Source organism: Bufo gargarizans, chromosome 8, assembly GCF_014858855.1.
Source record: "Bufo gargarizans isolate SCDJY-AF-19 chromosome 8, ASM1485885v1, whole genome shotgun sequence".
NCBI classification, from domain to species: Eukaryota; Metazoa; Chordata; class Amphibia; order Anura; family Bufonidae; genus Bufo; species Bufo gargarizans.
Window position 1 is genome coordinate 178,770,109 of NC_058087.1, and position 72,089 is coordinate 178,842,197.

The window sequence follows — 72,089 nt, forward strand, 5'->3', positions numbered from 1 at the left end:
CATTTTGCCTTGGGTCCGCACAGGTTATTGGTTTGGTATATGGTTCCTGGGCATTTACCCAGACCTCACAAGTGTCCCTCTTTGCTCCTTAAAGGGGTTATTCCATCATAATGATCACTGTTAAATCTGTTAATAATTTGAGAGTGATCATTTTTGTAAATATATTTGATTAACCCATTCCCACCGTTTACGAGAAAATTCATCCCCACTTACCTCATTGTTGTCATTCGGTCTCCCCTGGTTACGGCCACCGCTCTTCTCCGGAATACTGGTGGCCGCGTTTGCGCAGAAGACTCTTTTTTTCCCGGCCGGGCCGCTCGCTGTCCTGAACGTGCATGCCGCCGCGCATGCAAGATTGTGACTTCTTCCTGGCCAGAATAGTACAGAGCCGCGTACGTGCACGCTGACTCTGTATATACTGGCCAGGAATAAGTCACCATGGCGCATGCGCGGCGGTGTGCGCGTTCAGTCCAGCGCGCGGCGCGGCCCGGGGGAGACTTCAATCAAGATGAAGCCTGCCCCCAGCCAGAATCCAGGAAGTGAACGGCGCGCAGGCAAGTATGAGCATGCAAAGTGGGATAACCCGTTTAAATGTCCAAACAGGGACCAGCTGAGGACATCCCTGTTTGGAGCTAGTTTTGATCTGAGGCATAGATTTGCATTATTACAGCTACAATATTGATCCAGAAAATGCTTGTCTGGTTCCTCTCTGTATATTAGAGCCCGCCTTGCATATTATTTCATTATTAGATGCAATTTGGATTTTATACATTTCTATATTCAGATAATGTTTGCGCTATTGTGTAAAAGAAAACCATTGAAGCATAAAGATATGGAGGGGAAAAAATAAATCTTTCACACTGTGAACCAAAATTGTCCTTCTTTGACCATCCAAAATGTTCTCCCATATGACTCCCATTGGGTGGGGTCCTGACTACTCATAGCTTTAGACAGGGTCCTTGTTGCTCAGCCTTGCGTCCAGCACTACAGGTGCCCATGCTTTGCAGGGCGTGCTCCTGGGACCACTCTCTTTATCTGTCCATTTCCTCACGTGGAGCCCCCGATACACACAAAACCCCACCACACTGTTCCAGACTCCACTGCACAATTCTGAACTCAAGCAAGCCCGTAACTGCCAACTTTCAAAATGGCCGCCGTGAGGTTTGCGCCAAGGACCACGTGACGCGCCGTTTCCCCGCCCCATTAGGCTCTGACGTAGGAACGTCGCCCTCGCTACTCTGCCTGGAAACCCCGTGAGGTGTGAGGGACACGGTCATTTCGCCATTAGCTGTCGTGAGGAGGAGGAAGAGGAGAAGAAGAACGAGAAGGCGGCGACGACGAGGAGGCGTTTACCGGTGACCGCAGGACTCGGGATTGGGATCGCCGTTCGCTTCGTTTATCTCCTGCCTTTGAAGGCGGCTGTGGAGACCGAGCTGCCCGCAGCGGGACTGGTGGAGCCGCAGTAGGCCGCAACCCCCCCTTCTATTGTGTTCGAGGCCCAAGAGGGATTCACTTGTTCGCCCCCGGAAGGGACTTGTACGGACTTGTGAGGACTGAGGCTCCGTTACGGACTCTGACGGGAATCCTTACGAACTGCTCTGCCCGGGGGGTCACACAGGACTGGACTGGCCGCTCGGGCCCCCCTCTTCCTCTCTCCCCCCCTTTGTTGGGGTTGCTCCTCTCTTCCTAGGGGACTGTGTGGAGGACTGTAACCGAGTGAGGGGGCCTCGGGCCGGGTGCTGGGATGTGAGCGCCCCCCATGGCTCCTGGTGCAGTGTCCCCGGCCTCCCCCATGTGCTGAGGCCTCTGTGTGTGTGCTGTGTGTGTGCCGCCTGTGTGTGTTCTCTGCATTGCATAACCCTATATATGATAATAACATGTCGTGTGTGCACTATAAGTTCTCCTCCAAACTCAACTATGACACCGTGACCTTTGATGGGCTGCACATCTCCCTGGCCGACCTCAAGAAGCAGATCATGGGCCGGGAGAGGCTGAAGGCGGCCGACTGCGACCTGCAGATCACCAACGCACAGACCCAGGAAGGTAATGCCATATCCGTCGTACAGTGTGAATCGGGCTATGTTCGCATTTACGCTGGCTTTTTCGGTTCAGTTACGAAAAAGAAATATATATATGTTGCTGGATCGGTCACGGGATACCCGGTGGGCCTCATTCCCTATAATGGGGTCCGGTGGCAAATCCAAGCGGTGCTGTTTTGTCTGAATCGGCGATGCAGATGTAAACGTAGACTTATGGTTCTTTTGTGTTATCACAGTAACTTTTCCGCCATAACCTGACTGCTGGGATCCCACTGATGCCATGAATCATGCGGCCTGGGCTCCGGTACCACCCAACCCCCGAATGATGTGGCTCCATTCAGTGGGGTTGGGGGTGGTGCGGGTGATGTGACCCGTAGTTTTAGGCGTCAGTGGTGTCCCAGCAATCTGATGTTGATGGCAAAAAATTCATCATTTGAAAATGTTTGGTCAGATTGTAATTATTTGTTTGTTTATTTTTTGACAATCATTTTCTCTAGGGGTGTCCCTGCTCTCTTGGGTCCTATAGAGGGCAGTCCCCACACTTGGTACTCCCCTTTTATAAGCAGGCCCTATAGACAAACTTTATTTTTATTTTTTTCTCTTAAGCCATTCACATGCTTTTATTTTAATAGTTTGGAACTTTTGGGATGGCGCAGTGAGCATGATCTTTATTTTGTTATTTTTAATATGGGAAAATTAGGGCATTTGAATTTTTATATTTGTAATATTTTTAAAACTTTTTTTCCCCTTCTCCCTTGGGGGACTTGGAACATGTGAACATGATCCGATAGCCTCTCTCATAGGCTGTGATGAATTACCATTTTAGTCTAAGGCCTCTTTCACACGAACGTATTGGTTCCGTTCCGTGCATTGGGGACCACAATTTGAATGGGTCCATGATCTGTCCTTTCCGCAAAAAGATAGATCAAGTTCTATTATTTTTTTGCGGAACGGAAGCATGTATTGGAACCCCACAGAAGCACTCCGTAGTGGTTCCGCACTGCATTTCCAGATTGCGGAATGCACACGGCCAGTGCCCCGTGTATTGTGGAACCACTGTATGTGGCCCGCACTACGGCCATGTGAAAGAGGCCTAAGGGAGATTCACTGTCATGCTTTGGAGCTCTGCCACAGACAGGGCTACATAGGAACATACCTGTGGTAGGCTTGGGATCCTTCAGAGACCCTTGAGACTGCCATGGCAACAAAACGGCTCCTCCATCTTGGTGCAAGGGAGCCGTGTGGGTACCAGGGGTCTAGAACTCCTGGAAAAAAATACTTTTCAGATGCCATGGTTGCAATTGACCATGGCGTCTGAGTGGTTAAAAGTCCATGATAAGTGCTATTGCCGATTGTGGACTTTGCCTCCCAGTGTCTGATGTGTAAAACAGAAACCCCTCGTGTATGGCGCCCACTCAGCTCCTGAGCCGGTAACATGTTTAAGGGGTTAAAATCTTCACCACATGTGTGGATTCTGTCCTGGAGACTTTCTAGTCCATGCGGTGAGATTTTTGTGTCCCGCTAGTTTGCAGCTACCATATCCCTACTAATGTTTTGCACACAATGCACACCAGGTCCACATTCTTTGGCGATCACTTCTGATTGCCGTGGTTTTCTGATCTTGTGAGGAGACACAATCCATTTAAATGCCTAATTAAAGGGGCTTGTCTAAAGAGGAACTGTAATAAAATATTAAAAGTAGCAGTGCTTACCTGTTTATTTACCACGCCGTTCCAGCGCCATCACTCCAACACCCGGGCCCCCGCTGATCAGCTGTTTGAGAAGGCAGCGGTGCTCCAGCAGCACGGCCTTCTCAATGTTTACCGCAGGCCCAGTGACGCCATGACTAGTATCAGTGGCCTGGGCGGGGCTAAGCTCCTTTTAAATGAATCGAGCTTAGCCCAGCCAAGACCAGTTGATACTAGTCGTGACGTCACTGGCCCTGCGGTAAACAGTGAGAAGGCCGCGGTGCTCCTGGAGCTGATCGGCAGGGGTCCTGGGTGTCGGACCCCCGCCGATCAGATGCTGATGATTTATCCAGAGGATAGATCATCAGTTAAAACAAACTGTAGAACCCCTTTAAGGGGTCTATCCTGCAGACAACCCCCTTAAAGGGGTTCTGCACTTTGTTTAAACTGATGATCTATCCTCTGATCGCCGGGGTCCCGACACCCAGGACCCCCGCCGATCAGCTGTTTGAGAAGGCATGGGTGCTCCAGCAGCGCCGCGGCCTTCTCACTGTTTTCACTTTAATGGCGCTTAGCCCCGCCCAGGCCAGTTGATACAACTCACTCGGCCAGCGGTAAACGGTGAGCAGCGCCGCTGCCTTCTCAAACAGCTGATCGGCAGGGGTCCCGGGTGTCGGACCCCTGCCGATCAGAAGCGGATGAGATAATCAGTTTAAACAAAGTGCAGAACCCCTTTAAGCATTGGTCACATCAGTGGGGGCAAAAGAGATGTAGAGGGAAAAGAAAGCTGAACGTCTAATGCCACCTGATGTACGGCCTAGTTCACACTTAGTGATTTGATCTGTGAATGTGAGCTGAAACAAGCTGTCTGATCTGTGTAGCTCCACTCCTGGTTTTGGCTCACAATCAGTGAAGTGTGCACTAGGCCTCAGTGGAATCGGCATACGGTGCCACACAGTAACTCCTCATTTACAGGGAGTCAGGTTGCCGGACACCTCTTACCTCAAGTGCCTTCACACACACCATTTTGTTGCAGTTTTTAAAGCTACTGAGTAGCGGGTTGTTGTTGTGAAACCATCCAAATTCTCTCAGATTATCGTATCCACTTTATCAAAACTTTACTATACGTTTTGATGATTTTGTCCTTGACTTCTATGATTGTGACGTTATAAAGGTTTATCTGGGAATTGTCATATTGCAGGAGATAATTCAGCGTTGTATTGTGCCTCCAGTTGTCCATGAGGGCCACCAGTTCTGAGTGGCACAGGAGCCGGACAGGTTGGATTTCTTTTGTCTGATGCCACCTGGACATAAGTGGCTGTACAGCATTATTGGAATAACTTGTGCATTACATGAGGTCCTTATGGGACAGTCACTAAGCAGCTGCTTGTGTCATGGCGCTGTAGAAGCTTGTGCAACGGTTTGGATCTTTATCGATCTTTGGTGCAATTTATTATTTTTTTCTAATGTCCCTTTTTTTTTTTTTTTTTTTTTTTTTTTTTTTTGGGGTGACCCGGTATGCGGAACCACTTTTAATGTGGCTGAAATGAAAATGCAGAAATGACTCCATGTGCATTCAATGTCTGCATGTCCGGTCCGCAAAAAAAAAAAGTCCTGTTGTCTGCATTACGGACAAGGATAGGACTGTTCTATTATTAGGGGACATCCATTCTGCAAAATGCACACTGACATCATCCGTGTTTTGGGAATTTGTGGACCGCAAAACACCCAATGGTCGTGTGCATGAGCTCTTAGACTACTGAGTGTATGGGCCACGGACTGCAGTTTACACGTGGTCTCTGTGCGTGGCACAAGGGTACACACTTGAGTTATTGATTAGTTAAAGCTGTGCCCCCTTTCTCGTCTCTAAGTTCTTTAGGATGCCTTCACACGCTGCAGATTTTCTTGGAGAAATTTCCGTGACTGAAAAATCAGTTCCATTAAAGGCCTGGTTCACATCAGTTTCATTTCCGTTCTTCTGATCCGTCAGAACAGAAAAAAACTGCATCCTGTAAAAAAAATAAAAAATCGCATCCTGTGCATCTGTTTTGCACATTTGGCATCTATTTGAGCAATTTGTCTGAGATTTGTTTATTTTTTTTCGACGGGGAAAATAAGTACATGCATGATGGATCAGAAGAATGGAACATGAAACGGTGATGTGAGCCCGGCCTAATTTGGATGGGGCAGCAAGCACTTGGATTTCTGCAAGGCCCATTCAGGTGAATGGAACCAAGTTTTCCTTGCAGCTTTTGTGGCCGAAATTTCCGCAAAGTGTGAATGCTTCCTTAGGCTGGGGCTACACGGCAATCTTGGGGGTGAACAAGGATTACAGTGTAGCATTGTTGCCATGGATACGAGTTTGGTCGCAGTGCGACTCACAAGTTTGAAGCGACCCCAGAGTCTTAAAAAAATCCAGCAGCTTTTGCGATTCTGGGTTTGCAGTTGCTTCCAACTTGTAAGTTGCGCTGAGACCCCACTAATTTCTATGGCGGCACTGCAATCCTTGTCAGCCCAAGATTGCCGTGCAGCCCGTCTTGTCTGAATTGTAGACCCCCTCGCCCATTAAAACAAAAGGCATTTATTACCTATCCATAGCATAAATGTATGATGGCTGGAGCCCTGCGTACAATCGAATGGTCCCAGTTCCACTTCACCCTGAAGAACTTCATGGAGCAGTGGTAATGTCACTGCATTCAAAGTCTATGGGCCTGCAGACCACAGAGTCCTATAGACTGTATGTGTCTGTGGAGTCGGAAGGAATAGCTCTGGGCTGACAAGTGTCTTGAGGTATTTGAGGATCGGACGTGGACTGCAGCCGCCTGTGACGTGCTGTGGCTCGTCTAGCTGAGTGATGTCATCAGTCTGATGATTCAGTGTGATTAGTTCATGTGTTTGACTGCAGGTTTACACCATTCGTGTGTTTTGTAATTGTGGACACTGAGTAATCCAGGATTTGGATGCTTTGACCGCAGAGCAGCCATCCTTGTTGTTGAGTCTCTGAAATGCATTAGATTCTTTCTCACGCGGCAGATAATGTTGCAGAAATTAGGGGTGCACCGAAATGAAAATTCTGGTCCGAAACCGAAAATTCTGGTCCGAAAATTCAGGATGCCCTTGACCGAAAACCGAAACTGCCTTTTTGCCGAAATACTTTTAAAATACTTTTTTTTTTAATGATATTTATAACAGTGCCATCCACAGACCCCCACCCACCCCATAACAGTGCCATCCACAGACCCCCACCCACCCCATAACAGTGCCATCCTCAGACCCCCACCCACCCCATAACAGTGCCATCCTCAGACCCCCCCCCCCCCCCCCCCATTGCCGCTCCAGTACAGACTAGTTATAAAATGTGTACAATTAATAAGGATTCTATTCATGAGGCCCCCTCTGCAGTAGAACATTCAATATAGCCACACACAGGGCTGTTATCTTAATGCTGGCCGGCCGGGCCACGACTGACGTCACATGCCTGCGCCGCCTCCTTCATTCAGAAAGTAGGCCGGGCACATGACGTCAGTCGTGACGCTGCCGCTCGTCTGCCCGGCCGGCCAGCATTAAGATAACAGCCCTGTGAGTAGGATGTGGCTATATTGAATGTTCTACTGCAGAGGGGGCCTCATGAATAGAATCCTTATTAATTGTACACATTTTATAACTACTGGAGCTGGGGGCCGGAGCACAGTGAACGCACCGGCCCCCAGCTCCTCCTCCCAGTCCCTCCCCGCTATTTTCTGCCGATATGTACCAATATCGGCCGAAATGGATTAGGCCCATTTTCGGCCAATATTTTCGGCCGCCGGAATTTCGGTGCACCCCTAGCAGAAATGTCTGCACCTGAAAACCTGTTCCATACATCTGAATTGGGTTGTTTTGGCAGCAAGCACATGTTCGTCCTATTATAATGAATGGAATGGATTATATGTTGCAGACATTTCTTTTGTATGCGGGTGTACTATTAAAAGGGTATTCCCATCTAGCGATATGCCCCCAAAAGTCTGGGTGTGGGTCCCGCACCTATACTTAGAATGGAGCCTGCAAAGTGTGACTGCTCATACGCGGCACCACTCCATTCATTTCTATGGGACTTCTGAGCACTATTTCCGTGAGCTTCCATAGAAGTGAATGGAACGGTGGCGGCGCTTGTGTGGTGCGCTTCCCATTTACTCATGGGACTTCAGAAAATGGCCGCGCAAGGCACTCTATTTTCGTCAGTACAATAGAAATGAATGGGGGCGGCAATGCATGCGCAGTGTGCCCTCTGGCACTTTGCAGGCTCCCACCTCTGGGACCCGCACCTATCAGACACGGGGGCTTGTATCCTAGAGATATATCCCAATGCTCAAGATGAGAATAACGCTTTAAAGAGTTGACCGTACGTTTTATAAGCTGTCAGGCAAAGGCTTGTTTGTCCCAACTGCGCGCTCTCCCGACTACCCCGCCTGGTGTGCATCATGTATTCTGAATGCGGAGAAAGGAGTATAGGTGCCCATTTATGTTTGGTTTCTGCCAGCCAAATGTTATCCCTCCCAACATTGTTGGCAGAACATCTGTTGTTTTTAATGGAGGGAGAGAGAAGGCAGATTTCAGACTTCTCTGGCAACTTATCTCTCAGAAAAACAAAAGGATTGGGTGTTGAAATCAAACATGCCCCATTCTCCTTCCCTTCAACATGGGGAGTCGGGAGTGCCCTATACATAGCCCCCCCAGCTGTCTGACAAGCAAACACTTAGCCCGTTTCCTCGTATAAGTGATTGGTGGGGGCCCCATGTTCCCAATTTGAATGGCGTCTCATTTGTCGCTACGGCTCCATTGACCTCTGAGACTTGCATAGATCTGTGTGCTGTACTCCTCAAACAGATCTAACGTGTAGATCAGATTTGCTGTGAAACAGGCGGCTATCTGCAGCCCCCACCCCTCGTATAAAAGTGCGTGCACGTTGGGTGATATTGTCACATACCATGTAGGATTGTGGATATGGCTTTGGTTCACAGCACAGGTGGTGTTGTCCTAAATTTAATTTTTTTATTCCTTGCTTTGGGGGACGGCCACCGGTTATGAAACAATCCTTCTGTTGTTGGGAGATCTATGCTCTTAGGGCGTGTTCACACCTGCCATTGGTTTCGGAGTGATCCGTACAGTAGATTTGAAATCGCCCACTCCAGAATTTCTCCACTGCGGATTTGAAATCTGCAATGTGTAAAAAGTGTCATTTTATGCTTTTGCCCAGTCAAATGGGACTAAATGATGTCAGATTTTTGGTCGTGGGCTTGCTATTTCTAAGATAGCTGTTCATCCATATGGATTATAACTTGAAATATTTTGGTGGAAATACTAGACCTGCTGGTTTTTCTTTGGCTTGTCCCAGACCAGAGAGATCTGTATTTTGGTGTGTCGCTCCCTTGGGTTTGCTGTCATTGACTATTGTATTGACCTGTCAGTGGTGAGCCCAAACCGTCCAAGGCTGCAACACCTAATAAGAAATCCAATTATCAATAACAGGTCATTGATGATAGGATTTCTGATTAGATGTTGCAGCCCTGGCCAGTTTGGGCTCGCCATTGACCATTGAGATGCTAAGCCCCTGCGGTGCACACTTCTGGAGCTTTTCTGTCTAATAAAATGTCTCTAGCATTCTGTATAGTGCCCTGTGGACGAATGGAAAAAGGTGTGCACGTACCTCTCACGTGTTCTATAACACGCTGCAATTACATTTATCTCAGGGGAGTAACCGATACCGCCCAGATGAGCTCAGCCTTATGTGTACATATGTTATGTTTTCTCACTGGGTAACCTGGTAGTGTGTTTTCATTTTTATTTTTTTCTCTTCTATTAAAGGGAACCTGTCACCGGGATTTTGTGCATAGAGCTGAGGACATGGGTTACTAGATGGCCGCTAGCACATCCACAATACCCAGTCCCCATAGCTCTGTGTGCTTTTATTGTGTAAAAGAACTGATTTGATACATATGCAAATTAACCTGAGACGAGTCACGTACAGGACTCGTCTCAGGTGAATTTGCATATATATCAAATCGTTTTTACACAATAAAAGCACACAGAGCTATGCGGACTGGGTATTAAGGATGTGCTAGCAGCCATCTAGCAACCTATGTCCTCAGCTCTATACACAAAATCCTGGTGACAGGTTCCCTTTAAGGCCTCCTGCACACAACCGTATCAAAAAAAAAAAAAAGTCTATTGTCCACAAAATGGACAAGAATAGGACAGGTTCTATAATTTGCAGCCTGGCGACATGGATACCGACAGCACATGAGTGGTCTTCTTTGTTTTGTTTTTTGTGGACCCATAGCAATGAATGGGTTACTGTGCGATCTGCAAAAAAATGCAGTTTGGACAAGGACCAAAAAAGCAGACCCATAGAAATGAGTGGGTATGTGTGCACGAGGCCTTAGATTTGAGTCTAAATTACTACAGGAGTTATCTGATGGGCAGGTCTCGAGTGTCTTCATTTTGGGGACACTGCATTAACTCTCCTGAACACAGGATAGCGATGGCATCAATTGTCATGACAGAGCTGTTTTCACATGTAACTGGGGCTCCCATGGATGGCTGGTTCACAGTGGAAAACTGCAGCTCGGATCACATTAACCTGAATAGACGAGCTGCTGCACCCGGGAGCAGGCACTGCACAGCGTACAGGGCAGTGGTGTTCCAGCTCCTTACACTTTACCTGTATACAGTGGCTGCCACTGACTGATGGGGGTGTCAGACCATCACCTATCAGATATTGATGACCTATTATATAGGTAGGTCCTGAAAAAAACCTTTAGGGCCCATTCACACATCTGTTGTTTCTTTCCTGATCTGTTCCGTTTTTTGCGGAACAGATCTGGACCCATTCATTTTCAATGGGTCCTGAAAAAAAATCGGACAGCACAATGTCTGACTTTTTTTTTCAGGACCCATTGAAAATGAATGGGTCCAGATCTGTTCTGCTAAAAACGGAACAGATCAGGAAAGAAACAACGGACGTGTGAATGGACCCTTAATCTGAGCACTGTTTGCTCCCACAGTAGGAAAACGGCAGGTCCAGTTTCTTATCCCTCTTTTAAAGTGCATTTACACTGCACCGACAAGCAGACAATTATCGGGATGGAAGCGGTCCTGCTCGTCAGCGGAGGGGAAGAGTTGCATTTACAAACATCCATCACTTCCACTGTAGGTTGTCCTCATACAACTACATTATTTCTGGGCAGCAGAGTGCTATCCTGAAACAATGAGGTGCCCGCGCGAAAGATCGTTTCATCGAGGCGCCTTTACACGGGCAGATTGGGAAGGAGACGATAATCTGCCCGACAGTTGGGTAGTGTAAATGAGCCATTAAGCGGTGGTCAGATCTGCGTTGTGTGAAGAAGCCTCCTATGTTCTGGTAAACCAAAAAGCTGCACGCTGTGCTATTTTGTCTGACTTTGTGTGTACTGTTGTGGTGAGGCTTCTGCAGAACAGTGTATATTTGTGTCCCTCCATGTCTGACGTCTCTTATCCACCCACTGTAGAGTACACGGACGAGACGGCGCTTATTCCTAAGAATTCATCTGTCATAGTTCGGAGAATCCCTATTGGAGGAGTGAAAACTACAACAAAGACATATGTCATGTAAGTTCTCCTGTAATATGCTATCACATTATGGTACCTAACTACTTTATTTTTATTTTTTTTGTATTGCCTTATTTATGTAGCTTTATATTGTGATGAAGATTGATAAGGTTTCCTTCAAGAATGGTGCAGCGTTTAGTGCTATTCTTGCTGTCAGAAAACTGACTGGCCCCCATTATAAGGCTACTTTCACACCAGCGTTTTTCCTTTCCGCTATTGAGATCCGTCATAGGGTCTCAATACCGGAGGAGAAAACTTCAGTTTTGTCCCCATTCATTGTCAAGCGTTGTTGTGCGCGTCATAGGATGCGGAGCATGATGGATCCGGCATGACACACAATGGTAAGTCAATGGTGACTGATCTGTTTTCTCTAGACGCAAAAGAAAACAGATCACTCCCCCATTGACTTAAAATGGTTTTAGTGATGGATCCAACATGGCCATTTTAGAGAGAATACAACCCGATCCGTTGATAACGGATGTAGACAGTTGTATTATCATGACGGAAATGTTTTTGCTGATCCATGACGGATCCAGCAAAAACGCTAGTGTGAAAGTAGCCTTAGGCTACTTTCACACTAGCGTTCGGGGCTCCGCTTGTGAGTTCCGTTTGAAGGCTCTCACAAGCGGCCCCGAACTGATCCGTACAGCCCCAATGCATTCTGAGTGGATGCGGATCCGCTCAGAATGCATCAGTTTGGCACCGTTTGGCCTCCGCTCCGCTCAGCAGGCGGACACCTGAACGCTGCTTGCAGCGTTTTCGTGTCCGCCTGGCCGTGCGGAGCCAAACGGATCCGTCCAGACTTACAATGCAAGTCAATGGGGACGGATCCGTTTGACGTTGACACAATATGGTGCAATTTCAAACGGATCCGTCCCCCATTGACTTTCAATGCAAAGTCAGGAGTCCCCATCAGATCGGAGTTTTCTCCGATCCGATGGTATATTTTAACTTGAAGCGTCCCCATCACCATGGGAACGCCTCTATGTTAGAATATACCATCGGATTTGAGTTACATCGTAAACCTCAGATCCGACAGTATATTCTAACACAGAGGCGTTCCCATGGTGATGGGGACGCTTCATGTTAGAATATACTGAGAACTGTGTACATTGCTGCCAGGCAGCAGGGGGCAGACCCCCCCCCCCCCCTCCTGTAATTAACTTATTGGTGGCCAGTGCGGGCCCCCCTCACTCCCCAGTATTAAATATTACCAGTGCGGCGGCCTCCCCCTCCCTCCCTCCCCAGTATTAAATATGACCAGTGCGGCCTCCCCCTCCCTCCCCAGTATTAAATATTACCAGTGCGGCGGCCTCCCCCTCCCTCCCCAGTATTAAATATTACCAGTGCGGCCCCCTCCCTCTATTTATTGGTGGCCGGGCCAGTGCGGATTCCAAGTATTGTGAGCAGTGCGGCCTCCCCTCTCCCCCCCCTAATTAAAATCACCCCCCCCCCCATCATTGGTGGCAGCGGAGAGTACCGATCGGAGTCCCAGTTTAAATCGCTGGGGCTCCGATCGGTTACCATGGCAACCAAGACGCTATTGCAGTCTTGGCTGCCATGGTTACTTGGCAATAAATACAAGCATTATACTTACCTGAAGAGCTGCGATGTCTGACCGGCCGGGAGCTCCTCCTACTGGTAAGTGACAGCAATGCGCCGCACAGACCTTTCACTTACCAGTAGGAGGAGCTCCCGGCCGGTCAGACATCGCAGCTCTTCAGGTAAGTATAATGCTTGTATTTATTGCCAAGTAACCATGGCAGCCAAGACTGCAATAGCGTCTTGGTTGCCATGGTAACCGATCGGAGCCCCAGCGATTTAAACTGGGACTCCGATCGGTACTCTCCGCTGCCACCAATGATGGGGGGGGGGGGGGGGTGATTTTAATTAGGGGGGGGAGAGGGGAGGCCGCACTGCTCACAATACTTGGAATCCGCACTGGCCCGGCCACCAATAAATATAGAGGGAGGGGGCCGCACTGGTCATATTTAATACTGGGGAGGGAGGGAGGGGGAGGCCGCCGCACTGGTCATATTTAATACTGGGGAGGGAGGGGGGGCCGCACTGGCCACCAATAAGTTAAATACAGGAGGGGGGGGGGGGGGTCTGCCCCCTGCTGCCTGGCAGCATCTGCCAGGCAGCAGGGGGCAGTCGTGTACACAGTTCTCAGTATATTCTAACATGAAGCGTCCCCATCACCATGGGAACGCTTCTGTGTTTAGAATATACTGTCGGATCTGAGTTTTCCGAAGTGAAAAATCAGATCTGAAATAAACAGTTATGCAAACGGATCCGTTCTGAACAGATGCAAGCGTTTGCATTATAGGAGCGGATCCGTCTGTGCAGACACCAGACGGATCCGCTCCTAACGCAAGTGTGAAAGTAGCCTTAGTCAGCGGGGTCGGTCTTGACTAAACTGGTACACATTCTGTTTAGAAATGAATGCGATCTGACTCTTCAAGCTATAGGAAAAAAAACATACTGCAAAAAAAATTACAGTGCGATGTGTGTGCACCGGGGTATCGTGCAAAGACCCCCGTTGTACTGACAGGTGTTCTGCCTGGGGGCCCCATTTCTTCAATGCATGGAATAGACTGCCCTTCATTACAGAGGAGTCCAGTAATAAGAGGAGTATGTCGCGCAGAGCGCTCCTACCGAAATGCTGATTTGTTTTCTTTCTTTCTTTGCTTTTCAGAAGTCGCGCTGAGCCAGTGAGTGGACCGTCGAAATCAGTATGTAACCCCACAATCACCCCTTTTCCTTATACCTCTTTTTCTCCAGCCGTTTTAAGCTGCAAGCACTGACCTGCCCTTTTTTTAACCCATTGTGGTTCTGTTCCATTTGCCCTATGTGAATACTGTGTATTTTCCACACTGCCAATGACGAGCACTTTGTGTGAAAGTGGGTGCTCCCTCTGCCACTGTATTTCATATTGAATGCTGAGCTCTCTCCTGTCACACAGGACCTCGTACCGCCTGTATGACTGGTCACTTCTGTGAACATGATGTCATGTTCTGTTGTGTTCTTACTGCCATATTTGTACTGTTTACTGCAATAAAGTATTCCATGTGATTTGTAGTTTTTTGCAGAGTATAAAATGACATTTTTGCCAAGGAATGTTTGTTCTTCTGCCTGACATTGTGTTTTCACATTTGTATTTATTTTTAATTTTTATTTTTTTTAATGGTTCATGCTCTTGCATTGCCCTTTTCTAAATGAAATGTTCTTATTGCAGTGTCTTGTGTAACTATAAGCTATATTGAGTTTTCAGATGACCTGTTCTCATTACACCCTTTCCACGCTGGACTGCAGCATTGCTTTAGTGTCACATGATGGGTCAAACACCATTATACTTTTTACATGTACATATAAATCTATAGGGACCAGCCCAATAATTTTTGCTATGAACTTGTCAGAAACAAGGCCTCCTTTGTGTAGCCTAAACCTTTCTGCCAAGGACAAACCAGCCTTCCACCCACAGCCCGTGTACAGTAGCGGAGGAAGAGATGCTTGTGTTAATTGCATTTAGCATTTATAACACAGCAGCCTGTTGTACCTAAGGATTCCAGATAAACCAGGCCACGGTTGCGGGTCAGCATTTGACCCGATGTACTTCGGCCATGTCTCATCCTAATATCTTCCAGATCTAGTTGGCTTTATTCTAGCTCTGCCTATCTGATCAGTATTCTGAACATGCACGGGGGCTGTGGAGGAGAGCAATCTGTCATTTATTGCTTCCTCCCTCTTGGTAGATCTGCAGATATGGCAATTAGTCAATGATTTAGTATGAATTTCTCCCTGGATAAAAGTGAAGCTTCACAGTAAATGCTCTGTTTATGGACAGTTATTTTTGTAGGTTTGTGGTGGCCTCCTTTGGTGGTCCATTCACTGACTACATGTATCTTCAAAAGGGATGTCCACACACCGTTTTTAGAACAAGCTATGCTACTTCTGTAACTAGAGTTGCTAAAAACGGCCTAGCTTTCTATACTATGCCATTTATGTAGCTCCTATTCACTGCAATGGGAACTACAGAAACAGCGGAGTGCCGGCTGTCTCTGCAGTTTCCAGAATCCCAGCCACCTGAGGTTGGCTCTTGGTCCCATCTTGCCCTGGAAATGGCGGGATGGGACAACCTGTTTAAAGGTGGTCTTTGGTTTAAGAGAACATTCACACTGAACATGGGATCTGAGAGACAGACAGCACTGTATAGAGAAGCCGCTGAGCGGACTGCTGTACATCTGACTGCTCTCTTTCTGTGCACATATAGGAACAGGGTTTAAAGGAATGAAATATAGGTTATGCTGAATATTTCCCCATAAAAGCTAGCGGGGTCATTTATTAAAGGGGTTATGCAGTTTTTTTAAACTGATGAGCTATGCTCTGGATAGATCATCAGCATATGATCGATCGGCAGGTGTCTGACACCCAGGACCCCCGCCGATCAGCTGTTTGAGAAGACAGCGGCGCTGGCAGTAGCGCCACAGCCTTTTCGCTGTTTACTACAGGCCCAGTGACGTCGCGCCTAGTATCACTGGCCTGGGTGTGGCTAAGCTCCATTCAAGTGAACAGAGCTTAGCCGTACCCAGGCCATTGATACTGGTCGTGACGTCACTGGGCCTGTGGTAAACAGCGAGAAGGCTGTGGCGCTACTGCCAGCGTCGCTGCCCTCTCAAACAGCTGTTCTGCAGGGGTCCTGGGTGTTGGACCCCCGCCGATCAGATGCTGATGATCTTTAAAAAAAACTACAGAACCCTTTTAAGGCCTTAATAAAGCCCTACGCTGGCGGTGGTTCTGACAAAGTTATGTAGAGGTGCTAGCCTCTACATAACTTTGGCGTATCTACCGCCGCTTCTAAATCGATGCCAGCTCCCTTGCTAGCATTGATTTTTAGACAATTTTCTATGCTTAAAACAAGTGTAGACTTGGCATGAGCAGGGATTGCAGTGCAAAGATCCTTTGTGCTTCAATCTGTGCCAGAAATATGCCTAATATACACATTTCTGGATAGTAAATGACCCCCCCTATATTTCTATCTGTTCAGCTCTTCCTAACATGATCAGACTGCATGTAGAACATGCCAGGTTTCCTTTAAGACAACTTCTTCTTTTCCATGTCTTGGTATAATATACAGAGTTAACACATCCTCTTGCTGTGGAAGACATGAGGGCTACATTCATGATTTGGGGAAACTGGCTGCAGCGGTCCCTCTTCTGGGAATACCAAAACAAAGTTTCTAAAGCTCTGTACACATTGGAGATTGTCAGTGGGGAGGGCAGTGTAGAAACCCTCACTTGCAACAAAGCTGTCACAATGGTGTTCAGAAACACATAGTTTGCAACTCTTTATGCCAGAAAAGTGGCATATGGGGAGGGGCGGGGGGGGGGGGATTATAAATCCCCCCCCCCCTATTGTGTTGGGGACATGTTTGGCATATGCACTGGAGCATACACCACCAGTTGGTATAGGCACCCATTCACCTGATGGGCTGGTATATGACCACACTGTTTTTACATGGAAGCTTTAGGGTTGCCTATACAGTAGCATATGTCAGAGGCTCCCAATGTATACCTCAGACAGGCAGCTTGAACACAATGTTCTGAACAGAACATTTAGAGATTTATTTTTTTCTGCCACTCCCAAGCCTGGCTGAGCCACTGTACACATGGCTGGGACCCTCAGATGACAGGACATGCCCTGTCTGGATCATGTTTGGAATATTGGTAGGACGGGGCACACAGCTGGGCACCTACTGGCCTGGTATTTGAAGCGAAGGGGCTCTTTGAGCACCAAATTCCATTTTAATTACTCCAGTTATACATAAAAGTAACATTACAAATTTACTTTAAAGAATTATAGTGTTACTAAAATTAAAAATATCCAATTATGTAAGAATGTAGTCAGACTATGTCTAATGGGCCCTTTACATGGGCAGACAAGTGACACTATCATTGCTAACCAGTGTCGCTAGTGACTCCGGTTAGTGATGATCTTGCGGTGTAAATGCATCACCGATTTCCAGATAAACGAGCAAAACGCTTGTTTGAGTAATTGTATCATTTGTGCAGTGTAAAACATCACTTTCCAGTGGCAGATCCTGCTGCCGGGAAACAACGAGATGGCATGGGTGATCGCTCCTCCCCATACTCTGGAGGAGATCGCTGCATTTAATGCACCGGTGTCCTCCACTAGCGATCAGAAGATTGTCAATCTGCTAGATCGTTGTCCCGTGTAAAGGCACTTAAAGGGTGTGCTCACATAATCCAACACATCATGAACCTATGCGGTCATTCAGTGGGGTTAGTCCTTGTCGTTTTTTGTGTGCAGCATCTGTGGAAATAAGTAGCATGCTACTCATTTTTGCAGTGGCTTTAATTTTTTTCTGTGGCACAGCCAGAAATCCACGCTGACGTTTTTCCATAGCATGTGAACAGTTTTTCAGAAACCCCATGGGATACAGATCTTCCTTGATTTGACACAATCCACATGTGAATGCAGCCTGTAATACACTGAACCCTGCTGTTCTCATGGGTCTTTGTTCCTAGAACTGACCTTTTTTTGTCCACCCCTTTATCTGTCTTTCTCTGCGCTGCACTTTTATCAATTTATTTTCTGTTTGGCACCTGATAAACAGGTGTATAAAGCCATGGACTGATATACCGTATAAACCAGATTGAGATGTAAAGTTCTTGCTGCCTTATGGAACAAATGGATAATTTCTCTGTTAAATCCTCTTGGTTTTGAGCGCATCATTCTGTACACAAACCTGCCATTCTAGTTTGAGTCCTTTATCTAAGGGCTCTTTCACACGAGCAGATGCCGTGTGGGTAATCCGCTGCGTGAAAGAGAGCCAAGCCCCGTTCCGGACAGCAGAGAAATGGAGCAGTAACATGATTGATAATGCTTCGTGCCTCTGTGACCTTTTTGCTACAAAATCACGGTGACAACTTTATCTCACTGATTTTGTAGTAAAAAGGTCACAAAGTTGTCACCGTGATTTTGTAGCAAAAAGGTCAGAGCATTATCAGTCATGTTACTGCTACGTGTCTCTGCTGTCCGGAACGGGGCTTGGCTCTCTTTTACGCAGCAGATTACCCGCACCGCATCCGCTCGTGTGAAAGAGCCCTAAAGGTTTAAAAAGGTTCCTGGACAATCCCAAGCCTGACACTGAAGCGAAGATGTATCCAAAAACTCTAGATCTTCTCCTTGTAGGTCTGTATTGCTTTCTAGCTCTGAAGAGGGTTGGTCACACTTTTATTGGGCTAGAGGGGACAGTGGTGCCCGAGGGCCCCATAAGGCTTATGTCTGGTCATCTGTAGTAGTTTTCCTCGGGCGTATTACAGAAATGCTGGAGGGAAACTGATGCCGGTACTGATACTTTTTTATGGGATCATTCCTGGCATCCAGTGCATGCAAAATATTTCTGCCAGTCATTGACCAGCACATACATCAGTTGTGTCCATTACTGATATGTGAGCCCAGCCTTAAAGGGGCTGTTACAGAGCAGGCCATTAGGAGACGATACCTACACTAGACTTTGTGAACGTTCAAATTCATCTGGCAGAACCAAGCGCTGCCACACTGTGTCTGGGGCCCAACAGAGGAAATTATCCTTGAGGCCCAGCACATATATCATCAATAAAGTAACAGGTTTTGAATCGGACATATAGACCTTAGTGGCAGGTGATTGTCTCCAAAGACAGCCAAATGTTTTTTTTTTGTTTTTGTTTTTTTTCTCCTGGATCTTTGGGGTCCTTTATGGTGTCAGAGCCTAGGCCCACCGAAGGATCCTCTGGTGGGCCAGTCTGACCCTGGTGCCATGTGCTACTATATTACAATTCTCTAGAATTGGGGTACGTGCACATTGCCATATGTATTTTGTCATCCGCAAAATACGGATACCGGCCACGCATTCTGCATTTTTCGCTGGTCCCATTGTCAAAATGCGTATTTGTCTGCAAAACAGCCAATAGGAAATGTTCTATAATTTGCAGGACGGGGACATGGATCTATGCATGTGCTGTCCATTTTGGGGGGTCATACAAATGAATGGGTCCACATCTGGACCAAAAAAATGGATGTGGACCAAAAATACAGTTGTGTGCATGAGGCCTTAGGAATAGTACCATGTCAGGCAGAAGAGCTTCTTATTGTCCCATAATGACTTGTGACGGTGGCCTGGATGCCCCAATCTAAAGGTAACCCATGCCTGGTGGTCAGTCCACGCATTAGTGCAGTAGTATTGGGCTCTGTGGCTCACATCAGATATAATACACCCATCACCCAGTACACAACATCAATGCCCCAGGTTATCTGAACCAGCGTCTACACGTCTGTGGATGGTTTTCAATGCTTACTACTGAGCCGTTGTCACCCGTCATTCTCTGGTTTCTGCACATTTATGACTGATGCCTCTTGTGTATGTTTAATTCTATTTCTAGATGATTTACCTCACTGCCTGGTGTCCACACAATACAAGTCTTTTTTTTGTATTGCTTTTATGATATAGTATTAAGAAAAGTTATCTGTATCTTTTTGTCCCAAATTTTAACGCCGATTTTACCTGTTGACCTCAGTGGCTATTGTATTTGCATTCACTGTGCAAGTATTTGACGGTTCCTATGCAGTCCTGTTCCCTACTTTTAATTTGAGTTTTATTTTTGTTAGCATGTGTATAAATGAGTCACATGTTTTATAAAATAAAATTACAATTTTTTTAGCCATTTGTGTTCCTTGGAATGTCTTGCATTTGAAAGTACAGTAATTGCAGTTTTTCTGTATTTGTTAAATAATTTCTGCTGTTGAATAACAATAATTTTGAGCTGTAAAAACCAAATCGGGTACATCGCCAATCGGCAAAGGGACTATCATACATGTCAGTCATACGTTCTGCTAAATAGTACCTTCTGTAGCTAAACATTGTATTGTACGTCTTTTTTAAATGGGGTTTTCCAAGGTTTTCTCGTTGACCTATCTTCAGGATAGGTCATCAGTATCTGATCGGTGGGGGTCTAACACCTGGGAACTCCGCTGATCAGCTGTTTGAGAAGGCAGTGGTATCACAGCGCCATTGCAAAGCACGGCCGCTATACAATGGACGGCGCTGTGCTTGGTAAGCTGCGAGAAGGCAGCGGCGCTCTCAGCTCAAAACAGCTGATTAGCGGGGGGCGCGGAGGTTGGACAAGCCCTAGAGGACAGGTTATCTGGAAAAAAAAAAAATCTTGGAAAACCTTTTTAACCATGTTTAAGTGCATAATGTTGCTGTCTGGCCTCGTGTGTTCGGCAGAACCTTGTGCACAGAGACATATGCCGCCATATAGTGTTTCTGTACAGTACCATATTATGGGGATATTTTTCCTGAAAAGCAAGGTTTATATCTCCGTAATATGGCATCTCTTGCCACTTTTTTTTTTCCCCCTTTAAATTTTCTGTTCCCACAAGTATCAACCAGAAGAAAAATCTCATTATGAAATCTGATGCAGAAATGTTGTGCGGGCTCAGACTTCTATGGGTACCATACAGCATAATACATCCATTAGTGCATCAGACATACCAAACCTGTAAGGATAGGTTCACATTTGTGGCCAGATTCCAGCATATGCAGGACACTGCCAGTGCACAATGGGTCCCATTCACTATAATAGGGTCCGTGGGGGTCTCCAGCATGAATACTGGCGTTTTGCTGGACAAAATTCCACTGCATGTTTTTTTTTTTTTTTTTTTTTTTTTTTTTTTTCTCCTCTCTCCACAACAGATGTGAACCTAGCCTAAGAGTCTGCCTGGTTTAATTTCTCTAAAATATTGTGTTAGAAAATCACTTTAAAATCCTATCTGTCACGGAAGTGTCCGGAGTCATCTTTAACTGGAACTTGTCACATTGAACGAGGCGTGTGATCAGCAGGTTACAGAACAGGAGGAGCAGAGCAGATTAATAGCCAACATCATTTATTGGTCTGAACCTGTTCTCTACGGTCCTATAAGTGACTGACCTCTGTTTCTGTAAGTACAGTCAGACATGGAAGGCCATTTTGCATCAATAAATGATATACTGAACCTTGTCCGCAAAACTCAATACCTTGTAATTTGACGTCAAACAGCCTTCCATGTATGACTGTGTACAGAAATGGAGGTCAGTCACTATAGGACCGTCCACTGGACTCCTGAAGAGAGCAGGGCTTTACACCAATAAATGATATAACCTTTTATTAATCTTTTCCCACAAAACACTACATCAATCTGCTCAGCTCCTCCTGCTGTATCACCAACCGATCAGACATGTTTAATGTAACAAGTTCCCTTTAAGATATATTTAAAAGGGGCAATTAAACTTGGACTGCTGTCTTGGGGTAGCCCGGGACACCACCTGCACTTCCTACGCATGATTATTGTTCAGCTGGAAATGCGCTAAAATCACTTTTACAACAACTTTTGTTTGTTGTTGTAAGGTGAAGGTGATCTTGGGCTCTGTTCACATCTGCATTGCAGAATGTCATTGCATGCAACACTCGTTTTTTTCCTTCTTTCAAAAGATAGGCTCCTTGTTGCAACCTGACTGACCTCACTAAGGGCTCATGCACACGAACGTATTTTTATTCCGTTTCCTTACGGGTCCGTATGAAGAACCATTCGTTTCAGTGGGGCTTGAAAAAAGCAAATGACTCCGTGTCCGCATGTCCGTTCCACAAAAAAAAATAAAAAAATAGAACATGTCCTATTCTTTTCCATTTTGCGCACAAGGACAGGCATTGTTACAATGGATCTGCAAAAAAAACGGATGCAACACGGACCTCAAAGGGATGCACGGACCGCAAAATACGTATGGTCGTGTGCATAAGCTAATAGTCCATGGAGTCTGACTGATGCAGCTGGTGTCTGTCATATGACAAATGTGAACAGATCCTTACCTGGTTAATCCTGGCTCTCAGCTTGGGTATGAAGTGCAGGCTGCAGCCTCCACCAGCATTAGTGACTTCACAACGCACAAATCTATGTGACTTGTCTGATTTAGTACGGATTTTCATGTATGTGTGTTAATAAATGGGAGCATCATGCAGTATAGATGGTTTCAGATCCTCGGGGCTCTTGCATATGAGCACATTACACTTCATTGCATGCCGTAGATTTTGAAAGACTGTTCCAAAAAGTTTTCCCTTCTCTCAGATCTGCTTATGCCTGGAGCCGCACTTTTGCCATCTGCTTTAGCCCTGACATATAATGAAGCAATTACATAATAAACGCTCATTAGCAGAACTGACCCTACTGAGGACCCATAGTTTGGGTTAGCTTGGCCTTATGCACTAGTTTTTGCAGCAGGAGGACTTGTGATGGCAGATGGTTCAGTTCTCCCCTAGCGATGGGGTTAAGCACAGAATTGGGCAACTTGAGTTTGGTGTAAAGGTGGTCACATAGCCTAGACGTATTTGGTCAAAATATAAATGTAATAAAAAAGAAAAACTCCTATATAGACCCTAAATCCAGGGCATACTTTGCTTCTGTTACTGTCATTTCCATTGAACTCTAACTCTGTGGTTCCACTGAATGAAGTGTTGGGCACAAGTCAATAGTATTTTGTCTTACCCTAAAAATGTGCCAGTGAATCTGCCTCCTTACTAGCCACTGCATAGGATCCCCAAAAAGTCCATATGATAGTAAATCACTTGGATACATTTATTTCATGCACAGATGTCTTAGCATTTTTCCCCCTCAAATCCAATAATTCTGAAAAAGGGCATTGCTTTAAAAAAGTCTGCCCCCCCCCATAAAAAAATAAAATAAAAAATGTATACAGTATCTCGAAGAAAAGGCCAAATTGGTAGTTTAAGTTCTTAATCACTAATGTGTGGCCATTTTTAGGGAAAATCCACTTTTAAGAGGACCACTGCTACAAATATCTCCACTCAGCTGACTATATTGGGGCAGGTGCATAAATGTAATTTCCTGAATGACCTAACCCAATTAACCGAATTCGCCAAAAATCTATTTTAAAATGTATTTATAAGGCAAATGGTCCCAATGGTCAGAAAAAAACTTGGTTGTATATAATGTGTGTGTATTTAATATACAGAGAGAGAGAGATATCTCATATTATTTAAAAAAAAATAAAAAATTTTTACATCCTGCTAGATCTTTTCTGACAATTTAGGAAACATTTGCGTAATTACATTTTTAAAAGGGGATTTTTGGTGAATTCCATTGGCTCATAATGATACAGGTCAAATATACATCGCCTGGAGTTCAATGGTAAAACCGTTCCCAAAGTAATAGCAGAGTCTTGGGAACCAATGGGATCTTCTCTATGGGTCACAATGGTGAATGGCTGTTTCATCACTACCCTAATATAGTCTGCAAACTTGCCTTCCTTTAATATACAGTGAACCTTGCCAGGTGAACCTTTTTTTGTGGGTTTTATTCTTTCTATTTTTTTTACCTTCCCTTCCCCTAAATACATGTGAATTATTCCCAACATACAAAGTACACAGCAACAGAAAATAAAGGAGCCAAATGTAAACCTCCGTATGCCCATAATACATACACATGCAGTGATTTCTTCACAATGTACAATGGATAGAAATATCTGTCAGTGAAAGATGAATTGCCAATGCAAACTGTTCCAAAATGTTTTGTCTGATGAACTGGTTATGATTCTGATGTATGGAAATAACTGTCATTGCATTTGTGTCATTACTGTAGAACTTTTGTTTTATTGCACTTTTTTTTGGTTTTTAATACTTGAACGTATTTATTTAATTTTCCATGAACAGATTGATGACGCTTCTGCATCTATATCTCTGGCCCAGCTTTCTAAGGTATATGTATACATATTACTGTTCCATTCTTTTTCAGCTTTCTGCCATTCTAGTATTTTTTTTTTTTTTTTTGTGTCTATGATATTTCCTTAGTGCAGGGATTTTTACTTAAAAACAAAACAAAAAAAAACACCAACGTTTTGAAATGGGATATTTGCCGAGCACAGTATGCCTCCACACACACCAACCAGTTCTCAAGGAGAAGAAACTGAGGTGTTGAAGACATTTGATTTTCAAAGTTTTTGAAATTTTTGATACCCTTTTTTTTTTAAATTATATTTAGAAGACTTAAACCTATGGAAGAAAATACGGTTAAGTGTTTGCGTTGGACTTTAACCTTTCTTGTTATGCGTTTTAATGGCACTTGCCAACCTGGCGCCTCACGTGTTACTTTGGAGCATTATCCTTGTCAATCCTCAATGCTGAAATACTCTGGCATCAATCTCCATCTTATTTTTGTACTTATTGATGTGATACTTGTATTATGCCTACGGTTTTACAAATGGTGGTAATTTGTACGATGATGAAGATGCATAAGAAATGGCCTGATGTTGAAAGTTGATATCAATTAATGTAAAATGAATATTCATTGTAATAAAAACAATTGAACAGTTTGCCTGGTCTGTGAGTGAGTGCAGAGCCCATCCACTGTGCGCTGGTTAATGTTGGAGACTGCCAATTAAACAAGCCGTACTCACCCATCTGTAGTCACGGGCCATGACTGGCGAGATAGTCACCTCATGTCGCTGTGATCTAGTCCATGTTTATACCTGCTTTGAAAAAAAAATAGAAAATGTAAGACCAAGGAAAATTGGTACAACCATTATGATATGGAGAGGGCGCTGCTAATGAGGCTACTTTCACACCTGCGCTTTCCTTTCCAGTATTCAGACCCGGCAGAGGATCTCAAAAGCGGGGGGAAAAGGCTTCAGTTTTGTCCCCATTCATGGTCAACGGGGACAGAACTAAACTGAACGGAGTGCACCAGAATGCATTCCGTTCCAATCACGTAACTGGAAACTAATCAAGACGGATCTGTCATAAAACACAATGTAAGTAAACGGTGATAGATCCGTTTTTTCGGACACTGGAAATAAAAATGGATCTGGCTCCCACTGACTTACAATGGATTTAGTGACAGATCCATCTTGTTCGTCTGGGATATAATACAACCGGATCCGTTCTGTACGAATGCAGACGGTTGTATTATATACCGGATGCGGTTTTGCTGAATCCATGCAGGTTCCAGCAAAAAAAAAAACCTCAGATGTGAAAGAAGCCTTATAAGCATGCATGTCTGCGCTGTCCACAGAAGTAATTGCTCTATTAGTTCTGTCTTTAGAGCCAGAATGTATTATTGGGTAAGTTTACATGCCGTGGATGTACGCTGCTGAGAAATGTACCAAACCCGTGTGGCCAAAGCCTTAAAGTGTATGTCCACCTCTGAGCACAGTTTTGTGCTAATGTGTTTCTTAAAGGGGTTGTGTCATGTTTAAAGTGATCCCCAATCCACAGGATAGGTGATAACCGTCTGATCGGTAGGGTCTGACTACGGAGATCCTCAATGACCATGAGAATGGGGGTCTTATATAGAGCAGCAGGTTGCGCATGGCTGCTGTCACACCATTCACTTCTATGGGATTGTCCAAGATGGCAGACTACAGCAATCGCCTGTCTCTGCCAATCCCATTGAGAATGAAAGGAGCGGCAGCGGGGGAACAGGACCCTCGTGATCAGTGAGGTCCTGACCTCAGTGTATAGGGGATAACTTTAGAACTTGGCACAACCTGGTCAGTTATATCTCTGTAGGGATATGAGCTTAGATTTTTTTTATTTATTTTTTTCATACGCTCTGTGTAGCTGTAGAAGTGACATGATAAAATTCTTGCTCCCTAGACGGAGCTTTTCAATGTAAACCACATGCATTAAACTCACCTTAGGGCTGTTTCACATGAGCGGATGCCGTGCGTGACATCCGCTGCGTGAATGACAGCCAAGACCTGATGCAGACTGCAGAGGCACGGAGCGTTAACATGATTGATAATGCTCCGTGCCTCTCTGTGATCTCTTTACTACAAAATCACGGTGACAACTTTATCTCACTGTGATTTTGTAGTAAAGAGATCACATAGAGGCACGGAGCATTATCAGTCATGTTAATGCTCCGTGCTTCTTCTGTCCATCGGGTCTTGGCTGTCATTCATGGAGCGGATGTCACGCACGGCATCCGCTCGTGTGAAACAGCCCTTAGTGTTGTACCAAGCATACATGTGTATGGCCGGATTGGGAGAGGCCGCCATGTGCTGATGGGTATCTCATGTATAGCTAGCCCAACTCACTAATGTCTTCTTGAAAGTGGCTCTAGGTTTTCAGTTCACACATGACTATCTTTAAGGGTTTTTTGTGGTCTCTGCAGCAGCACAGGACTTGTATCATTTTGCTGAGATACCTTTGAACATCATTTTTCATAGTTTACTTTTGTTCTGATTGATATAAAAAGTTAAGCAGAATTGCATATACTTAGGATGCAAAAAAAAAGTTTCTCGATGTATTCAGAATTCTTCAGGTTGGTCAGTATTGTGCTGTTACCTATTATCACTATCCTTTGTTGCAGTGCATTCTGGCAGACTGTAGGTTTATTCCCATGAGTCTAGTCTACAGTGTCTGTGGTCTACCTGTCCCAGAATGCAAACCGTGCTCTGTACAGAGTGCCAAACCTGCAGCTGTTACCAGGAGCTGAAGGCCATTGTAGAGAAATGTGAAGAAATCTCTGAAATGTAGAGGAGTATAGGAGGAGTGTTAACATTGTAGACATGAGAATGATCTTCGAAGGTGAAGGTGCACTTCAAATACTTCAGAGCATGTTCAACTTGATTTGAGATTGTGAATTTCCACCTTTTTAGTCTGTGCTGATTTAATTTCCTAATATATCTTTATCATGGCAGGAACTTTTTTTTTTTTTTTTATAGTTAAAGGGCATCTGTCAGAAGATTTGTACCTATGACACTGGCTGACCTGTTGCATGTGCACTTGGCAGCTGAAGGCATCTGTGTTGGCCCCATGTTCACATGTGTCCGCATTGCTGAGAAAAAAGAAGTTTTAGTATATGCAAATGAGCCTCTAGGAGCAACGGAGGCGTTGTCGTTACTCCTAGAGGCTCTGCTCTCTCTGCAACTGCAGTGCCCTCTGCACTTTCACAGGACCAGGCAGTGTAAATGTGATCACACCTGATCCTGTCAATCAAAGTTGAGAGAACATGGCGGGTGCATGCCTCTAGGTGTAACGACAACGCCCCCATTGCTCCTAGAGGCTCGTTCGCATATATTAAAACTTAAATTATCTTAGTATCAATGTGAGCACATATGGACATGGAACAAACACATCTGCTGACAGATGACCTTTAGATGTTAAAATCCTGCCTGCTAATAGTCGCTGCCACATGTTCAGGTTTTTTATGCCGTTTTTAAAGCCAAAATCAGGAGAGATTGTATTGAAGACAGATGCTACGTCTTTTTTTTTTTACATTTTTTATTCCACTCCTGATTTTTGCTTCAGAAGGTGTGGCCATACCCTCACTACATACCGTTATCAAATTCATTGTATGCCCTAAAGGTATGACGGTAATCCTGGAGGACCTAAGAACGACACACCGGTGAAAGGTGGACATTCACTTTAAGGAACTATGACTCCTTAGGACTGGCGTGGCTTTAGGGTGCTCATTCTACAGTTTCTAGGTTTACAATTTGACCACACTTTAATGCCTTGATCAATACTTGGGAAACTGCCTTCTATCTGGTTTGCTGTACCCATTTATTTGTCATGTTCCCTTCTGCAGTGTAGGTATTAACCTTTCTAATGCTGATAGTCATGGCGTATAGGAGTCTAATGGTGTCCCACATCTCACCTCGGACTGAGGGGCATATGACGGCGTTGAATGTGTGCGTGCCTGGTTGTGCTTGGGCCTTCTGCGTCCTTTTCAGTTTTGACTAATTTTTTCTCCTCCCCAAACAATTGCCTGTTAAACAGACCGCCAATCTGGCTGAAGCCAATGCTTCTGAAGAGGATAAAATCAGAGCAATGATGTCTCAGTCTGGCCATGAATATGACCCTAGCAAGTAAGTCCACAGCAGCCATGCTCTCCGCAGATCTCTGTTCTGACCGTGTTCTGGTGGGTTGAGATAACCATGGGTTTCTCCTTCTTACAATTTCCTTAGCTACATGAAGAAGCCTCTGGGACCGCCGCCTCCAACGTACACTTGCTTTCGATGTTTAAAGCCCGGTCATTACATCAAGAACTGTCCGACAAATGGGGTAAGTCTACAGCAGCAAAGAAGGCTCCAAGTCCCGGCGCACCCTGATCTATAGATCCTATTCCAGCCCTCGTATGGCTCACCTCTGCCTTGTCTTAGATCCTTCTTGTGCTTTCTATTGAAACAATTTTTTTCCCTCTGCAGGACAAAAGTTTTGAGTCTGCTCCCAGGATAAAGAAGAGCACTGGGATTCCTCGCAGCTTTATGGTGGAGGTGGAAGATCCCAATATGAAGGGGGCTATGCTTACAAACACTGGAAAATATGCCATACCAACCATTGATGCGTAAGTTTCCCTGTACCTGATGTAAACTTAATGGTTTGAGCGGGATTTGAAGAAAATGTTTGCTTTAGGCTACATGCACACAACCGGATGTGTGTTTTTGCGGATCCGCAAAAAAAAAAGGGATGCCATCAGTTTTTTTTCATTTTGCAGATCCATTGTAACCATACCTAAAACGGACAAGAATAGGACATGTTCTATTTTTTTTTTTTTTTTGTGGGGCTACGGAACAGACAAAAAAAAAGGAACAGAAACTAACAACGTTTGTGTGCATGTAGCCTTATTTACCCACCAGAAATAGCGCCAACCTTGTACTTTGAAATGATGATGGGTGCGGGTCCAACATCTAGGATCTCTGGGGTCCTGAGAATGAAGGGGTTATATGGCTGATTTAGCGCTGTGATCTCGTTACTGACTTTCCCTGTATGTCTGTGCCCTGACCACCCACCCTGTCATTAAAGTGTCAATGGGCCAACATTTCCCCTCATAGCTGGGAAAAATGTAAGGGCTGCATCAGGACACCAGTCCCGGCCCTACTGCTGATCTGTGGGGGGTCCCAGAGGTCAGGCACCCATGAAAACAAAGTGATATAACATATCCGAGAAATGTACCATCAGTTTGATATCGATAAGATGTAGCTACCCCTTTAAAGAGAACCAAACATTGCCTTTATTAACCCATTCTTCTTATATTGCAGTGTGGCATATGCTATGGGCAAGAAAGAAAAGCCTCCATTTCTACCTGAGGCTCAGTCGTCCTCTTCTGAGGAGGAAGACCCCGTCCCTGACGAGCTGCTGTGCATGATTTGTAAAGATATGATGAGCGATGCAGTTGTTATTCCTTGCTGTGGAAACAGCTACTGTGATGAATGTGAGTATAGCGGCGTGTATTACACTGCACCTTCACAGCGTTTCTTTGCCTTCTCTCAAGGGGAATAGACATTTTGTCAAGTGAATTAACACTAATCACTAGGTGAGTCAGCGGGCCTTGTGCCGTGTCCTATGCTGCCTTAGGACACCATGTTTAGACGTGGCCACAGCATATTACAGGACAATATATGTGTCTGGGGTTTTAAAAACGATGTTCACATGTAGCAAAGAAATAAGTATTCCTCAGATTTTAAAATCTGCAACACGCTCTTGATGATGCAGAAATGCCATACATTTTTACAGCGGATTTGCTAGGTATAGGAGTGAATCCACAGCCTAAGGCCTCATGCACACGACCGTGCTGTTTTTTGTGGTCCGCAAACCACGGATCTGCAAAAAACGGAAGGTGCCCGTGTTGCCTTCCGCAATTTGCGGAACGGCCGCCGGCAATATAAATGCCTATTCTTGTCAATAGGACGTGTTATACATTTTTTTTAGCGGGGTCGTCCGCATCTTTTGCGGCCCCATTGAAATGAATGGACCTAAACAACGGTCGTGTGCATGAGGCCTAATTCACACTTGGATTTTGGTGTAGATTCACTGTGAGATCCACGGGGTAAGACTTGCATATGTTGCCATTACCCTTAACGGTTTCCTGTCTTGATGGTTCATAATGTGTTCATTAGCATAACACAAGGCTGAGTGTAATTGCTTGTATTAATGGAGGTGTCCAGGCTCTAAATACTAATGACTTTTTTCTCAGGATCGGTCCTCATCAGATCGGTGGGGGTCCGACATTTAGCGTTCCATTCGCTGTGTAATGGCCATTCTGGGGTACTGCCGTATTGAAGTAAATGGGAGCTCAGCTGCAGTACTCCCCACAGCCACTACATGGCGCATTAGGAGCCTCCTGCTTCCAGCTCCATTAATTGTGTTATTTCTGGTGGTGGTGCCGGGTCCTCACCAATGTAGCACTGATGGCTGATTCTGAGGATAGGTCATCAATATCTAGAGTTCAGATGGATAGGTCATCAATATCTAGAGTCCAGACAACCCCTTTAAGGAGATTTGTGGTGTTTTTTTATAAATCAATTTTTTTTAAACCCACTTCTAGGTATCCGCACTTCACTACTGGAATCGGAGGATCACATGTGCCCTACATGTCATCAGTCGGACGTCTCTCCTGATAACTTAATCGCCAATAAATTCCTACGTCAGGTACTACAACAACTATACGGATGAATGCCCGAGGGTATCCTTCTGTCCAGCATTTACAATACAATTAAAGGAGTTGTACAAGATTAGAAAAATGAATTTCTTCCAAAAACAGGACCACGATTTCAGTGGAGCTGAGCTGCATTGCCACACACAACTGTAGAGGTGGTGTTGCTTTTGGAAGAAAGCAGCCATTTTGTTTTCTAATTATGGACAACCCCTTTAAATTGGGCAACATTCTGTCTAGTGATCAGCCCAAGAAGCAAGATTTTTTTTTCTTTTATGACTATCGGTGGTCTGTAGAATTCACCTGCTCATTTCTATATGCTTTCCACAGGCTATATAGAGTATATTTTTTTTTTCACATGTAATTGCTGCATTTGACTTTCCTCATTACTGATTCTCTATTTCACTGTTTTTAGGCTGTGAATAACTTTAAGAATGAAACCGGTTATACAAAGAGTATTCGTAAGCAACAGTCTGCCTCCCAGCAGCGCCAGCAACAGCAGGCGGCACAACCACAGCGTAGCACCCCGCAGCCAACACGTCCAGTGCAGTCTCGCCAGCAAGATCCTCTTATAGCTCCCACTACTGTAGCTCCTACTCCAACTACTGCTCCTCAAAGCACTGCTCCTACCACATCTACTGCACACAGCCCTGCACAAACCAGTGCACAGCCCCAGCCTGCGGCGCCCTCTACAGAGCCTGCCTTGCCTGTACCTGTCCAAAAGGAGCGAGAGAAACCAGAGCCTTCTTTTCAGTAAGTCTGTGCTGGAAAATTGCTGTTCATTATGTAAACTTTAGTAGCGTACATAGTGTCTAACAGAGGGAAGATTTTTTGGGCTAGGGATTCTTTTAGTCGGCACTGAAATTATGACATAATTAGATTCCAATATTTTAATCACTCCTGGAAAAAAAAAACTAGTGTATGAGCTGAGAGAATTATTAACTCCCCAGTGAATCCTATGAGTCACCAGTTGGACATACCCGTGTCTGTTTTACCTATAGATACGTTTTCTAATGGTCTTTATTATCCTTTGTTAGTCATGAAAAGCGCGAAGGATCTCGATCCTCTTCCACACCTTCTGCTCCGGTCACATCGGCGAGCAGCTTGCCATTGCCCAACAGCCTCCACTTAGGAGACAAAGTAAGTCTTTATATCACTGCACCTGAGCCAGCTTTATTTTAAACTGGAGCTTCAAAAATAGTTCTAAACTTTTTGCATTTGTTTTAGGGCTTCCACGTTCCAGTGCTTGGACAAATGCCACCTTCTACTCACCACCTTCCTCCTCCAAGTAAGTACTGGTTAGAAAGCTGTGAATAATGAAGACCTAGTGACCCCACACTTGTATTTTCTTGTTTTTTAGGTCATATTACCAGGTGTATGAAAATGGGTGTGTAACTTTCCTATTTGTGTCCATATTACAGGCACACTGAGGTCCTTTGGGTTTAAATGGACTTAGATCTTCATAGGAGGTCTGGGGAGGGCTCACGGGGAACTTCAACTGGCTGCCCAAAATGAAAACGTTTTCCCCACCTTAGATGTTTATGGTATATCCTGAGGATTTATGCCATAAATGTCTGAGACACAGGTTCCACATCAAGGGACCTGCACCTATGGCTTTCACGGGGGTCCCCCAACCCGTATCCTGCCTGGTGAGGCAGCTTTCAGGTCCAGGCAGATAAGGACAGGTGGCTGCGCATTAGTGATGACTGAATCAATTCGTTCGAATCAACTCATTTATCCAGATTAATTGACACTTTTTAAGGAACACCCGCACAGCTCAGGACGCTTCCCTGCCGGCAGATTAATATGGCTGCTCATATGCCACGGTCTTGTTAATCTCGTGCGTGCGCCGTTACTCTTATCTGCTCGTGCGCTGTGATGTTTAAACAAATCGGCGTCAATGAATTTGCATGCGCCACTGAACAAATTTAGTTATCGTTTGTGCATGCACCACTACTCGCAGTAACGGCACATGCACGAGATGTGCGACCATGTTTATCTGCTGGCACATTAGTTGTCTCTGTAGAGGGACACTCCCTCACTGACTTAAATTTCGTTTAAATGAATGATTCAATTTGTACGAACATTCACTTATCCTTACTGCACATGTATGTACTCTTGCTTGGCTGTTTCCATAGAGGTGAATGGACCCAGCAGGTTGGAGGTCAGGGGATTCACATCGACCAGACATTTATGGCATATCCCTTTAAAGGGGGTCTGTCTCCTACTAAATAAGTAAGCATACCATTATGTGGGGTAGGTGCCCTAAAACATAATTATACCTTTCTTGTTAAAATCCAGTCCACTGATCCCAAGAAATGGCTTTATTTTTTTTATGCAAATTAGGTTTTCAGCGTACCGTGGGCAGGCCGCTCTGTTTGATGCACCGTTACCTCCCCCTCCTCTTTGACAGTCCCTCAGATTTCAGGGCTGGTGGCACTGATGATGGGGGGAGCTGTGTGCACCAAATGCAGCAGACCTGACCATAGTGCATCCAAAACTACTTACATAAAAATAAAAAGTATTTCTCAGGATAAGAGGACTGAATTGTCACAAGAAGCCCTATGGTTACGTTTTGTGGCACCTTCCCACGTGGCAGTATGCTTGCTTTGAAACTATTTTTGGAGGTGACCGACTTCATTTAAGCAAACAAAACTTAGGCTAGTTGTACACTAGCATTTACAGATCCGGCAGGTTGTTCCGACCAGGCCTGACCCAGCCTGAATGCCGTCCATTACCTATAATGGGGTTCTGCGGTGACCCGGCCTTAATCCAGCTTCCTATGCCGGAACAGCCTGTTGGAAGACACTGCCGGCAGTGTGAAACAGGCCTTAGCTAGCAAGTTATTAATGAACATAAAGGATGCATGTATGTAGTTCCTGGCCTACTGCTGTCTGTTTTTCTGGTCTAATATCTGGTTTTCAAAAAATGTACTTTTTTATTTCACAGCTCCACTGATGAGAGCCAATATACCAAGACCTTCTGGACCAAGACCGCATATAGGATGGGATGGGTTAGTATTGAATACTAATTTAATATGAATACTTTAGCCTCATTAATTTTAGCCTTACATTTTCTGCCTGTGGCTTTATAAAGCATATGAATATTATATTTTTTGGAGCTGTAGCTTTACAGAAATTGTATATGTGGGTGGAAATAAAGGCAAAACTATTCCTTTAGAATGTTCACTATACTCGTCATTTAGTGTGATTACGTTTTAAAAAAAATTTATTTTCTCTAGTCATAGCCGTGGCCGTCACCCTCACAATGATCGCCCACCAAGAAACCAAGTGCCGTCTTTGACATCGTCGGGTCCTGTATATGTTCCACCTCCGACACCTCTGTTCCCTCCGCCGCCACCCCATGGTCTTCAGTTACCTCCTGGCGTACCACCACCTCAGTTTCCACCACAGTTCCCACCTGGACAACCTCCTGCTGCTGGCTACAACGTACCACCCCCAGGCTTCCCCTCAGCACCTGCTACAGTGTCTGCCCCATGGGCCAATACAGCAGTTCAGGGAGCACATGCCAATGCCATTCCTGCACCGTCCCTGGCACCACCCCTCTCTAAAGAAGAGTTCTATAGAGAACAGAGACGACTAAAGGAGGAGTAAGTGTGTTTTTTTTTTTGTTTTGTTTTTTAAGTTCAATTATAAGAATTTTTAGATTTAGAAATAAAAAAAAAAGTGAAATATTGGATTAAAGTAATATATTTCATGGTAGTTAATGAATTCAACTTAATGCCTATTTGTAATTGAATTAGGTAAACTGCACAGTGAGGTAAAGTTATAGGGTATAGATGGTATCATACAAAGATGTAGTATATTGCACTGTCTATATTGCCTCTTACTCCGCATTACTAAAGACGAAACAGTACAGTCACATGCAGCAGGAAAATCCACTTTGCAGGCGGTTTTTTAGCTGAAAGGCAGAGCAAAAAGCGATTCCGTATCTGCACAGAAAATTTCCACAGCATGTGCGTAAGATTTGTTCAAATCAATTCCAGTGTGCATGCACGCCTATGTATATAAGAACAAAGTCAGCAGGACCAGCTAACTTATATGTGTGACCGTGTGCTGACTCGCACCCAAATCTTAGTTCTCAGGGAGGTAAGCCACCACCAGGGGTGTCTGGTTGAGGCTTATTACATTCTCTCCATTGGGAACACATGCACACACAGTTGAGCCCAGCATATTTATATAGGGGAGTCAGGAGGAATAGTTGTCGGCTGAACAAGCTCCGTTGAAGATGTTTGGGCTCTTTTACATTAAAGTGTGTGTGAAATGAGAAAAGATACCGTAATTATAAATCATATTGTATTACTGATGATTCTGTGATAAGACAAGATCCTGAAACCGAACACTTGAGACAACTATGCATATAGCTCTCTTTTCTATCATAAAGACAGCAACTTGCATGTTGACTTTTTTTTTTCCTCTTTTTTTTTTTTTCCTCCTTTTCTTGTAATCCTACGTTTTCCTTCAGAGAGAAGAAGAAATCGAAACTTGAAGAATTTGCTAATGATTTTGCGAAAGAGCTGCTTGAATACAAGAAAATTCAAAAAGAGCGGAAGCGTTCTTATTCCAGGTGAGAAAAGAATATAGCATGACCTGTATTTTACTATTTTTTTTTGTTGGGGTGTATTGCAATTTTGTCATCCCTTGCGTTGTGTGTACATTTTCAGGATTTTGTCTATCACTGCCAAAAAACATTAATTATCCATACCCCCACTCCGTATTTAGTGCAACTGCATGTACCTGACCTTTTCTAGGAATACCATTTGCATGCTTTAATAGTGTAAAATTTTTATTTCTAAGGCTAGTTTCACACTAGCGGCAGGCTGTTCCGGCGGTTGAACAGCCTGTGGGATCCGTCCTGCCGGTAGTTCACGTGTGCCCCCGGACTGCCGCTCTGTCCCCATTGACTATAATGGGGTTGTAGTTCCGGCGGCAGCGCACGGCGAGAGGCAGCCGGACTAAAAGTACGACATGCAGTACTTTTAGTCCGGCTGCCTCTCACCGTGCTGCCACCGGATCTCCACCCCCATTATAGTCAATGGGGACCGAGCGGCAGTCCGGGGGCACACGTGAACTACCGGCAGGACGGATCACCCGCTGGAGTCCCCTGCCGCTAGTGTGAAAGTACTCTAAGTGTGAGGAGTCACTTAAAATGAACCATAAAAGAAATACATGCTCTTGCTCTTTTCATGTTTTTCTCTTACCTTTGATAGGTCTAAATCTCCTTACTCTGGATCATCATACTCTAAAAGTTCGTACTCTTACTCTAAATCAAGATCTGGTTCTTCAAGGTCACGCTCATATTCTCGGTCTTTTAGTCGATCGCGTTCTCGGTCTTTTTCAAGATCTCCTTCATACCAGAGGAAAGCCCATGGAAAGGGGCGTACTTACCGCTCCAGGTCCCGGTCTCATGGATATCCTCGGTCCAGGTCAAGATCACCATACAGGAGATTCCATTCTCGATCTAGATCCCCACCCTACAGACCACCTTCTCCTGCTAATAAGAGACTTCTTCAGCAAGTTGAAGGGGAACGTGATTATGCAAACCGCTATCGTGAATTGCCACCCTATGATCTCAAAGCGATGTATGGCCGTCAGCCGGATCTGAGAGATCCTTATGAAAAGGAGGCCTACAGAGAGTGGGAACGTACTTACAGGGAATGGTTTGAAAAGTATTATAAAGGATGTGCATTGAATGCCATTCCAAGACAGAGGTCGCCAATCGGTAGGGAAAATTTTCCAGAAAACAGATTTCTTCTTCCACCACAGACTCGAAGAGATCATTCGCCTTATCGTGGTCATAGAGAAAATTATCCTGCACCTTTACTACCCCGGCTGCGCCCACCTTTAGTTGGTGGATATCAGGAAAAACTACTGCCACGTGATGCACACATGAAGGACACTAGAAAATCAAAGGAAAGAGAACCTTTTGTCCAATCTGGCGACTCGAGGGCAAACAAACATAAGAAACATCGCAAGAGACGGAAAGAAGAAAGCGAAGGTTTGCCTAAGACTGGAACTGATGGATCGAGAAAGCACAGAGACCCGCATGGGGATGATGGCAAAAGAAACGAACATATGTTTGTGCCCACCAGCAAAGATGATGCCACCCCAGTTAGAGATGAGCCCATGGATGCCGAGTCTATTGCGCTGAAACCTCTTTCTGATAAAGACAAACGAGAAAAACCAAGAGTGAAAGTCGATAAAACTAAACGTAGAGCTGAGGTTAACCAGCCCAAGAAAGAAACTTTATCCAAGGTAATCAGGATTGAAAAAGCAGGGGACGGAGAGAAAGCTAAACCAAAAGCAGGGGACGGAGAGAAAGCTAAACCGGCGAGTGATGAGCCACCACCGAAGAAGATCAAAGATGAACTGCAGAAGAACGACAATTCAAAACATGTGTCTAGCCAAAAAGACGATAAGACTATGTTGCCTCGTAAAGTCCATCTCAAGGTAATAAAAGAAAATCAGGAAAAACAGTCTAAAGAGGAGAAGAGCAAAAAGGACCACACAAAAGACACTAAGATGGACAAGCCAACAATTAAGGAAGAAAAGGCTAAAAAGGCAGCAGAGAAACCAAGAACAGCTGAGTCCAAACCTGAAAAACGCAAGAGAAAAGTTGATGACAAATCTGCAGAAAAGGAACAGGAAAAACCAGCTAAGACTATAAAAGTTGAGACTCCTGAGGCTCCAAAACCTCCTGCTTCTAAACTAAAATCTGAGGCAGAGGTTGTCAAACCCGAGAAGATTCCCGAGAAGGACAAAGCAACAACTGTGAAAAAGATTAAACTGAACCGTGAGACTGGGAAAAAAATAACAAACACGGAAACTGCTGCTGGAACAGAAGAAGCACAAGACAAAAACGAGCCAACAGCCCCGGCCAAACCGAAGGCAGAACGTGTTAAGGGAAAAGTACGAAAGAAGGTACTTGCTCCTGATGGATCTGGATCCACCTTGGTCGACTATACCAGGTAGGAATGATTGATAGCATATATTGGAAGGGGATATTTTTTTGATCATAAAGGAATTCCTTGAATTGCTGACATATAATTTGCACCTTTGTAGGATCGTACTGGGTACTTAGAAATTAATTGTGAAGTATTCTTAAAGTAGGCACAGTAGAGGACATTTAGAGGAACTGGTAGATTCAAATAAAGAAATATTAGGCTATTTTCACATCCTATGTCCTCTCGGGCTGTTTTGGCATAAAATGCTGGGAACTGGACGGACAAAAAACCGCTGCGTGCAGCGGTGTTTGTCCAGATCCTGGCATGTTTGCAATGTGGGGAACTCTATGCCAGAACAGCCTGCCGGAGAAGACAGACTGAGATGTGAAACTAGCCTTACATGTTATTGTGAATAAATATAAAGAAATATGTGACTATACATGTCAGCTCTGTATGTATATGGTTGTGTAAAGCTCTAGCAACCAATGCCAGGTAGCTGCTACGAAGATGCACATAATCATGGGGTTACTATATAGAAATATAAATTGTGGGTGACATTTATGAAAACTGATAAAGAAAATTGGCTTAGTTGCCCATAGCAACCAACCAGATTTCATTTTTCCGACCTTCTTTTTAAAAGGAAAAGTGGAATCTGATTGGTTGCTAGGGGCAACTAAGCCAGTTTTCTTTTACACCTGTTTTGATAAATTTCCCCCTTATTTCTGCAAATGAAACCCAGGCAAATCCAATTAGACTTGTTAAGAAGTGCTAACTTGCTACCTATATGTTGGCGATTTAATGATTTGTATTTATTGCATTTGGGTATACGTCTTCACACTGTGCTAGTTCTATTTCGTTTTTACTAATTTATTACATTTTTTTTAACAGCACAAGCTCCACAGGTGGGAGTCCTCTCCGGAAAGCAGAAGAAAAGCAAGACAACAAAAGAACGGTTATTAAGACCTTAGAGGAGTATACCAATGATAGTATGGAACCAGCAGAAGATGTCATCATAATGATTCAAGTTCCACCGTCAAAATGGGACAAGGATGAATTTGAGTCTGAAGATGACGATGCTAAGGACTCGCAAGGAACATCGAATCCTGGGAAACCAATGAGTGTTGTATCCAAACCAGCATCTACTGTAATTTTACCAGAGAAAGAAGTGAAGCAGGGAAGTGATGGAACGCCACAAGATGCCAGATCAACCAAGGAAACCAATGTTTCCCAAACCAAGAACAGATCAAAAGATAAAAATAGTCCTGCAATTGACAAGGACTCTTCCGATAAAAGAAAAGGAAGTTCCCAAAATGACAGCAGTTCTGACCGCAACCAACAGTCCTCAAAAGAGAAGTCATCTGAAAAACAGGAATCAGGACGTGGCAGTTCCAACAAAGACGTTACTCCCACTAGCGAGAAGAAGTCTGATCGTGGAGACAGCAGAGATAGAAAACAAGAACATGAGAACAAAGAGAGGGATAAGAAGGAACATGACCGAGACCGAAAGACCGAACATGAGAGCAGAGAGAGAGACAAAAAGAATGATCATGACAAGAGGCAAGACCACGATTCACGTGACAGAAAGCCTGAACACGACAGTAAAGATCGGGAAAGGAGGCAAGAACATGACGGCAAAGAACGGGATAGAAAACAAGAACATGAAAGCCGAGAGCGAGAGAGAAGGTCTGAGCACGATGACAAGGTAAAGAGGCCAGACAGTGATAAAAAGTCAGATCATGACAGTCGGGATCAGAGTGGTTCCAGGAGAAAAGATGAGCGACGAAAGGAATCTCCTCTCAGGAACAAAGATTCATCGTCCAACTCCCAAAAAGTAAAACCCAGAGACGACTCTAGAGAACCTAAGAAAGTTCCGAGAGACTCTAAGAGTGGCAGTCACAGTCCTGGTCAAGAGCGCAGGCCAAGGGCTGAACAAAAGTCGTCAGACTCAAAGCGACAAAGCAATACTGATCAAGTGTCATCTGACAGAAGCAGTGAAAGAGGGAAAGAGAAAGCCCCATCTAAATCAAAAACTTCAGAAGACACGAGTGATAAAAGATCATCGCACCCTAAACGTCCCTCACCAGAAGTAAAAACGGACAAGGAAGCCTCTGACAAGACAAAGGGTCCTCAAAGCCGTTCTACACGGCTCTCCACAGACTTGACCAAAGACACTGATGAAGCTTCATTTGTGCCTGATTACAATGAAAGTGATAGTGAGGCCTCTGTCAAACAAGACGACCCTCAGGAAACTAAAAACAAGGACGATGAACACACACAAGCTACAGATATGGGTAGTAGTAACTTGCCTGCCACTGGCCCAAACAGTCCAGCCGGCAGCCAAAGCCCTGGCGACTCCGGCAGCAGCAGCGTCAGCTCCACAGGCAGCCCAGACAAAAAGAAAAGGAAGAAGGAGAAAAAGAAACACAAGAAGCATAAAAAACACAAGAAGCATAAGAAGCACACAGGTAACGAGTCAGAGACTGAGAAGGGCCCGAAACACAAACACAAAAAAAAGAAATCCAAGAAAAGTAAAGACAAAGAGACTGAAAAGGAGGACACTAAAGCCAAACCTCCTGCGACCTCGTAGTGACAGCTCGCCTGCCCTCCGTCTCCTGTATTCATTTGTAAGCTATCTTGCAGTGTAAATAACTGAAAACTGTGCCACACCTAATATATTGATTCTTTGACTTTTACATCAGAGCTTTATAAAGGAAATATTTGTACAGAAATCTGTGTCTTGTGACCATATTGCAAATACTTTGGTTCTTTTTTTTTTATTATTTATCTACTAGGCATTTAGCCATGAATTAGATGAAAATGAGGGTGCTGTGAGCTTAGGGCGAGCTGTGCCAATGTAGCCTGAGCCTCAATATCTGCCCTGCAAGATCAGCAGCTTGGGATGCCATTAGATGACAGGATTGGCCCCAGTGTTTATTTTTTTTTTTTTTAAGGTCACCCCAGATACCACTTGCCTGCCCCAGATGTTCTTGAGGTTTAGTCCAGATACCACTTGCCTGCTTCTGTTTCTTTTTTCTTCTTCTTTTTTTTTTAGGTAACCCCAGATACCACTTGCCTGCCTTGGTGGGTTAACATGGCAAACGACTACAGGCGCCAGTCTCCTGAACTCTGCCCGTATGGCCCAAACAATATGTTACTACACTTTTACAAATTAGGAGCAAGGACTGCGGTCAATTCCAAAGAGTGGGAAGGAGCGTGACCTCTCCCCAAATCTGTACTGTAAATAGTGATTCCAACTTTATTATTTTTTTATACATTTCCTGATTTGTTCTAAGAGCGATCAACAAAGCAGACTATGGGAGAATTTTTTTTTTCCCCCCCATCCGTGCAGACGTGGGCATGTCATTGTGTTAAAGGACATTCACTATGGTCTGCCCACTTTTTTTTTTTTTTTTTTAACCTAGACTCTCTTATTTTTTTATATACATAAAAAGTTTGTTTGCTCAAACGACATACTTTGTGCTGATTTTGAGTTGCGTGTGACCTGGCTGCTTGAGTCTATCCATCATCAGAGCTCAAGCAACACCCTGAGAATTCGGAATGAGGCTTTGGATGTAAATGGAAAAGAAAATCAAAATAGGACACAAAATGAGTAAAAGCAACACTTTATGCAAACTACACTTGAAGGATACGTTATAATACCATCTACTGTAAAGTAAAAAAAACAAAACAAATGAGTGCCTATTTCCTTCTAATCGGCTTGTTAGCGGCGTCCGTTTTACTGCAGGGTAATCTTCCTGTGGTTGCACATAAACACTTTATAATGACAGAGGCCCCTACTACACAGGGAAATTTAATCAGTATCTCCTGCATAGTGCATTAGGCATAGGTAGCAGGTGGAGATAGGCTGGTAACAGGTTTAGGGCAATGTCTTTATTTCAAGGTGACCCTCTAGCTGCAGACGCGGGATCTGAGAAGTGCACAGTAGAGGTAGCAAGAAAACCTACTGCTCTGGATCAGGCATGTAAACTGTTCCTAAATCTTAATAATCTGCTGCACGATGCAGGGATCATATCACGAATGTGGAAGAAACAGTAAATTAGATTTTACTCTACAGACCAAGCTCATCAGTACAGACCAAGGGACGAGTCCTTACATCTAACCCTGCGGGCGCTGCTATCCATGGCTTTCTTTGCACTTTTTACCAGCTGTACAGCTTTTGGTTTGATTATTATTATTTTTTTTTTACTATCTTGTGCATTTTCCTTTTTTTAATCCTCATAAGAACTGGCACTATGCAGGGAAGGTAAAGAAATGTGATGTCCCCTTGTTTGAAACGATTTGTAAACTAGAGAATGAGCGACCCTACCTCAGATAAAGCCGTGTAAAATAATTTTTTTTTTCTTCTGTGAATAAATGACAATGAATTTAACATTATCCATGCCAATCGTCTGCATTTTTCATCTGTGAGTGGTCAGCCTCCTGATATCACTGAATTGTAGGCTGACCAGAAGGGCTCTACAGTATATGCACTTCAGTGGTGCAGCCTGAAAGCTGTTGAATATGTGTTCATTGACAGAAAAATACTGGACCCAGATAGAAAACCCAGCATGCAGTTATACCTCCGACAGGTATGTAAATGATTACAGGTGTCGTCTGATTAGACACTGGGTCTTGCCACAAGAGGGTGTAAAAGTGCTTCCCCTGCTGCCATATACAAATGCTTTCAGGGGCTACTTTTGGGTAGTGTACCTCCTGATGAGGGATTGCTGACTTAGACATGCCTCTATGACACACTTGAAAACATTTTGCCCAGTTGACAGACTTTGAGAGAAGGCGCATTATAGGACAACAGAGGTTGATTTAACGCCCTGTCTGCTGTTCTGACCTAGCTGTTAGGAGATGTTGGGAGCAGTGGTTACGTGAGGACACACACGGCGAACGGGCTCCTGACAGACCATCAGTAGAGAGGATCGTTTGATCTACCGACAAGCACGAGCAGCTCCCACAGTTTTATTGTCCACCATCCAGACACAGGTACACTTTCATTATACACCCCTGTCTTTGCCCAGGGCACTTAGCAGAAGGGAATTTGGTGTCATGGCACTCATTACATATCCTGCCATTGACAGCCAGCAGATGTGTAGTGAACCTGGACTGATAGACTGGAACCGTATCCTCTTTAGTGACCAATCCAGGTTCTGTTTGGGATGTGAGTATGGAGGCCTTGTGGTTAGCGCTTCAATACAGCTTCTGATGTGGAGCGACACACTGCTGATGTGATGATCTGGGAAGCCATTACATAAGACAGCTGGTCAACCATAGTAGTGATACGAGGGACACTAACAGCTCAGCGATATGTGCAGGACGTCCTGCCTCCACATGTGTTCCTCTCATGGCCGGGCTGACAACTGGTATTTTTCAGCAAGATAATGCTCGTCCACACACAGCAAGGGTTTCCCAGGAATGTCTCCTCCAGATTACACTTCCTTGGCTGCCCAGTCACCAGATTTAACACCAAATCCAGCATTTATGGGACCAGCTGGGACGCCAGCTTCAGCAAACTACAAGTGTGCAGGATCTACAGGCCCAGCTGTAACATCTGTGGGCAAATGTGCCACAGGAACCTGTATGCCACCAAGTCCATGTATCCAGGCTGGAGGCCGTATCCCATCCTGTATCCAGGCGAGAGGCTGTATCTAGGCTAGAGACGGCCCAACAGGGTCTAGGGGCCTCCTTTCAATTGTCCAGTTTCACCCAATAAACCTCCATTTGCTCTAATATTGTAATCACTTCCATAACTCATTACATCCGCATATACAAGTGAAACTCGAAAAATTAGAATATCGTGCAAAAGTTCATTTTTTTCAGTAAGTCTACTTTCACACTTGCGGCAGAGTGATCCGGCAAGCAGGTCCGTCGCTGGAACTGCCTGCCAGATCCGGCAATCTGCATGCAAACGGACAGCATTTGTAGACTGATCCGGATCCGTCTTACAAATGCATTGCAAGAACGGATCCATCTCTCCGCATGTCATCCGGAGAAACGGATCCATTATTTATATATATATATATATATTTTATTTATTTATTTTTTTTAATTTTTACCGCTCTGCGCATGCGCAGACTGGAAGGACAGATCCAGCATTGCGGTATTTTTAATGCATTTCAAAGTAAATTAATGCCGGATCCGGCAACTGATCAGGAATTTTGGACGCGGTATTTCCTCCGTCCAAAGGAAGTGACTGAACTGAAGACATCCTGATGCATCCTGAATTTTTCTCTATTCAGAATGCAGTAGGATAATTCTATTCTGGCCATAAGACACATTAATGGGGCAAAAAATATGGTAATTGCAAAAGACGTTAAATGTTCCCAAAGTGTGGTATCGAAGCACATTAATAGAAAGTTATGTGGAAGGGACAAGTGTGGAAGAAAAAGTACTGAGTACATGTGCATGATTATACTTTTTAGAGGTCCTACATTTTTCTATTTAGCATCCTTTTTTTTTTTATTGATTTCATGTAATATTCTAATTTTCTGAGATTGAGACTTTGGGGTTTCATAAACTGTAAGCCATAATCATCCAAATCATAACAAATAAAGGCTTGAAATATCTCTCTTTGCATGTAATGAGTATCTCATATATTAGTTTCACCTTTCATAATGCATAGATCAGAACAGCAGTTTTTAATTATATGTATATTGTTGTTAGGGTTGACCTTTTATAGTTTCAAATAGTTGGGTTTTCTTAAGGCAAGGTTACCGAAACCAAAAACATTATCATAGAAATGCACCTCACGCAGGAGGTGGTTAATGATAGATACACAGTTTAATGAATGTAACCTCAAACAAACAAGTAAAAGAAAAAAATTCACATACAGTACAGACCAAAAGTTTGGACACACCTTCTCATTCAAAGAGTTTTCATGACTATGAAAATTGTAGATTCACACTGAAGGCATCAAAACTATGAATTAACACATGTGGAATTATATACATAACAAAAAAGTGGGAAACAACTGAAAATCTGCCATTCTAGGTTCTTCAAAGTAGCCATCTTTTGCTTTGATTACTGCTTTGCACACTCTTGGCATTCTCTTGATGAGCTTCAAGAGGTAGTCACCTGAAATGGTCTTCCAACAGTCTTGAAGGAGTTCCCAGAGATGCTTAGCACTTGTTGGCCCTTTTGCCTTCACTCTGCGGTCCAGCTCACCCCAAACCATCTCGATTGGGTTCAGGTCCGGTGACTGTGGAGGCCAGGTCATCTGGCGCAGCACCCCATCACTCTCCTTCATGGTCAAATAGCCCTTACACAGCCTGGAGGTGTGTTTGGGGTCATTGTCCTGTTGAAAAATAAATGATGGTCCAACTAAACGCAAACCGGATGGAATAGCATGCCGCTGCAAGATGCTGTGGTAGCCATGCTGGTTCAGTATGCCTTCAATTTTGAATAAATCCCCAACAGTGTCACCAGCAAAGCACCATCACACCTCCTCCTCCATGCTTCACGGTGGGAACCAGGCATGTAGAGTCCATCCGTTCACCTTTTCTGCGTCGCACAAAGACACGGTGGTTGGAACCAAAGATCTCAAATTTGGACTCATCAGACAAAAGCACAGATTTCCACTGGTCTAATGTCCATTCCTTGTGTTCTTTAGCCCAAGCAAGTCTCTTCTGTTTGTTGCCTGACCTTAGCAGTGGTTTCCTAGCAGATATTCTACCATGAAGGCCTGATTCACACAGTCTCCTCTTAGCAGTTGTTCTAGAGATGTGTCTGCTGCTAGAACTCTGTGTGGCATTGACCTGGTCTCTAATCTGAGCTGCTGTTAACCTGCGATTTCTGAGGCTGGTGACTCGGATGAACTTATCCTCCGCAGCAGAGGTGACTCTTGGTCTTCCTCTCCTGGGGCGGTCCGCATGTGAGCCAGTTTCTTTGTAGCGCTTAATGGTTTTTGTGACTGCACTTGGGGACACTTTCAAAGTTTTTGCAATTTTTCGGACTCATTGACCATCATTTCTTAAAGTAATGACGGCCACTCATTTTTCTTTACTTAGTTGCTTTTTTCTTGCCAGAATACAAATTCTAACAGTCTATTCAGTAGGACTATCAGCTGTGTATCCACCTGACTTCTCCACAACACAACTGATGGTCCCAACCCCATTTATAAGGCAAGAAATCCCACTTATTAAACCTGACAGGGCACACCTGTGAAGTGAAAACCATTTCAGGTGACTACCTCTTGAAGCTCATCAAGAAAATGCCAAGAGTGTGCAAAGCAGTAATCAAAGCAAAAGGTGGCTACTTTGAAGAACCTAGAATATGACATATATTCAGTTGTTTCACACTTTTTTGTTATGTATATAATTCCACATGTGTTAATTCATAGTTTTGATGCCTTCAGTGTGAATCTACAATTTTCATAGTCCTGAAAATAAAGAAAACTCTTTGAATGAGAAGGTGTGTCCAAACTTTTGGTCTGTACTGTACATCAAGTAACAAAAACATGGTATCCCTATGAGTGCAAAGCTTTGGATTTCTCAGATAAAAGTAGAGGGCAGGTGTTACGGGCATAGAATGTCTCATGCATCCCGAAATAGACTGTAGAAGAAGCCAATAACCTCTCACCAAAGTTACATTGACAAGTAGGGTATCTTATGGGAAGTGTGGGAGGAGGCCAGCCACAGCTTCCAGAGTTTTAAGTATGATTCGACCGTATCTCCCATAGTAGCTGTAATCTTTTCATATATGGCCATTCTATCCATGCGTTGCACAACCTCAGCAAGACCAAGGGCGTTGGATCGCCATTTAGCCGCGATGTGTATACGTGCCGCGAGCAAAAATTATTGGGCTAACTTAAATGGGATGTATTTTAAGCTTACAGGCTTATCTCCAAGGAGACAAACTGATGGGGTCTTCATGAAAAGTAGGGCCCAGAACATTTGATAAGATTGTGCATACTCCTGACCAAAAAGAGCTTGCTACAGGGCATGCCCACCATATATGGTACATTGATCCAATAGTACTGCAGCCCCGAAAACAAAGGGGTGAAACCAATGGATAGATACGATGTAGACTGTCGGGTACTAAATAGGCCCTATGGAGGATCAGCCAGGGATACCTGCCAACTGCCCCTGGTGACAGTTTCACAAAACGCATGCCATTTAGCAATAGACATTGAGCAATGGATGTCCTCCTCGCACTTTGACATATAGGGCAGCTTGTTGACACTGGATGAAGTTTTTAACCAACAATCGAGGAGAGATACCAGTCCTACCCTTTTAAAAGAATGTAAAATGAAAAGTTCAAAAGGAGAGCAGGAAATGGATGAGAGGGTCCCCACAATAGACCACCAAAAAGATAAAATCTGAATCAGTCTAAACCTTTCAGATGTAGGGATAGAATATTTAGATCGTAACTGATCTGCAGATGGTAGTTTACCAGCAATAAGAAAGTCATGTAGTCTTGTCAGACGGTTGGCGGACCACCATGAGAAACCACTCAAGTCTATCCCAGGTGGCAAAGACAGATTAGCGAATAGAGGAGTAAGGGGGTGGGTCTGGATTGGAGACCTGCCTTAAAACGGACTGACCTCCATAGTTGAATAGCGTAGAAGGTAGTAGGGCCTTAGATTTGAGGTCAGTAGGGAGAGGATTTGAATCCCAGAATAATGCAGACCAGGAAAATGGGGCAATCATGTATGTCTCCAGGGTCACCCACATCGGAGGGTGTCTGCGACCATGGACCAAATGAAGCTGTGCTAAACGAGCTGATTTGTAATATTCGATGAAATTGGGGACTGAAAGACCTCCCATTCGTTTATGAAGAAACATAACTTCAAGCTTAATCCTCGGTTGTCGATGAGCCCAGATGAAAGAAGAGAGATCTCTGTGTAGCCGATGTAGATCTGCTAAGGGAACCGGGATGAGTAAGGTTCTAAATAGATACAACAGACGTGGTAATACCACCATCTTAATGGTATAATTTCTACCTAGCCAAGATAAGAAGAGGGGAGTGTAGTTTACTTTGTACATATTGGACAGTTGTGAAGTGATGTATATTCCTAGATAGGATAACTTGCTAGGGCAGGTGCGGAAACCAAATTCCCTTTCCGTCAGGGCGATAACACTGGAAGGGGTGTTACAATGGAGAACCTCAGATTTAGAAGGGTTAATTTTCAAACCAGAAGCCCTAGAGAACTCTTGTAAGAGCGCAGTAAGGTTGGGGAGAGAAATAACTGGGTTGGTGATTTTAAGGAGCAGGTCATCTGCAAATAAGTTCATCTTTAGTTCCTGGGCCCCAACAGTAATGCCCGTGATATTAGGATCCTGACGTATAAGGGTAGCTAACGGTTCGATTGCAAAGGCAAAGAGGGCTGGGGATAGAGGACATCCCTGCCTCGTGCCCCTTCCAATATTGACAGGAGAGGGGGGAGTAGAGGGTAATTTTAGAAAAGCTGTGGGGTGTGAGTAAAGTGTCGCCAAGGCTTGGACAAAGGGGCCATGGAGACCCATAACTGATAGCATGTATTCCCAAGAGAGACAATCAAAGGCTTTCTCCAGGTCCAATGAAAGTAATGTTAGGGGATGTTGGTGTTGATGTGACCATGAGATTACATAAAGAATTTTGCGCACATTATCCGGGGCTTCTCTTTTGAGGGATAAATCCAACTTGATCAGAAGGGGAAGTAAATGGTTTAATCTGCGGGCTAGAATAGATGTGAAGATCTTATCGTCAAGGTTTAATAAAGAGATCGGTCTATAATTAGCTGGAGAGAGAGGGTTCCTATTAGATTTGGGGATAACTATTATAAGGGCAGAAAGGAATTCATTAGGCATTGCATTGCCCTGGAGGAGATGGATACAGTATGTTCTAATGTGTGGAACGAGAATTTGGGAGAATTTTTTAAAATAGAGGGCAGTCAGACCATCTGGACAAGGGGCCTTCCCTATTTTCAGATTTTCAAGGGTCAACTCAACTTCCTCAATCGATACCTCCCCATTAAGTTGTCACGATCAGTGGGGTGGCGACGACTCCTCACTGAACACAGGAGGGAAGGGGAACAGTAACTGGGCCTGGAAACTAGGGAAGAAACCGGTCACCTTCTAGACAACCCTAATACGGGCCCCGACTACCTATCAATATGAATAGACCTTGAAGGTAGGAATATTCATAAGCAGGATACCTAGGCCCTGATTTCCCTATAAGGCCCTGGAATAAGTATAGGACCAGAGACAACCCATTTCTCCCCAGATGGACGAATGGAAGTCTCTGTCTCAGATACAACAGGGAATATAACAAATACAAACAAACGCGACACTTAACTTCTGTAGAGATGGAAGAACAAGAACACGAGAGATGACCTCACACCAGCTCAGCCAAACCCAAATAAAGCTATCCACCGCACAGTCAGAAGGGTGGGGTGAGACTATAAAGTGTAGAAGTGATGACCACTGAGCAACAGCTGAGAAAAGAGAAGTGGCCATTAACCCTATCAACACTGAATCAAGAGAAATCAAGGAGGCTGTTAAATTCCTCCACGCTTAGCCAATCTTGATTTCCTGACATCAGTCACCTGAGGGACTGTGACATGAGTTTAGGGAGGCGTCAGTTATTGTAGACATTTGGGGCTTTCGATGTTTATACAGGGCTTGATAAAAATCATGAAAAGTATAATAGATATGGTTAGGGTTACTCGTGACTTGGCCTTCTTGAGTTTGAATCCGCAGGACTTGATTAATGCGTTGCTGGGATTTAAGCCTTCGAGCCAATAGTTTATCAGGTTTGTTGGCCCATTTATAGTTAGGTTTGACCTTTTAACACTCTGGGAAGATTTATTAATCCTAACACATTGTAAACTTTGACTAGACAGTGTAAAAAATGCACCAAATTTATCAAAGTGTCTCATGCTGAATCATACATTTGGACATGGCACATCTTCAGCAGTCCCCTTTTTTGTGGAAAAGGTTGTATATTAAGCCATCCAATTTCTAACAAGCTGTGTAGATTATTTCTCTACACCCAGATGCCCTAAATTCGAGGTCCACTCACATTCGTCAATGTGGCCCAATGTAGAAACAGTATGTAGTAAACTTCCATGTGCCCCCTAGAGGACTGTATGCAAAAATACAAAGCTATGAGCAGTATAGATCTAAAAACCATACTGGGATAAAAGGTGACAATAGAAAACTCCCACATATATTGGGACAGGTTGATGTCATAGGGACATTATGTATCTTGTGAAAACAGAAATATGCAATTCCACTTTTTTCCCACAATTGTAACCACTTCAAGTGCACAGCAAATTCCAACACTAGTTCCAAGTATTTTCTGGCTGCACTTTCTACTGTGTGAACCGAATAGGGGTCACTTAATTTATGACGGAGTAGATTTCAATCATCATTTAAGCCAGGCGTAAATGATAGTGAATGTGTCGGGGCCAATGCCCACACCATGCCCCTGCCACTCCCCAGTGGTGAAGGTGGTTCAGAATCGCCGCATGAGCCTATATTGTGGCACACATTCAAAAAGTCGCAAACTGCGTGCTGCTGACTTTCTTACGACAGTTTTTGTCATAGGATGACCCCTATTATCTCTAAAGCTAGTCTGACACTAGGGAACTGCCTGCCGGAACTCTCTGGGTCCGGCATTGCCGGACACTACCCGATGACACCGGCCACATTACATTTGGCCACATTACAATTGGCAAATACCACTGGCCAATTCTCAGGATGTTTGCCAGGTTGCAGCCGGATCTCTGCCAGTCCCCATTACAGTTAAAGGAGCCAGTGGGCATCAGATAGTGTCCGAAGGCTACATTCACACGTAGCTGAATGATGCCTATTTTCAGTACGGATTTGCATTCTGAAGATCCATGGCAAATTCCTGTAGCAGTAAGGCCGAAGATACTTTAACATCTCGTCCACACTCTACATACAAAATATCTGTGGAGAAACTGACATGAGGTGCGGGTTTTAAATCGGCAGCATGCCGATTTCGTTCTCTGGATTTTCACTGCAAGATTCACATGTTGCAATGTGTAATATGAAATCCGCAGGAAATCTGCGAGGAAAGCAATGGTAAGATTGGAACATTGTACAGATCTTCATGTAAAGAGAGCTGCCCTAACCCTTCAAAACCTAAAACCAGATCAGTAATGCAAACTATTTACAAAGTGGATTGTGAAATGAGTTGGAATCTTATTTAGGAGATGGATTTTCCTGTACTCTGAGTCATATCTGGTACATTGGGGAAATTCTCATGATAAATGTCAACAAAGCAGCACTGCCGTCCTGTATCTCTTCCTTGACCTTATATTTCACTGATCTTGCAATTACAACTGAGAAATAAAGAAATGTCGTCCATGTCTCCCTCCTCCTCCTCCTCCTCCTCCTCCTCACTGTCATGTGACAAGCTGTAAGACAAGTGGCTGGAGCAGGAGCCTCCCTGCTGTGTCTTGTCAGGAATAAGGGGGGAAAAAAGTCCTGCCACCTCCAGCCAAAGACAGAGCAGATCAGTAGATCACCTCGCGTTCTCTCTTCGTTTGAGCGCATGTTGGCGATAATCCGCCTGTGTAAAGGCGCCGCCAATGAACAAGTGAAATGCTTGGATCTTTCATGCAGTCATCTTAAAACATTGTTTGCCTGCAGCAGATCGTGCCGCCAAACAATGATTCTGTATGGGGACGTGTGATGGCATTAGTGGTCGCTCCTCTCCACACTGTGGAGGAGATTGTTGCATGTAAATACAGCAGTCACCTACACTGATGAGCATGCGTGTGCTGGGAAGGAATGATTCCTTACTGACAATCGTCTTCTTCATCGGGCCATGTACATGGAGGAGGCATTTGTACAGTGAGGAGGAGACCCCAGGGTTTCTCAATGGGCGTCTCCTTCTCCCTCGCTGTGCCGCCATCCAATCACAGCGGAGAGCGCCACAGCCAGGGAGAAGGTGAGCTGTTTTATCTCCCTGGCTGTGGCACTCTCCGCTGTGATTTGAACTGCGGCACAGCCAGGGAGAAGGCCAGTCTCCTTCTCCCTGTACAATGCTCAATATTAACATACTGGGTGGGAAAACAGGAGGTGGGCAGAGGAGCGATTTTTGAAAAAAAGAAAACAGGCAGGGTGGCAGCATCAGTGGGGTTACCCCGCAAGGAAAGGTATTTAATTAAACTAAAAAAAAAAAATCCATGAAAGGTCCTTTTTAAATCAGGATCATGCTGCAGACCGGTAATGAGGGCAAGTGGATTTTGTGTTTACTTTAAAGGGATTCTGTCACCTCCCCTCAGCCAAAAAACTATTTAAAAGCAGCCATGCAGCACAGCTTACCTGGATTAGGCTGTGCTCTTTTATCTTGAAATCCGTCCAGCAGTTACTGCAAAAAACGACTTTGATCGATAAGGAAATGTGTCCTGAAGGTGCCCAGAGGGGCGTTTTTTTCTTCTTAGTGAGCCCAGTACCGCCCCTCTTTCAGTGCCCAGCCCGCCTTCCTTGTATTTTCTAACCGCCGCCCCCAGCCTGCCACAGCCTCCCCTCCCTCTCCTCCCCCTCCCTCACGCCGAACGAAGTCTCGTACAGGCGCAGTACCCACTGAGGGCTGCGCCTGTGCGATCATCAGGAGACTGAGGGCGGCAGCTTCATCTTCGTCACTGGGCATGCGCCGAGCCCAGTGACGTCCGATGCTCGCTCTTCCCTCAGTCAGCAGGGAAGAGCGAGCATCAGACGTCACTGGGCTCGGCGCATGCCCAGTGACGAAGATGAAGCTGCCGCCCTCAGTCTCCTGATGATCGCACAGGCGCAGCCCTCAGTGGGTACTGCGCCTGTACGAGACTTCGTTCGGCGTGAGGGAGGGGGAGGAGAGGGAGGGGAGGCTGTGGCAGGCTGGGGGCGGCGGTTAGAAAGTACAAGGAAGGCGGGCTGGGCACTGAAAGAGGGGCGGTACTGGGCTCTCTAAGAAGAAAAAAACGCCCCTCTGGGCACCTTCAGGACACATTTCCTTATCGATCAAAGTCGTTTTTTGCAGTAACTGCTGGACGGATTTCAAGATAAAAGAGCACAGCCTAATCCAGGTAAGCTGTGCTGCATGGCTGCTTTTAAATAGTTTTTTGGCTGAGGGGAGGTGACAGAATCCCTTTAAGCATGTATTTAAGGTTGTGTTCCTTTAAATTTATGTTGTCTTTGTGGAGAGTGCAGGTCACCCTAAAACCACCCTATTAAAGGGGTATTTGGGTTGGTAAAAGTTATTCCCTATCCAACTATTAGGTAAGTGGGGGTCCTACCGCTGGAACACCCACCAATCACAAGAACAGGAGCTCCTCTGAAATGATCGAATCAGCCGTTCCACTAATTTCTATGGGAGTTCTGAAGATATCCGAGTACGGCGCTCTGCGGTATCCGGAATTCCCACAGAGATTAATGGAGTGACCAAGCACATATGCGACCGGCCGCTCCGGTCATTTCAAGGGGGTACAGAGCTGGTGATCTAATAGTTATCCCTTATCCTGGGGATAAGGGACAATTTTAACCAACCAGAATACCCCTTTAATAATGCACAGTCCACAAAAAAAAATCCTGTTGCGTTCTCCCCTGATTTCAGTGCTTCTAGAGAAAAATTTTTTTTAACGGATAAAGCAAACCTCTTGTGTTGTAGGTGGCAGATTTACTACAGGGAGTACAGAATTATTAGGCAAATGAGTATTTTGACCACATCATCCTCTTTATGCATGTTGTCTTACTCCAAGCTGTATAGGCTCGAAAGCCTACTACCAATTAAGCATATTAGGTGATGTGCATCTCTGTAATGAGAAGGGGTGTGGTCTAATGACATCAACACCCTATATCAGGTGTACATAATTATTAGGCAACTTCCTTTCCTTTGGCAAAATGGGTCAAAAGAAGGACTTGACAGGCTCAGAAAAGTCAAAAATAGTGAGATATCTTGCAGAGGGATGCAGCACTCTTAAAATTGCAAAGCTTCTGAAGCGTGATCATCGAACAATCAAGCGTTTCATTCAAAATAGTCAACAGGGTCGCAAGAAGCGTGTGGAAAAACCAAGGTGCAAAATAACTGCCCATGAACTGAGAAAAGTCAAGCGTGCAGCTGCCAAGATGCCACTTGCCACCAGTTTGGCCATATTTCAGAGCTGCAACATCACTGGAGTGCCCAAAAGCACAAGGTGTGCAATACTCAGAGACATGGCCAAGGTAAGAAAGGCTGAAAGACGACCACCACTGAACAAGACACACAAGCTGAAACGTCAAGACTGGGCCAAGAAATATCTCAAGACTGATTTTTCTAAGGTTTTATGGACTGATGAAATGAGAGTGAGTCTTGATGGGCCAGATGGCTGGATTGGTAAAGGGCAGAGAGCTCCAGTCCGACTCAGACGCCAGCAAGGTGGAGGTGGAGTACTGGTTTGGGCTGGTATCATCAAAGATGAGCTTGTGGGGCCTTTTCGGGTTGAGGATGGAGTCAAGCTCAACTCCCAGTCCTACTGCCAGTTTCTGGAAGACACCTTCTTCAAGCAGTGGTACAGGAAGAAGTCTGCATCCTTCAAGAAAAACATGATTTTCATGCAGGACAATGCTCCATCACACGCGTCCAAGTACTCCACAGCGTGGCTGGCAAGAAAGGGTATAAAAGAAGAAAAACTAATGACATGGCCTCCTTGTTCACCTGATCTGAACCCCATTGAGAACCTGTGGTCCATCATCAAATGTGAGATTTACAAGGAGGGAAAACAGTCCACCTCTCTGAACAGTGTCTGGGAGGCTGTGGTTGCTGCTGCACGCAATGTTGATGGTGAACAGATCAAAACACTGACAGAATCCATGGATGGCAGGCTTTTGAGTGTCCTTGCAAAGAAAGGTGGCTATATTGGTCACTGATTTGTTTTTGTTTTGTTTTTGAATGTCAGAAATGTATATTTGTGAATGTTGAGATGTTATATTGGTTTCACTGGTAAAAATAAATAATTGAAATGGGTATATATTTGTTTTTTGTTAAGTTGCCTAATAATTATGCACAGTAATAGTCACCTGCACACACAGATATCCCCCTAAAATAGCTAAAACTAAAAACTACTTCCAAAAATATTCAGCTTTGATATTAATGAGTTTTTTGGGTTCATTGAGAACATGGTTGTTGTTCAATAATAAAATTAATCCTCAAAAATACAACTTGCCTAATAATTCTGCACTCCCTGTATATAGCAAGGAAAAAAACGATCCCTGGTTACCCACTGAATAGTCATTTGATTTTCTACAAAATGGCTGCCTTCGCTTTGCCTAGGTGACATCACTAGCCCTCGCTTTAATACAAATTGTGATAGCCCAAGCCATATACATGACCAATGCTATTATTACAGTGACCAGCAGAGGGTGCTAACACTTCACATCTTTTGTAATGCAACTCCTTGTTTTGGAACGATGTCCCCATCAGACCCTCACAGACATGTCTACTGCCTGCGTACACGAGTATACAGTACATGGGTATACGCAGGATGACCGTATGAATCTGGACAGCAGAGAGCCAAGTGCATTAAAGTCTTGCATTCGTCGCTGCAAAGACCGCAGTGCATCAGCTATCTGCTTTGACAATTTCCAGTCGGCAGTCCTCAATCCACACGTAGGCCTATGTTTAACCCCTTCCTGACACAGCCTATTTTTGTAAATCTGACGTGTCACTTCATATGGCAATGACTTTGGAATGCTTTCACTTATCCAAGCCTTTCTGTTTTGTCGGGGCGCATCATACTTCATGTTAGTGGTAAATTTGAGTCGATATGTTTTACCTTTTATTTATAAAAAAAATTTCAAAATTTTAGTTTCTCTAACTTTAAGACTTTTAATAACTATTTTATGAGATATTACTAGCATTTGTCTACTTTATGTTGTCATAATTTTGTAAGCGGCTTTTTTTTTTTTCAGAAAGCCTAGAATTTAACAATTTTTCAAGTTTTTCAGAAAATTTCCACAACCAACTTTATGAAGTCACTTTCACGGGCTTACATAGTAGAAACCAGCCATAAATTACCCCAATTTAGAAATTAAACCCTCACATTATTCAAAACTGATTTTACAAACTGTTAACTTTTTAGATGTTCCACAAGAATTAAATAAGAATGGAGATGAAATGTAGTAAATGTTTGTTTTTGTTTTTTTTCCGTTTTTATCTGTAACACAAGGGTTAACAGCAAAACAAATCTCAATATTTATTACCCTAATTATTCAGTGTATAAGAACACCCCATATGTGGTTGTAAGCTTCTGCATGGGCACGCCACAGGGCTCAGAAGAGAAGGAGCGCCATATGGCTTTCGGAGTGCAGATTTTGCTGTAATGGTTTTCAAACGCTATTTCGCATTTGACGAGACCTTGAGGAAAAAGTGGAAATGCCCAAGAACGAACCCTGTTTTGGAAACTACACCCCTTAAGGAAATTTATTGAGGTGTGTAGTGAGTACTTTGATCCCACTGGTGTTTCACAGACTTTAGAAACAATTGGCTGTGAAATTGAAAAAAAAAAAAAAAATTCCAACAAAATGTTGCTTTAGCCCCAAATTTTAAAAGTAACAGGAGAAAAAGGACCCCACAATTTGTTACCAATTTTCTCCTGAATACGGCGACACCCCATACGTGGTCGTATATTGCTGTTCGGGTACATGGCAGGGCTCAGAAGAGAAAGAACTCCATGTGCATTTGAGACCTAGTTTGGTGATTTATACAGCACTGGCCGACCACTGCAGAGCCTCCAAGGTGATTCCCCCCAAGTGACCCCATTTTAGAAACCTTCCCCATCACAGAATTTATTTTTTGATAATCTGGAGGGAAATTATAAATGGTTACCTCACCTTGGAAACTACACCCCTCAAGATATTAAAGGGGTTGTTGTCTCAATTCAGTAAGTTGCATTTATCATGTAGAGAAAGTTAATACAAGGCACTTACTAATATATTGTTAATATCCATATTTCTTCCTTTGCTGGCTGGATTCATTTTTCCATCACATTATACACTGCTCTTTTCCATGGTTACAGACCACCCTGCAATCCATCAGTGGTGGCCGTGCTTGTACACTATAGGAACAAGAATCAGCCTCTCTGGTGGCCGGGACCATAGGAGCGCACATAGGCTAGTGCTTTTTCCTATGGTGTGCAAGCACGACCCCCACTGATGGATTGCAGGGTGGTCTGTAACCATGGAAACGAGATCTGTATAATGTGACAGAAAAATGAATCCAGCCAGAAAAGGAAGCAATATAGGTTATAGATAATAACAATACATTAGTAAGTGGTCTGCATTAACTTTCTCTACATGATAAATGCCACTTACCGAAGTGAGACAACCCCTTTAAGGGGTGGAGTGAGAATTTTGACACAACAGATGTTTTGCAGAAATGAATGAGCAGGGAATGGTGTAAAATGAAAATTGGAAGTTTTCCACAGCTAAAGCAGTTCAGTACCCACCCTGTGCCATCTGCGACACACAGTGAATGCCCTTTAATTTGCTAGGCAGCTTCTACCAGGTACTGACATGCTATAAATGTGGCCGTAAACTGCTGTTTGGGTAGGCTGCAGGGATCAGAAGGGAAAGCCAAGCTTTTGGTCACCATGTTGCTATTGAACAGCCTCCAGGTAGTAGTACAGCTGTTTTCTGATAACTATACGTTTATTTTTCTTTAAACTGAGCTGTTTTTTTCTTGGGATGAGCTGACATTATCATTGGTTCTATTTTGGGGTACATACAACTTTTTGATCACTTTTTATTTAGTATTTTGGGAAGCAGGATAAAGAGAAGGCAGTAATTCTGTCATTTTTTGGGGGGGTTTTCTTATTGCAGGAAAAACGATGTTATCTTTGTTTTGCTGGTCAGTGTGATTACAGAGATACCAATCATCCATATTTATTATTATTAATAGATTTTTTTTCACATTTTACCGCTCTCACACAAAGTATTTAAAAAAAAAAAAAAAAAGTTTTGTGTCAACATTTTCTATAAACCGTCTTTTTTGGTTTTGTTCTGGTGATAGTCTTGTGTAAAGTCTTGTTTTTTGTTGGATGAGGTGACGTTTTGTACATACGACTTTTTGAAGTACATATGACTTTTTGATCGCATGATATTATGATTTTTGAGAAGTGACCAAAAATGTCTTTTGTGCCACTCTTTTTGTGATATTTTTATTGATCCAGTTGTTACAGACACGCTGATACCTAATTTTTTTTCAACTGTAAATCCACGTTTTTACTTGAAACTTTTATATATTTTTTTACTTTTATATTTTTGCTGCATTAGGGGAATTCAACTTTTGAGGGTCTGATCTACAATGCATTACAATACATTGTGACTGTGTTTTACACTGACAGTTGCTTATGAGTCTCAAGGGCTGGGCTTAAATAGCCCTCTGTAGCTGGCGGGCCCCGAGGCCTTTGTAAGGCTTAGTAGCCATCAACAATGACAATGAGTTTAGAGAAGAAGCCCCCTCCCTCTGTAAACCCCTTATATGCAGCGATCAGCATTGACTGTGGTATCTAAGGGATTAATCTGCTGGCATCAGAGTTTTCACCAATGCTGGGGCCGGCTATCTGCTAATCAGGCAAGCACAGTTCCTGTGCCTACCCAATCAGCACACTGCACTACTACAGTCAGTGTCAGGTAGGGGTTAAGTTAAAAATAAATAAATAATAATCAAGAAATGTTTTTATATATTTATACAAACCCACCCTCAATGTGTACCTATATTGTGGTGCCTTTTAACATGTACCGTAATTAAAATTAAAAGGATTATGTGACCACCACCTCATGTCAGGGGGAACGGTACTGCAAAATACACCCCCCTTGTAAGTGATGTAGGCACAGACAGCACTGCCTCCTTGTAAGTAATGTAGGCACAGATAGTGCTGCCTCCTTGTAAGTGATGTAGGCACAGATAGTGCTGCCTCCTTGTAAGTAATGTAGGCACAGACAGTGCTGCCTCCTTGTAAGTAATGTAGGCACAGATAGTGCTGCCTCCTTGTAAGTGATGTAGGCACAGACAGTGCTGCCTCCTTGTAAGTGATTTAGGCACAGACAGTGCTGCCTCCTTGTAAGTAATGTAGGCACAGATAGTGCTGCCTCCTTGTAAGTAATGTAGGCACAGACAGTGCTGCCTCCTTGTAAGTGATTTAGGCACAGACAGTGCTGCCTCCTTGTAAGTGATGTAGGCACAGACAGTACTGCCTCCTTGTAAGTGATGTAGGCACAGACAGTGCTACCTCCTTGTAAGTGATGTAGGCACAGACAGCACTGCCTCCTTGTAAGTGATGTAGGCACAGACAGCACTGCCTCCTTGTAAGTGATGTAGGCACAGACAGCGCTGCCCCCTTGTGATGTAGGCACAGACAGCACTGCCCCCTTGTAAGTGATGTAGGCACAGACAGCACTACCTTCTTGTAAGTAATGTAGGCACAGATAGTGCTGCCTCCTTGTAAGTGATGTAGGCACAGATAGTGCTGCCTCCTTGTAAGCGATGTAGGCACAGATAGTGCTGCCTCCTTGTAAGTAATGTAGGCACAGATAGTGCTGCCTCCTTGTAGGTGATGTAGGCACAGACAGCACTGCCCCCTTGTAAGTGATGTAGGCACAGACAGCACTGCCTCCTTGTAAGTGATGTAGGCACAGACAGCGCTGCCTCCTTGTAAGTGATGTAGGCACAGACAGCGCTGCCTCCTTGTAAGTGATGTAGGCACAGACAGCGCTACCTTCTTGTAAGTAATGTAGGCACAGACAGTGCAGCCTCTATGTAAGTGATGTAGGCACAGATAGTGCTGCCTCTATGTAAGTGATGTAGGCACAGATAGGGCTGCCTCCTTGTAAGCGATGTAGGCACAGACAGTATTTACTGCCTCTGTAAATCCTCATAACTTGTGACTTAGTGGCCAACGCTGTATGTAGGTGAGAGGCATAGTCATGTAAAAATTGAGCCAAAATTGCTGTGACCCTGAGATATATATATATATCTATCATGTGTGTAATGATTAACCATCTTGTGGAAACGCACACATCAGTCACTTCTTGACCTTGGAGTTCAGTGTTCACTATATAAAGCCGGACATACATCTCCAATGGCAGTTAGTGCAGCTGACAGCTCTCTCCTGATCCCCTCTATACAGATGCAAGCTCAGCTCGGCCGAGTGTGCATGTGTTCTACAGTAAATGGGCAGGACGCCGCTGTCAGACTCCTCAGGTGGTGGCTTTTCTGCCTGGAGAACTTGCACATGTTGATATCCAACTACCCAATATTTTCTCCTAACATCTGCCATGGAGGGGAGAGTTGCCACACTCCATATATATTAGATGGTCGGCTGGTCCAAATCACCTTATGGCTACCTTAACTCCCCCCAAGCCATGATGACGTGTATACATGGGTTACTCTAAAGCAGCGATCGGCAACCTCTGACACTCCAGCTGTTCTGAAACTACAACATTCAGAATCCTCCTTTCACTTCTATGGGAGTTACAAGAACAGCCAAATAGGTGTGCATGCTGGGAGTTGTAGTTTCACAGCAGCTGGAGTGCCGAAGGTTGCTGATCCCTGGTCTAAAGTTACCAAGGGACCAGTGGTCACCAATGCATTCAATAGCCATCAGCCAAAAGATCGTTCGGCTAATCGCTATCTCTTCCAACTCCCCTTACACGTCTGGCTAAACTTGCACGTGTATTCTGCGGGGAGACACTTCTTGAGGTGGTTTACCTCCCAGGAGAACAAAAGGATTGGCAAAATTATTCATTTCGCCTGATCCGTCTCTGATGATGTCAGGGGAGAGTTGGGAGCTCCCCTTGCACATTAGCGTGTCGGCTGGTCTCCGTGCAATAGCAGTTGTGCAGAATCTTTTATTAAATGTGTGTTGTGCCATTCCTCAGTTATCCCACCTGTAAAAATTAGAATAAGCCGAAAGCTGTCTGTTAGCATTCCCACTGTCAAAGGGCATGATCCTGCAGTCTGACAGTGCAAGTAGTTATTAAATCAGACAAATCAGTGGAGAGGACGAGACCCCCCCCCCCCCCTTCCTCTCATTGCGGTCTCCATTCCAGCCTTATCAGCAGGATAATCACAGGTTTTATAAAAAAACAAACAAAAAAAAAACACAATTTAATCCTTTCAATTCCATTTTTTTTATCTGTCCCCCTGCAATCCCATATGCAGCAGCAGTTTATAATTCTTTATTTCTCAGGGATTAAATCTAGTACTTTAAGTACTGATCATCCTGATCTTCCTGGTTCATAACTTTGAATGTCAGAAATGTTAGACAAGAGGTACTTCTTTCTTTGTGAGGCTACTTTTACACTAGCGGCATGACGGATTCGATAGGCTGTTCACCCTGTCGGATCCGCCCTGCCGCTATTTCTTCGTCCCGCCGCTCCGTCCCCATTGACTATAATGGGAGCGGGGGCGGAGCTCTGGCACAGCACGGCAGTGCACGGCGAAAGGCCGCCGGACTAAAAGTACTGCATGTCCGACTTTTTAGTCCGGCGGCCTCTCACCGCGAACTGCCGTGCTGCGCCGGAACTCCGCCCCCGTCCCCATTATGGTCAATGTGGACGGAGCGGCGGTCTGGCGGCAAGGCGAAATAGCGGCAGGACGGATCCGACAGGATAAACAGCCTGTCAGATCCGTCCTGCCGCTAGTGTGAAAGTACCCTTACTTTATACTATCGGATGTTGTTTCTCCCTATTGTTTGCACTTTATTGAAAATGTTCAATAAAAACTATTTGATTAAAAATAAAGAACTGTTAGACAAGAGAAAAGGAACGACTAATAGTTCGGACGCTTATTAAATTCAGCGAAAGCTGAAACCTCCGTTATTCCTGAATGTCTGTTTAAGGGCTCATGCACACGACCGTATGTATTTTGCGGTCCGCAAAAATGGATCCTCAAAAAATACGGAAGACGTCCGTGTACATTCCGTATTTTGCGGAGCAGAACAGCTGGCACCTAATAGAACAGTCTTATCCTTGTCCATAATGCGGACAATAATAGGACATGTTCTATCTGTGTTGAGGGAAGTGTTAGATTTAAATATATATATGTATATATGGCCTTACATATATGCATATATATTGGCCATATTGGCCCTTTTGCATGGGCCTGTCCAGGGGGTGTAGATGTATACATAGGGATGTATGTATGCTGCCAGCATACATCTCTATGTATATAATATATAGGTATAAATGGGCTTATTGCTGTCCATTCAGACCCCCAGTTTTATATAGATATATATATATATATATATATATAATATATATATATATATATATATATATATATTTATAGATGTGCCCCAAACATCTATAAATGTGTGTGTGTGTGTGTGTGTGTGTCTCAATGATGACGCAATGCGATCGGGACATGCGCTCTGGTCTCCCAAGGACGCGCCGAACGGCGCTACGGTATATGCGGGCTGCATCATTCCCCAGGTAGTGATCCATTAGTTTTCCCTATCTGCACATGTGCATAATTACAGTTGATGCACTAATGAGGTATTGATGTGTTACAGATGTAACTAATTGTATATCTTATGGTGTTTTCTATATGTAATTTGTTACATTATGGAGTTCATTATATTTAATGCACAAGTCACTTTATCAATCATGATCACTATGATGTTCTGCAAAAATTTGTATATTGTACACATGGACAATTTTTTAAAGTATCAATTATGTCGGTTGATTAATTGTATGTATTGGTACACCTTTATATATCTGTAGTTCACTGTTCACCAATGCTTGAGAAAGGCTCATGTTTGAGCCGAAACGTCGCTCTTTGCCACCATATGGGTGATTAAAAAACACACTTTTTGATTGAAGAAACGCTTTGGAGTGCAGTCCGATTTTTTAGCTATATATATATATATATATATATATATATATATATATATATATATATATATATATATATATATATAGTTAAAATGTGGCCATAAGGATCCCCCATGAGTGCCCCCTCCCTAGCTAAATCCTCCTGCAGGCACATTCCTACGTGCCTGCAGAAGGGCGATTGCCGACAAGATAGCTGGACAATTATGTTCAGGTGCGGCTAGTTCAAAAGACAGGGGCTCAATTATGATCCCCTGCCTTTTGATAACATCTCCAGAGGTATGTACACGTACCTCTGGAGATGCGCGGTCACAGAAGAGGCGCGCGGGCTGCTGCGGTGATGTCATATTGCCGCGCCAGCCCACGTGTCCTTGCCTGCGGGCTGCTCGGGAGCGAGCGCCGCCAAATTTAAATAGTCCGGCGGCGCTGTGCTCAAGAGTTCGAGCCAGCAGCCCGACGCAGGAGAGGATCATCCCCTAGAGAAACGACCCTATACGAGCGGGAATTAACCCCTGGACCATGAGCCTATACGAGCGGGAAATAACCCCTGGACAACGAGCATATTGGGCTAAGTATCATTAACCCCTGCATTTCCCTATACCACCAATGCCTTTTACCCCTGCATAATCTCTGTTAACCCCTACTTTAACCCCTGCTCCCCTGGTATATCTCCCCTGCATTCACCCCTGAACCACCAAACTATACCCCTTCCATATCTGCCCAGCCAAACGATTTAACCCTTTGGTATCCCTACACCCTATACCACAAACGACCCCTGCATTTAACCCTTTGGTCCCGACACCTTATACCACCAATGAACCGCTGCATTCTGTATTAACCCCTGCTGCCCCTGCACTGCTTAGTGCTAACCCTCAGTTAACCCTTCCCCTGCTGATTGATTGACCCTTTATTCCCGTAGGGATAGTATATTGCCAGGTTGGGTGGGCTGCTGTTATATGTGTGTTAATAAGTGTAATTGTAGTTAGATTCTGGGGAGGACTTGGGACTGTGTTAGCGTAGTTAGGACCGTATTAATGTGCTTACATATATCGCTGTGTGCTGCTATAAATATATATATATCTTTTCCCATTGATATAGATATATAGATAATTATAAGCAAAAATTAGACTGTAACGTGTAGTGTGTTAATAAATACCTTTCTTAAGCACAGTGTGTAGTCTTTTGTTGTAGTAGGTGCCGCAGCAATAGCTGCAGGTAGTTCAGTATAGAGTAAGGCAATCAGTAGTGTTTGCTTAATTGGTATAAATAGGCGGAGGCATCACTAGACGACTCACGCCTATTTATGACTATTAATTATTGAGATTTGCATAAATTTCAATAATTTATATTTACTTTAACAATCTGTTTGCAGAACGGACATATGGAAATGGAATTTGCACACGGAGTAACTTCAGTTTTTTTTGCTGACCCACTGAAATGAATGGTTCTGCATACGGTCCGCAAAAAAAACAAAAAACGGAACGGACACGGAAAGAAAATACATTTGTGTGCATGAGCCCTTATGCAGTTATACAGGAATGGTGGATGTTCCTCTCCATTACAGGGTTGGTTCGAAACGCATGTACTTTATTCTAGTGTTAGTCTGTAAATTTAAATGAAAAAAAAAAATTTAATTTTTTTTTTGTACACATCGCCCTAATAATAAAAAAAATATTCTAAATAACCCCTACAAATATTACTGTGCTGCCATACTTATTTTTTTTTGTGGGGTGTTGTTTGGCTTGTTAAAAAAAATGCCAAGAAACTCGTGTATTTTTACAAGCATTTTTTGGGGGTGGCTTTTTAGTCGCACAACATTTTGTTATCCAATTTTTTTCTCCTAGACAAAAAACCCCCCCAGTGTTCGTAGATCGTTTTATAATATCCTATCGGCCAACATGTAACATCTGGCCACAGCATTTTTTGGTCCAAAAAAGGGCAACAGAAAAAAATGCCATTGTTGAAAAAAACTAACAAAAAAAAAACAACACACCCTTATTTTGGTGGCCCAAAAAGCACAGTGTGCGCAAAATCAGTGCAGGTGTCTGGTCATTCGTGACTGAAACACTTTGGTTGTTAAATGGTTAGGTGATTCCTTATACAAAAGAAGCACAAAATGGAGCTCCCCTTTAAAGCAGCGCACCTGCTGTGCTAAATGTGACACCGTCTCTCTATGACAGTAATTGCTATGGAATTCCCTGCACGGTGCGTCGCCGGGGCTGAGACATCATATGTCGTCAGTGCATGAAAACAACATCACACGAGGGACGAGCGGAGAACGTCTCCATCCTTCCAAGCTTCCACTTGGGGAGTGGGGTGGGGGACAGGCAGTAGAGCCCTCCGGAGACTTGTCAAGGTGACTACACTGCAGTCAATCAGTCCGTCGCCGCGCTCGCTGCTTCTCTCATTGTTCTCCAGAGCACATGTCGGCCTCAGCAGGGATTCCCAGGAACACGTCCAGCTGCCGCCGCCGGTGACACTGTGCCTTCTTCTGCCGGCTCTGTCTCTGGGAACCCTCATGCATCTTTATCCTCTAGAGGTAGGTGATGTTTCCCGGGGCTCTGTGCCAAAATGGCCCTTATTTGCATGGAGCATATGCAGGTTTCCCTTGTTTGCACCTAATGACAGCTGCCAGGGATTCATCACGCTTGGTGACTGTTAGTTGGAACGTGGCCACGATCCGGGGGCAGGAATCCATGAGGTCTAGTTGATGTGCACCCCCTGCCAGTATGGTGGGGAGATAAGCCTATGTCTACATGCAGAGCTATCAGGGCATGTAGAAAAAAAGGGTTGTCCCATCAGGGTCTGGCCACATGACAACATTTGCAGCGCAACTTTTTTGTGATGACAGTCAATGGTGTCACCCTGCGACAGTCGCGTCGTAGTCGCATTTCGACACCATTGACCTAACGTCAGAAAAAATGTTGTGTAACTTTTCTGCGACAAATCTTGTAGCCGGAGCCTTGAAGTCATAAAAGGGGACTCCCCGAGTCGAGACAAGGGTGCTTCTCGCCCCGGAGGTCTTTCAAGACCTTTTATTGCATGGTCATTTACACATCGGAATGAGCACTGTGTAATACTACATATTGACAACAGTGCCCCCTGCTGGAAAAAAAATAAGTGGTCGACATCAGAATCTTTTTGCGACCACAAATCAATAATGGGGCAGCTTCAGTCTACCCTGGTCAGAAGGACATTTTTACGTCTATGATGAGCTGTAACTGGGAGTGAACTATCTGGAAGGCATTTTCAATACGGCCTATTGGGTCATATTGACATCATGGGGTGTCCCAAACTTGCCGCCCCCCGCAATAAGCTACAGTTCTGATTTTATTACACTGGTAAATTTAGCATGGGGTTCTCTCATCAACCCCTGTCCATATGCCTTATTACAGCCTATGAACATTATAAAGAGGGGGTCTCCCACTCAGGGACCCCCTGTATGAGTCAGAACGGAGAGCTGATCTGCTCTGCCGGACGTCAGCCATCCTTGTAATATAAGGAAGGCCATTCCTTTGAATGGCTGCCATGTAATACTACATTACCCTGCGCAATACCTGTCTAGCTGTTGCTTTCCCCGGTGCCAGAAGTCGGGATAATCGCCTCCATTTTGAAAATCGACTGGCTGCTGTGGTTAATAGTTGCACTTTTTGCCCCAAACGTTTTTAGAGTTGAGTCCCAATAATATAGACAGTGTCGTATGGTGACGGATTCTAGTGTCTGGCGTGTTTCAGGCTACATAGGCGATTTTTAGCTACGTTCCGCTAAAATTCCATGACACTGAACAGCGATTTGTAACTAACTGTTTTTAATGAAGGATTTGTAATCACTGCAAAGTGCAATGATCGTCTACAGATGCCCTGCGTTACAGTGTCATCTCTCCCCCATCAGCTTTGGGCAATTAATCCTATCCATAGAGTTTAATGGGATTGGAAATTAATCAGCCGTCCCGGGAGAGGTTCTCCAAATACTCATTAGAACAGAAAAATACTGGAAGCTTTTTTTAACAAGGGGGAGAAATAATCTCATGGGATAAGTTGTATGAGATTGGGTTTAATTGCTGTTTTTATCAGATTTAATTGAGTGATGTAAAGTGCGGGAATGTATTATTCAGGGAGGGCGTCCAGAACGCTAGTTTTTTGGTAGCTGGCTGTCTGACGCGAAGGATGGAGACTTTCCTATAGTCTGGAGCTTCAGCGTGTATCATGCTATGCAGCTACATGGAACATGCGGCGCTGTCCGTGTAGGCATGTGATGGCTAACCTCCGTCACTTCAGCTGTGGTAAAACTACAACTCCTAAGATGTACACTTGCTTGGCTGTTCTCCGAACTCCATAGAAATGAATGGAGCATGCTGGGAGTCGTAGTTTCGCCACAGCTGGAGTGCTAGAGGTTAGCCATCACTGGTGTAGGCCATGTCAGATGGCCAAAATATGGCTGCAGATTAGAGTCCTTGTCTGGTGTGATAACTGGGTCAGAGACCTTTCCAAAACTGGCCTGGCCTTGTGGGGTTCTCCTGGTATGTAGGGGTTAGTGGTGAAATAGGGTTTACATTTTTCACCATTTCCAAGATCTCTTCAGTCAATGCCTGGGAAAGTGGGATATCCAAACTAATCCTACTCCTAAAACAGCAAGGCTCGGTGAAGGGGAGACTGACCATACACTGCAACAAACCCTTTATCCATGTAAGCATAACCCGCTGGACGTCGTTAGTCCTAAGCTTTGTATAGACTGGCGACAGCTACCCACAACTGTTGTTGTATTTCCTTCTCATGAAGTCATGGCATACCACTGGTACCCCCACCGATCTGAAGAATGGAGGGGCTATAGTCCTGATTTGGCAATACAGCCCCTTTACTGTGTTCCCCGTACAATGGTGCCCTTACCAGGGTGCTGCAGCCAGCAATTCAGTGTGTACTTATGCAACCACTTGCTTATTTTTACTACATCTTCTAGATGCTGTTAAGGTGCTATTTGCCCCATGGGAACTTTTCTGCAGAACCCCCCAGCAAGGCCAGACTCTTGGTGAGAATCATACTTACTTGATCCCCACAGCAAAGTTCCAGTTTCATCACTTCCCCTCAGGCTTTGCCGTTCCCCTGCATCAACATCTGGTCACAGGGCCGCTGAAGCCACTGACTGGCTGCAGCAGTGACGTGTCACCCATGTGTCATGTCACTGGGTCATGTGACATGTCACCGATGTGGCGAGTCATTAGCTTCAGCAGCAAGATGTTGACCCAAGATCTGCAGCACCCGAGGGGAAGTGATTTACCTGGAACCCAGCAGATCGGGTAAGTATGATTGCCCCTGCGGGTCCGGCCACGCTTGGTGTTCTGCAGAAAAGGTCCCCAGGGCTGAACAACCTGGCGTGACACATTGCCTTTAATAACTAATAAGAGATTCTTTGATTTTTCTCTTGAAGGCGACCCCTTCACATGTCCTATTAGTGCCTATGGAGCCCCTCTATGAACTAGTGTCTGTACTAGTGATGAGCGGCAGGGGCAATATTCGAATTCGCGATATTTCGCGAATATTTGGGCAAATATTCGCCATATATTCGAGAATTCGCGAATTCATGATCTCCAGGCATTATTTTCTTGATTGCGAAAATTCGCATACAAATGGTCGCATAAAAATTCGCATGAACTGTTATTTTCACAAAAATCGAATATTCGCAATTACGAATATATTTTGCGAATTTCGAAATATTCGCAAATTCTCGAAGTGCCGATATTCGCGATTAAAATTCGCAATTCGAATATTCGTGATCAACACTAGTCTGTACTGGTGTCTCCTGTTCTGGTGGACTCGGCCAATCCTTGTATTTTCTTGAATGGCAGCCATAGACTACTACATTGCCTAGCTGTCCAGTGATTTTGCCAGGGGTGTTATGAGCGGGACCTGGGGCGATCACAAGATGAGACCACTTTATACGTATGTCTATTCTTTGCACCTGACTTGCTTTGTGGTTTCATATGTCGCTGGTAATCCACTAATTATATCTCCGGCTCTTGTGTACGCTCTTAGTTTTCTTGCTCTCACACTTGTCTCTAGGCCTCATCACCAGTCTACGCTTTCTGGATCCCATCCAGCGCTGAGGCATAATAAGGATGAATGCATGGGGCCCAGGGTACACATGAGGAGCAGACATCCCTTATTTAACTCGGTGATATAACACGCTGGGGGTGAGGGGCTGACTCTTATAATTAGTAGTTTACACTGCTAACTGAGAAGTCCTGGCAGACGTTATTAAAGCCTATAGGAGTGGTCAGACACTGCTCCTGTTAACATCACACTTCATTTTATAAAGGGTCTTTAGGAGACCGCTTCCTGGGTAGCTCCTTGGGTTGCAAATAGAATTGAAGTGTGTATTTTCATGCGGATCTCTCCGCGTTTAAGAACCAAATCTGCACAAAATCCGTAGGTGTTACTTGCCCTGATCTCACTGCATTGCAAAGCAAGACATCCGCACTACAAATCCACACACACACAACTGACATCCTGCTTATGTCTAAATCCGCACAGCAGGTCTATTACCGCACGGAAAATATCCGCAAAGTGTACATGAGATTTGGTCAAATCTCATTTACTTTGCTGGTACTGTACTACGCGGTGGTTTTTCTACAAAAAAAGACGGAAAACACGTGTGCGATGTGTGCGGGTAGCGTACAGGAAATGTAATGATCTTTTTGAAATGCCTACATATAGAAACCACTCACCCCCAAAAATGAATACCAAGTAATATGAACGATTAGGGTGCACTCGCTCGTTGCGGAAAGTTCCACCAGAAAATCTGCAGGTGTGGATTCTCACAAAGGTGTGGCTTTTGTTCCAGATATTTATTCGCAGAACGGTATGGATTTCTATGTGAATTTTGATGCGGATTACATCTGCCACTGAAATGGGGATATTGAGCTATGTTTTAGGCTACATGCACACCACACGACCGTTGTGTGTTTTGCGGTCCGCAGAACACGGATGGCGTCCGTGTGCGTTCCGCTATTTGCGGAACAGCACGGACAGCCATTGATATAACTGCCTATTCTTGTCCGCAAAACGGACAAGAATAGGACAGGTTATATTTTTTTTGCGGACCACGGAACGGAGCAACGGATGCGGACAGCACACTGAGTGCTGTCCGCATCTTTTGCGGCCCCATTGAAGTGAATGGGTCCACATCCAAGCCGCAAAAACTGCGGCTCGGATGCGGACCAAAACAATGGACAAGAATAGGCGTTTTCTATTATAGTTGTGGCCATGTGTGGTCCGCAAATTGCGGAACCCACACGGCCGGTATCCATGTTTTGCGGATCCGAAAAACACTACGGTCGTGTGACTGCGCCCTTAAGCTGCAGAACAGCCCCATTAAGATAATCTTTCTGTTGCAGGTTTTCCAGGGGAATTTTCTGCAATGTGTGAGTGCGCCCTTACTTATCTGTTAAATCTCCCATCGCTCCAGTGCCTACACACTGGTGCCCTGTGCCATTACTGTGCTGCAGCAGCGGCGTCACGTTGGCACAAGTGACCGCTGAGGCCAATGATCTGCTTGTGTCACCAATCCGGCACGGTTAAGAAAGAGCATCACGGGGCCACAGATGAGTAATTGTTATAATTTTATTTCCCTATTTACACCTTGATCTATTTTTTCTTGATTGCAGACAAACCGCAGGGGGGTTAGCTACCTGACATCCACAGCGCCGCTTAGGCTTCTTCCACACCAGTGTTTCCATTTTCCGGTATTGAGATCCGTCTCAATAACGGAAAAAAAAAAACGCTTCCGTTTGGTCCCCATTCATTGTCAACGGGAACAAAATGTAACTGAACGGAACGGAATGCTCCAAAATGCATTCTGTTCTGTTTGGTTGCGTTCCCATACCGGAGAGCAAACCGCAGCAAGTCAATGGGGACGGATCCGTTTTCTCTGACACAATAGAAAAAAGATCCGTTCCCCAATGAATTTCAATGGAGTTCATGACTGATCCGTCTTGGCTATGTTAAAGATAATACAACCGGATCCGTCTTGGCTATATAAGACATAATACAACTGGATCCGTCTTGACTATATAAGACATAATAAAACCGGATCCGTTCATAACCGATGGCTGTATTATCAGTAATGGAAGCGTTTTTCATGCATGTGAGTATCAGTGACCACCCTGGCAGCACGTATCACAGGGCACCATTCTTGTAATAAGTGTATAATTATAACCCCAGAGGTGACGGATGTTTGTTCTCTACACCTGGGTATAAATGTGAGCTTGTGCTTTCAAGGGTATATCTCCTCCTCACAATTAATTTCCCTGGAGGTATTTCTGTTCTCACCACTGCGCTCGAATCCGGTGTTCATACCACGGCCACTGTGACTTTCCTCCACCCTATTTTCCTTATTTTATTTTTTTTCTTAATTTTGTGACCACAATCTCGGAGGCAGATTTCCTTTTTTTTTTGCATTTCTCCCCTGATGTGTGATTTCATACTGTAAGCGACTCAGAAAAATTGAAATAATGATGGGTTCATCCTGCCTGCCAGTCTGAATCGAGTCCTACCCAGTCTGCTCTGGCTTTAATCGCCTCCCCTTCATTAAAAAGTCTGGCGGAGTACCAGGGCAAGTGGGGACACCTCTCCCCCCCTCCCTGTAGCGTCCTTGAGAGACTGCAGCTATATAAACATAGGCAGGTTGAATAGGAGCCTGTGTGGGATTGTCAGCAGCAATGCAGTGTAATGGGAGATGAAGAAAACATGGCTGTCGGCCAGGGGCGTAGTAATAGCAAAAGGTTACAGTCCCGCCCAGGGGACCAGATGCCCCCCACGACATGTATAAAGCGGTGTAAAGATGCAGCGACTTATGCTAATGCCCAATGATGTCATTGCACAAGACGCGGCTATCTCACCATACAGTGGCTCCTTATTATAATGCATATTCTGTAGATCTTGTACAATATTATAGTGTTATAGGCGCAGATTGTATTTGACGGGTGTTGGTTCTTGGGAGAAGAACACATCATCATCGAGTTGGAGGGCGACGGTGCTATTGTGGGGATGCTGAGGCTATCAGTGCTTCAGTCATGTTATACCTCGCTGTCTCATTATATGGGCTCATGCACATGACCGTATGTATTTTGCGGTCCGCAAAAAACACGGATGACGTCCGTGTGCATTCCGTATTTTGCGGAACGGAACAGCTGGCCCCTAATAGAACAGTACTATGCTTGTCTGTGATGCAGACAATAATAGGACATGTCTAACAGACATTCGGAAACAGACCAATTGAAATGAATGGTTCCGCATCCGGTCCACAAAAAAAAATGGAACAGGCACGGAAAGAACATACGTTTGTGTGCATGAGCCCTAAGCATGATTAATATACACTGTATACAGATGGCAGTAAACATACAGTATCAACCCCAGTCTTCCCCTTGCAATAAGCACATTCCAATGCTGAGGAGCCCTGCAATAGCTGCACCATTTTTTCT

At 44.4% G+C, this 72,089-nt stretch overlaps 1 protein-coding gene across 2 annotated transcripts; it reads left to right on the plus strand.

Annotated features, from left to right (window-relative positions):
* The first annotated feature begins 1,249 nt into the window (after nucleotides 1-1,249).
* Nucleotides 1,250-42,159, plus strand: LOC122945011 (E3 ubiquitin-protein ligase RBBP6-like). Of its 2 annotated transcripts, XM_044303799.1 has the most exons (17): nucleotides 1,250-2,043; nucleotides 11,254-11,353; nucleotides 14,052-14,088; nucleotides 24,118-24,162; nucleotides 28,189-28,277; nucleotides 28,377-28,473; nucleotides 28,617-28,756; nucleotides 29,451-29,623; nucleotides 30,737-30,840; nucleotides 31,260-31,597; nucleotides 31,882-31,984; nucleotides 32,072-32,132; nucleotides 33,794-33,857; nucleotides 34,086-34,454; nucleotides 35,330-35,431; nucleotides 36,075-37,832; nucleotides 38,697-42,159. In XM_044303799.1, the coding sequence occupies exons 1-17, from the start codon at nucleotides 1,878-1,880 to the stop codon at nucleotides 40,393-40,395; spliced, it is 5,445 nt and encodes a 1,814-aa protein (XP_044159734.1). In that variant the 5' UTR covers nucleotides 1,250-1,877; the 3' UTR covers nucleotides 40,396-42,159. The 2 variants fall into 2 exon arrangements, with proteins under 2 accessions (XP_044159734.1, XP_044159735.1); XM_044303800.1 differs by lacking the exon at nucleotides 35,330-35,431.
* Nucleotides 42,160-72,089: the final 29,930 nt, after the last annotated feature.

Bases quoted from the DNA above. Each gene is read 5' to 3' on its own strand.
- LOC122945011 (XM_044303799.1), top strand. From the start codon at position 1,878: ATGTCGTGTGTGCACTATAAGTTCTCCTCCAAACTCAACTATGACACC. The intron at 24,163-28,188 runs GTATATGTATAC...CCTGTTAAACAG, and splicing joins CTCTGGCCCAGCTTTCTAAG to ACCGCCAATCTGGCTGAAGC. The intron at 33,858-34,085 runs GTTAGTATTGAA...TATTTTCTCTAG, and splicing joins CCGCATATAGGATGGGATGG to TCATAGCCGTGGCCGTCACC.